General features: G+C 39.5%; 3 protein-coding genes across 4 annotated transcripts; 2 read left to right on the forward strand and 1 right to left on the reverse strand.

The window, feature by feature from the left end:
• The first annotated feature begins 21,950 nt into the window (after positions 1-21,950).
• Positions 21,951-31,446, forward strand: LOC108699582 (SLAM family member 5). 2 transcript variants are annotated; one of them, XM_018231664.2, is made up of 4 exons: positions 21,951-22,088; positions 25,484-25,795; positions 28,816-29,112; positions 31,006-31,446. In XM_018231664.2, the coding sequence occupies exons 1-4, from the start codon at positions 22,019-22,021 to the stop codon at positions 31,149-31,151; spliced, it is 825 nt and encodes a 274-aa protein (XP_018087153.1). In that variant the 5' UTR covers positions 21,951-22,018; the 3' UTR covers positions 31,152-31,446. The 2 variants fall into 2 exon arrangements, with proteins under 2 accessions (XP_018087153.1, XP_041429446.1); XM_041573512.1 differs by lacking the exon at positions 21,951-22,088 and adding an exon at positions 24,668-24,785.
• A 7,434-nt stretch (positions 31,447-38,880) lies between these two features.
• Positions 38,881-56,377, reverse strand: LOC108699105 (CD48 antigen). The gene is made up of 6 exons (XM_041573971.1): positions 56,331-56,377; positions 55,975-56,179; positions 41,823-41,916; positions 41,240-41,560; positions 39,870-40,166; positions 38,881-38,978 (listed from the first exon to the last, which is right to left on the reverse strand). The coding sequence occupies exons 1-6, from the start codon at positions 56,375-56,377 to the stop codon at positions 38,881-38,883; spliced, it is 1,062 nt and encodes a 353-aa protein (XP_041429905.1).
• Positions 56,378-68,431: 12,054 nt separating this feature from the next.
• Positions 68,432-69,353, forward strand: LOC121396923 (SLAM family member 5-like). The gene is made up of 2 exons (XM_041572580.1): positions 68,432-68,836; positions 68,914-69,353. Exons 1-2 carry the CDS (start codon positions 68,590-68,592, stop codon positions 69,222-69,224), a joined length of 558 nt encoding a protein of 185 aa, XP_041428514.1. The 5' UTR covers positions 68,432-68,589; the 3' UTR covers positions 69,225-69,353.
• The last annotated feature ends 2,736 nt before the right edge of the window (positions 69,354-72,089 follow it).

Below are 72,089 nucleotides of genomic sequence, written 5' to 3' on the forward strand. Positions count from 1 at the left end.
AGTTGGTCTTCATGGTGAATTTGTTATGTTTTTTTTTTTCATGTAGCTTTTTATTCAACACCTCTCCAGTTTGGTATTTCAGAGGCTATCTGGTTGCTATGGTCTATTTTCTCAGTAACCAGGCAGAGGTGTGACGAGAGAGGATAAGATGAATAGGAGAGGCCTGCATGAAAAGATAAGTAATAAAAAGTAACAACAGAAATAAAAGCATGACCTCACCAGAGAAATCATTTTTGGCTCCTGGAATCAGTGACCCCTATTTAAAAGCTGGAATTAAGCAGAAGAGGAAAGCAAATAATGTAAAAACGATAAAGATGCAAAGTTGCTAGGAACGTTTATATATGCCATGTACAAGGTTTTGCTTGTCAGCCTTAGATGCCTCAGATGCTGTTATGTTTGTATAATTTTTCCTTTTTTTTCAGATAATGCCCATCTATTTCTCTGTGTTTTCACATATGCCCACTAGGTGTCACTATTTATTTGCATTTTTTTACTTTGACAGTGAGAGGACAGAAAGGAAACCAACTTCATGGACTACAGACGAGCTCATATTTGTAAGACGGCCGCTCAAGATAAGGTAGGCAGGACACTTTAAGGCCACATTTACACTAGGGAATAGGCAGGTGATTCAAATGCTGACAATACCTTGTGCCCGGTTTTCAGATACAACCTACCCTAGCTAGTAAATTACCTGTGTAATAGCAAATTTTTCCACCCCCAATCCATACTTAGTTTGCCCTGCAGCCTAAAGAAACAGCCCCTACCCACCAAATCCCTGCCCTGTATATTCAGCACAAAAAGTAAAGGAGAACTGCAGCATGGTCTACTAACTAAAACTGCTGCCCTTCTACCCAGAGCTGGCAGTCTTCCTTCTTTCATTATTGTATCTACCTGAATTATTCTCTTGCAGTCTCTGCCATGTTCAGACTTGTCCTAGGTATCCCTTGTGCCATCCCGGGGTGGGCGCATGTTCTAGAGAGACCTGAGGTGACATTAAACATGGCAGCATCATGCTCTGCACAAAGTCCCCCAGGCCAGTTTGTTTATTCAGAAAAGAGGAGCATCAGCCTGGTGTAGAAAGTCAGTCATTGTATTCACTAGCAGGGTAGAGGGGGGTAACTAACAAATCAGCTTCCCCTAATGTTTTGTACTATATTAGGCAAATTCAAGATGAAGGACTTTCTTTATCATGCTGGTCAGTTTCCGATCGTTCTGACAACCAAGTAGTCAAAGAAGTTGTAATGAGAAAGAAAGATGTTCTTCTGGTTAGGAAAAATTAGAAACCTTTCTCAAATCTTTCCTAAGCAGAAGAACATCAGAACAGCCTAGTTCTCTTTCAACTTCCTTGACTACTCAGTGGTCAGACTGGTGGGAAACTGACCAGCAGGTGGTGCTGTTGTAACACAATTCATTCATATTAACAGTACATGTATCCCTTAATATCCTGGAATAACAAATGAATAATGAATGTAAATTACAAAAGTTCTTAGAATATCGCCCTCATCAATTTTACATTCACTTGTTTTAAAAGTTTACTTATCCTTTAAACTAGATGTCAAGGCTATAATATGCCCTCTCAAAAAATCTTTATATGTGCAGCACAAAGTATCAGGATTGACTTCTGGTGTATCGTTAAATTCTCTAAACTCAGTCATAAGATTGATAAGATGATGTTTTTGTGAGAGAACAGAGTTGTTTAACTCCCAAGCAGGAATCGGTACCGAATAAGAGTTTATCTTAATCATCATACCAACCGGGCATGATCCAACCAGGGAACGACTCCAATATATGTCTTCTTAACCAATTGCAGCAGAATAATATCAATTCGTGAGTGTGACAGATGAGCTGTTGAAAAATAAGTATAATCTTGTTCAGTTGGATGCCATGCTGTCCAAGCATCATAAAGATCATGTTTTTTCAATGAATGCTGAAAGGCCTTGGCTAGATTTACAGAGGTACGCATAGATGGTCCCATCAGAACCAGAGATTTTAAGTAAGGATCTATAATCATATTGAAGTCACCCACTATAATGTTATGTTGTTTATTACCTTCACCAACACACGGGTTAGCAGCTTATTAATAAATTTAGTTTGATGTGTATTAGGAGCATGATGATTAATTATAGTGTATTTTTAAGAAGCAATTTCACATCTAAGAATTGTGTATCTCCCATGAGTATCTGCTATATAATTCACGTTTTTAATTTGCAGTGAACTTTTAACTAGAATAGCCAGTCCGTTTTTCTTAACAGGAGCATTTGCATAAAAAAACCTCCTTGTAGTAAGAATTTTGCAAAGATGGATGGGAGCCCGTTTTAAAATGCGTCTCCTGCAAACATAACACATCAATTTTAAAGTCTCTTGCCCATTCTAAAACAGTTTTCCTTCTAACCGGGTTGTTTAGGCCCGAAGTCGATGTCGTAGTCGAAGGTCGAAGTAGCCAATAAAACACTTCGAAATTCCTTGTATTCCTTCACTCGAGCTAAGTAAATGTGCCCCATTGTGTAGCTTTAACCAGTTGGTCAGTAAGAACAATAAAAAGTGAAAATACAAGAAAAAAATATACGAAAATCAAAAACAAAATTACAACAGGAAAAAGAAAATAAAAAAGAGAGCAAAAATAGATAAAAAGAAAAATCAAAATCAAAAATACCCATAGACAGCACTTAGCGCTTGCCAGGGTGATATGCGCAGTATAAACCATACTGCAACTTATAGCTGCACTATCCAGCCATTGGGGGGAAATACTCAAGCAAACCCTATAAAGAAAAATAGAAGTAACAAACTTAAAAGCCTATCAAATGAACTGGAATTTGTCTACAACATTAAATAGACTATATTAATAAGTAATCTCTCCCCTTCTCTTAAGCTGTATCAGATCGTTGGCATTGTTTTTCTTTGCGTGGAGAAACCATAGACCAATCTAAGGGGTGCTTTTTTGGAATCTTTAGAGTTGTGGTATCCATTAACCAATGGCGATCCTGGCCCCTCTGCCGCCTGAGGCAGCAGCAGTTGCTGCTGCCCCCCCTCCCCTGGAAATTCGCTCTTAAAGTACTAGGAGCAGCATTTTTGCTGCCCCCTGGTACCTAGTGGGGTGCTGCCGCCTGAGGCGACAGCCTCAACTCGCCTCATTGGCGAAGCACCCCTGCCATTAACTTATCCGACAGTCTCCATTTTGCTAGAACAGACATTGCTTCCTTAGGAGTAAGAAATGAATATTGCGTTCTATTTCTAAAAACAATTAGACGAACCGGGAAACCCCATTTATAGGGGGTACCCTGTTTCCGTAGAATCTCTGTACTGGAGGGAAACTCTCTCCTGCAAGCTCATGTATGAGCTGAAAGGACTGCATATACATGTACATTTTTGTATTGCTTTTAACTGAAAGAGAGGAGAGCACTCAAACACAGATTAACTGCTTGTGATTATTTATTATTCATGCTGCTTTACACGACATGTTTCAGGCAAGTGGTGCCCTTTCTAAAAAAAATACTGGTACACAGTGAACCTTTTAAACACACCCCTCCAATCCTGGATAGTATACAAAAGATAAAAAAGGTAAAAGTATATACAGGGGCGTAACTATAGAGGAAGCAGACCCTGCGGTTGCAGGGGGGCCCAGGAGTGTAGGGGGCCCAGTGAGACCCTAATTAATTAGCAATTTTAATATATCTTGGTGAAATAGGCCAACTTATAAATATTTTGGGGCCCTAAATTGAATTTGCTATGGGCCCCAGTAACAACTAGTTACGCCACTGAGTATATATATATAAAAAAAAAATTTCCAATGTCTTTTAGTGGTTGCTTTTGGATTAATGTCCAATCCTGTTCAAAAGTGCTTTTCAGTGCAATGTTGCCAGTAGGGTGATACATTAGTATCTAATGTGCAAAATTAGAGAATACAGATACAAAGTGTCCAGTGTGCACATACCATTCAATAAATACATAATAAGATACATTTAGCACAAAATCAACACCTGTTAAAAATACATAGTATCCAAACCTGGTAGTACTCTCCTTTTTAATTATTTCTACCAACACTTTACCTTTAAAATCTTTAAAATCGAATAGAAAACCACTTGAGGTTTTAACAAGTTACTTAGAACTATAAATTCTAACCCTATTTCTGCCGTTAATGTAGCATTTTTGTTTCCTTTATATTTTCTAGTTTCAAGGTCTGCAAAGTAAAAGGTTCCATTAAGTAAGTTTACAAATACGGTTTCAAACTCCAAGAATCATTTAAACCATCTGGATGGAGTGTACCTAGTTTTTTGATCCATCTCCCTTCAATCTGCAACAGTCTATTAATTCTATTATCTCCTCGCCTATCTACAGCAGCTTCATCAAGGACACACCAGCGCAGTTGCACCGGGTTATGTTTGCAAATAAAAAAGTGTTTAGAGATAGAAGTGTCTGTCTGTGTGTTTTCTTTGAAGTTTGTAATAGGGAAGATTGTAACATACTTACCGTGATCTTCCTTTCCTGTACGAACTCCATGTCAGTACTTACTGGGTTAGCCCCTCCCCCATGCTCCCATCAGAAGGACCCTCCCCAAGTCTTTAAAGACCGGCCACACCCACCTACCGGCGTCTTTGTAACAAGCTTCTAAAATCACTTGAAAAAGGGCGGGCCGTACTGACATGGAGTTCGTACAGGAAAGGAAGATCACGGTAAGTATGTTACAATCTTCCCTATTCCCTTTACGAACTCCATGTCAGTACTAACTGGGACGTAGCAAGCTAGTATTTTCCCAGTGGGAGGGTAATAGGCTCTTAACAAGAATCTGTAGCCATAGATGGCAAGACTTTGAAGAGACCAATCATGCAACTTCTATAAGTGAATGTTAAGATTCCCGGTGAAAGCTCAAGAATAAGTGACAGGGATAAGAATAGTCTTATATCATAGGCTCTATACCCCAGAAAAAGAGACGTTAGCCCAGCGTCAGTGTGAGGAAAAGATGAATTCCATAACAGCTTGACTCTTCCAGAAGAAAAAGAGAGAGAGGGATGAAGACCTCCCTTCACCTGGCAAACTCAACAGTTTAAAATACTTACTCTCCTACTCACCAGAAAGCATCCATCACATGTATGCTTAGTTTCAGTGCAGATTTGTAAAGCACCTGTAAAAAACACTTGGTAGGAGTTAGAATCCCAAACAGACCCCTTTGTATGTGTGGCCTGTTTAGAATATAAACAAAAGTGCCGGGCATAAAATGCACAATGAGGCATACTTGAGGCATGTACTTGATGTACTTGAGGCATGTACTTACTCTCCTACTCACCAGAAAGCATCCATCACATGTATGCTTAATTTCAGTGCAGATTTGTAAAGCACCTGTAAAAAAACACTTGGTAGGAGTTAGAATCCCAAACAGACCCCTATGTATGTGTGGCCTGTTTAGAATATAAACAAAAGTGCCGGGCATAAAATGCACAATGAGGCATACTTGAGGCATGTACTATAATGCCTAACTATCTGATTGGCTAGCAATTAGATCTGCTCTAACTGGAAAGCAAACCCAGAGAACAGGGACATGGGAACCTGAAACTTATCTGGGGTGAGAATTACTTACTCCGTGTATGATCCTTACGATGGAAACACTGGTACCAACCTCTAGAAGATAATGCCAGATGGAGACAGGGCAATTACCTGAAGAATAAAACCCCAGTTGGATGGCAGAGCATAGCCTTGTGAGACATAGAACTGGTAACCCCTAGAGGATTTCGGAGTCAGAATAAAATAACCCAAGCAATACTATGATAGCCACAAGACTCACATAGGCAGGTTGTAGAGTAACCTGGAGAGAGTAACCTGGAGAGATGCTCAGAGTCTCATGAGACCAATCAGATTTCCTCCTTCCAGCAAAGGAACATGTGTAGATGTAGGAAATTCAACCATCCTATATCATGCGAACTTCCTCAATGTTCTGCATTATTAAAATGGCAGGGGTTAGCCCTGCAGCCATATGTCTTTTGTGTCAGTGTGTTTCTCACATTGACTATATTTGAGGTAACTGAATCCTCTTACCTTGAGTACCAGGCTGCCCACCATTGGGCATGCAGAGGATGTGCGTAGGCATCAATTGCTCAAGTACTTAGGACTGGACTGATCATAAGGATGTTTGAGTAACATCAGAAGGCTTCCAATCCACCAGACTAGACCTACTGTGTTAGATGAATGAACCTCCTGTCAGATGACCGAGACTTGCCGGGTCAGATACTAGGTCCAGTAAACTAGACCTAATGGGATAGGTGAACCAGACCTAATGGGATAGGTGAACCAGACCTACAAGGAAAGGTGAACCATCCTACCGAGAAAGGTGAACCATCCTACCGGGAAAGGTGAAACATGCAGACTGTGAACTATGCCCACTGGGTCAGGTGAACTATACACGCTGAACTGGGACAATTTCGGTACCGATGACTTAATTTCCCCAGTTATGCACCAATGAAATAGAAGTAAGAGAAGTGCACACACCTCAAGAAATGCAAGACTGATAAAATCTTTAAGACAGTCTTTAAGATGTTCTGTTGTGAGGCAATAAAATGGGTAGAACCTGTAGGTATGTAACCGTGACGATGCAGATTCCATACTGGTGGTTCAGGAGGACACCGATATAAAGAGAGGGAAGAATCAACACTCACTAGATGCTTCCATCATTTGCAGTCTAAATCAGTACCCATATGGTATGCAGAACAGCTAGCCTCAAAACATGGATACTCCATTTTTTTTTTTTTTTTTTTTTTAATCTAGGAGACTAGACAAACAAATGGACAACTGACTAAGTCTGTCTTCTAGACACAGAGCAGAAACCTGGCTTTTGGGCCACAGAGATGTTCTGTTTTGCTGGTAGTATGACTTAAACCACAACAGCGATGTTCAGCCTGTATCATATTTTATACCACGGCAATCTAACTGCCAGGAGAGCTTATATAGGTAAGATTTAATAACAATTAAACTTAGCGATGCAACCCTAGTGACTGAACAAAGGTCATCTCCAAGGGGTGTGATGTGTGTGTTATGACAGTAGGTTTATTAGTAGTATGTGTCAATGCATAATTCTGTGTGGCAGTCACCACCTACGGCCCTTAGGAGGGACTAAGGAGCTATCCAGCTAAGGGCACAATCGGGTCTGGACCTCCAGGTACAGACATGGACGTAACTACTGAAGAAGCAGACCCCGCGGCTGCAGGGAGCCCAAGAGGCATAGGGGCCCCATGAGGCCAAAATAATGCTTTATCTCAACATGCATTAGCCATGCACATATATGCAGATGGCCCATACACATATACATATATGTATACATATATACTGACATATATACACACACACACACACGCATGATACGCACACATGTAAGACTCTTATGCAGAACACTTGCACGCTACAGTTAACCATTGGTTAAGCATTCATTCTGAAGGTATTGGCTTTCTTAGGATAAGCATACTTCTCGGATGATTAGACGACTTAGTCTTATATAAAGCCACCATAAGTGATCCTTTAGAGACCACCAACAGGGTGTAGAGCCATGGTGCTAGCATGTATTAAGCCACATGTATTGTAATGGCAGATTATTACATAGGCCTCTGTTGAGGACCTAGAGATACTGCTCTCTGAGAGTATACTGACCAACCCCAGAGCTCCAGCTATGGATATTGAATAATACTGCCTATTTGACCGGAATAAGGAGCAAACTGCCTTGGCCCTCCAGTAATGCCGACAGTGAATTGCAACACAAAACAGGGAAAAACTTGCAGAGAAGGTCCCCAAACATTGTGTTGTACAATTAATACCTGTAATCCATATAGCAGACAGGCTTAGCCGTTCCTGCTGTGTATATCAGAAACAATATGTAAACTCACCTAGCACAGGGAGAACATCAACCTGATACAATTCCATGTTTAATTGAATTAAATAATACCTTAACATAGAAGAATGCATTGTATTATAAGACATTCAGATGTAAGTGTATTAGATCCTGCAAAGCAAAGATACAATCACAGCAACATGTTATACATAGTTTGAATTAGCTGCTGTTTAGAGCAAGCATACAGTATATCAAAGCCTAGCCGCCAGCCCAGGGATGCATTCATAAGGGCTACTGGTTCCAGGAGAGCAATACTGGAGAGCAATACTGATTCCAGAAATAGGGATAAATGGAGGAGAGCAATTCCGCACACCAGGCCGTTTAGTAAAAGTAGAAAATCTTTATTCAATCATAGTTAAAAATACACACGTTGTATCTTCCGCTTGACGCGTTTCGGGCTCAGCTGCCCTTAATCATAAGCATAAAGACAGAGTGAAAATCCCCACTTAAATAGCTAATACCCACAGTGACCCCTGGTGGTCAGAAAAGGGTAATAAGTTACAAAAACATCTAAAAAGTATCGATTCAGTAAAACATCAAACAATTATGATACAGAATAAAGATACATTATGATTAACCAATCAAATTGTTTAAGTAAAGTAGGAAATATCAAATCTAGTGTTTAATCCATCTGGATTACGTGTATGTAAGGTTAGAATCCAAAAAGCTTCACGGTTATTTAATGAAAGAAGTGGATCACCGCCCCTTCTAGGCATGGACACTCTTTCTATTATTTTTACTTCCAAATCTTGTGTACCACGTTTACTGCAAAATTTAAAGTGTTTGCCAATAGGGGATTTCATATCGCCTTTTTCTATAGCAAGTAAATGTTCCCTTATTCTATCCTTAAGGGGGCGGATTGTGCGTCCAACATATTGTTTTTTACAGGATTTACACTCCAATAGGTATATAACCCTATTACTGCAACAATTATTATAGGTATGGTTACTGAAAATTCTTCCTGTGACATTTGATTTGAAATTTGTACTTATTGAAATTACCATACATGTTTTGCAGGGGTATTTCCCACATTTATATGTACCCTTCGTTGTTAACCAAGTAGTGGACAAAGAGGAATCTTGACTGCAAACCATACTAGGAGAAAGCCTCGTTCCCAAAGTTGGGGATCGTCTTGAAATCATTTTAATTTGATCATCATTAAGTATTCTCTTCATAATGGGGTCATTAAATAAAACCGGAGTGTGCCTGCGTACAATTTTGCATATGTCATTAAATTCCATACTGTACTGTGTACTGAAATAGATCGGGGTTTTGTTGTTATTCGTTGATAAAGGGGTATCCTTAACCTCAGTATTAGGTTCCTCGTTTAGATTTTTGCTTTTATATTTGTTCTTATTTTTATTTTTGTTGTTATTGCTGCCGTTGTTCTTGTTTTTGGAGAGGAGGTTCTGTCTATCCCTGATTCGAGCCTTCTGGTAAGCTATTTCTACCAAATTCGGAGAGTAACCTCTGCTTATTAATTTCTTTTTTATTATTATAGACTGTTCATCAAAAAACTGAAGTGTTGAACAGTTCCGTCTAAAACGTAAGAATTGACTAAAAGGAATACTGGTCTTCGTATGGCTGGGGTGACAACTGTCAGCCCTAAGGATAGTATTACCTGCTGTAGGTTTGATATAAACTTTAGATTCAATTTTACCAGTATTCGGGGATCCAATTAGTAAGGTATCCAAAAACTCAATTTGAATAGGATTTTGATTCATAGTGAAGGTCAAATTGAAAGAATTGGTATTGAGGTATTCCAAAAACATAGTAAGCCTAGTAGACGATCCACACCAGATGAATATAAGATCGTCTATGTAGCGACCGTACCAGACAATGGAGTCACTGAAAGGGTTACTGTCACCAAAAATATGTATTCTCTCCCACCAACCCATGTATAAATTCGCATAGGAAGGTGAGAAAGCAGCACCCATCGCCGCTCCCCGTTTCTGGAGGTAGTATGACCCATCAAAGTAAAAATAATTATGGGTTAACAGAAATTCCAAAGCCATAATCAAAAAAGTTGTACAATCTTGGGAATATATTTCCGATTTAGCAAGAATATGATTAATGCAATCAAGCCCTTTATCATGGGGAATGGATGAATATAATGATTGAACATCCATAGTAACCCATATAAAATCATTGGACCATCTTAAATCTTTAAGAATGGATAATAAATGACCCGTGTCCTTAAGATAAGATTTCAGATTCTTTACAATGGGCTGGAAGCATTTATCAATCCAAATCGAGAGGCCTTCGTTTGGGTCATACTACCTCCAGAAACGGGGAGCGGCGATGGGTGCTGCTTTCTCACCTTCCTATGCGAATTTATACATGGGTTGGTGGGAGAGAATACATATTTTTGGTGACAGTAACCCTTTCAGTGACTCCATTGTCTGGTACGGTCGCTACATAGACGATCTTATATTCATCTGGTGTGGATCGTCTACTAGGCTTACTATGTTTTTGGAATACCTCAATACCAATTCTTTCAATTTGACCTTCACTATGAATCAAAATCCTATTCAAATTGAGTTTTTGGATACCTTACTAATTGGATCCCCGAATACTGGTAAAATTGAATCTAAAGTTTATATCAAACCTACAGCAGGTAATACTATCCTTAGGGCTGACAGTTGTCACCCCAGCCATACGAAGACCAGTATTCCTTTTAGTCAATTCTTACGTTTTAGACGGAACTGTTCAACACTTCAGTTTTTTGATGAACAGTCTATAATATTAAAAAAGAAATTAATAAGCAGAGGTTACTCTCCGAATTTGGTAGAAATAGCTTACCAGAAGGCTCGAATCAGGGATAGACAGAACCTCCTCTCCAAAAACAAGAACAACGGCAGCAATAACAACAAAAATAAAAATAAGAACAAATATAAAAGCAAAAATCTAAACGAGGAACCTAATACTGAGGTTAAGGATACCCCTTTATCAACGAATAACAACAAAACCCCGATCTATTTCAGTACACAGTACAGTATGGAATTTAATGACATATGCAAAATTGTACGCAGGCACACTCCGGTTTTATTTAATGACCCCATTATGAAGAGAATACTTAATGATGATCAAATTAAAATGATTTCAAGACGATCCCCAACTTTGGGAACGAGGCTTTCTCCTAGTATGGTTTGCAGTCAAGATTCCTCTTTGTCCACTACTTGGTTAACAACGAAGGGTACATATAAATGTGGGAAATACCCCTGCAAAACATGTATGGTAATTTCAATAAGTACAAATTTCAAATCAAATGTCACAGGAAGAATTTTCAGTAACCATACCTATAATAATTGTTGCAGTAATAGGGTTATATACCTATTGGAGTGTAAATCCTGTAAAAAACAATATGTTGGACGCACAATCCGCCCCCTTAAGGATAGAATAAGGGAACATTTACTTGCTATAGAAAAAGGCGATATGAAATCCCCTATTGGCAAACACTTTAAATTTTGCAGTAAACGTGGTACACAAGATTTGGAAGTAAAAATAATAGAAAGAGTGTCCATGCCTAGAAGGGGCGGTGATCCACTTCTTTCATTAAATAACCGTGAAGCTTTTTGGATTCTAACCTTACATACACGTAATCCAGATGGATTAAACACTAGATTTGATATTTCCTACTTTACTTAAACAATTTGATTGGTTAATCATAATGTATCTTTATTCTGTATCATAATTGTTTGATGTTTTACTGAATCGATACTTTTTAGATGTTTTTGTAACTTATTACCCTTTTCTGACCACCAGGGGTCACTGTGGGTATTAGCTATTTAAGTGGGGATTTTCACTCTGTCTTTATGCTTATGATTAAGGGCAGCTGAGCCCGAAACGCGTCAAGCGGAAGATACAACGTGTGTATTTTTAACTATGATTGAATAAAGATTTTCTACTTTTACTAAACGGCCTGGTGTGCGGAATTGCTCTCCTCCATTTATCCTTATCGTTCACGCCGTGGGACGCCAAACTTCCAGCACCCGAATGTGAATTCACTGTGCCGGCTGTCTTCTTGCGGTGAGTCAGAGCGGTTCTCGCTCTCCTTAATGATTCCAGAAATAGCAAAAACCTCAGCACATCACCTCACAGAACAAATAGCAGCGTTCATTAGGGCTATTGTTGTCAGGTATGCAAATATACAGGACTCAGTACACTGTAGTTTTGCATAGGATAGTGTTAACCACTAGAACTATTGGAATAAAGTGAGCAATTAGCCAGAACTCAGCATACACTGCTGGTTTCAGGTGAGCAAAAGGTCAGAGCCTTGCACAGTGCAGATCAGCAAAGGATTAGCTCAGTACACTTCAGAACAGAATATGAACATGTTCCTTACCTGTGCCAGGCTGTAAGTAGGTCTCTAATGCCACATATTGCAGGACACCAGGTTCATTGTTAACAGGCCTCACAAGTTTACTGATAGCAGTACTTACCTGAGGCTGCTGGACAGAGTTTCCAGTCTGCAGAGTTAGAGAGTGGGCGGGGCCATCTCCACTTGCTATAGCTGGCAGTTGCACAGGAATCACCTGATTATACTCAGCTGGTGTCTGCACATACAGAGGAATCCCATAATTGTGCTCAATGGGGGGTCACTTTAACAGTGGAACCCGCTGATTAAACTCAGGTGCTGTCTGCAGAAGCAGGTAACCAAAAGCAACTGCTGTGGTTACACAGAGGCAAATTGGATAATTGGTATCGCCTAACAGAGCCATGCACCGTTTCTAGCTGAAACCTATAAGGCGGACATTTTTTTTTTTTTTTTTAAATGACCTCCACCTTAGGAAAGTCTGCTGAGGGAGGCAGCTGGCCATGGAACCTGTCCTCCATTTAAAAGACAAGAAAAACAAAAGAAAAACAGGAGGCAGTAAGGCTCAGGCCCCTAACTAATTTTGCCTAATAATAGGCTGACCCTTTAACTGCCGCCTCCCTCGCCCATCCGTAAAAATAAAGGGTGTGTAGGGGCCACATACACCACTGCCCCTGGACGCCTTTTGGGCAGGTCAGGAGGGCACACCGGATGGGGGACAAGCACTTGCCGTCGAATGCTCTGACAGCAATACAGAAACGCAACTGAAACACAGGCAGACCAGGAGTAGCAAACATTGCACACCAGTGCCTTACCTGATCCAGAAGCTGAAGCACAGACGACTCCAGGATATGAGGCCGAGTGCTGGGGAACAAAAGGTCCCATGGACCAAAAACCCCTGTCCCTAGGACGCCTTATGGGCAGGCCTATGCTTTCCCAAGGTTAAAAGAAAACCATTTTTGCTTCCGATGAGAGCAAAATGAGAAGGAAAAAAAGACGCCGGTAGGTGGGTGTGGCCGGTCTTTAAAGACTTGGGGAGGGTCCTTCTGATGGGAGCATGGGGGAGGGGCTAACCCAGTAAGTACTGACATGGAGTTCGTAAAGGGAATGTTCCTTTTGTGCTCTTGAATTCTTGTTTTTACTTCCCTTGAGGTTTGACCTACATAACCTAAGCCACAAGGATTTAAGCAGGTAGACCACGTGAGTAGATTTACACGTAGCATATACGTTTAGGTTAATCTCATGTCCTTTTCTGGGGTGATTGATCTTAGAGCCTTTTATTATAGAAGAGTAACAATTACAGCTCAAACAGGGATAGGTCCCTTTCTTTTTCTTGCCATGAAACACAGATTTCTTATGGCGTGTATCTGATAGGCAGAGTATATCTTTAAGAGTACGACCCCTTTTATAGCAAAAACTATTTTTGTATTGCTCTGGGATTTGCATTGCGTCCCTGAAGACTTGTAGAAATAAACCCTTAGGGATAAATTTATCAAAGAGTGAAGTTCCGCCACTAGAGTGAAATTCCGCCACTCTCCATTCATTTCTATGGGATTTTGAAAGGCGTATTTATCAATGGGTGAAGTGAAAGTTCACCCTTTGAGAAATACGCCTATAAAAATCCCATAGAAATGAATGGAGAGTGGCGGAATTTCACTCTAGTGGCGGAACTTCACTATTAACTTCACTCTTTGATAAATATACCCCTATGTCATGAAAAAGTGGAACCTTACTATGGCGTCTCGTGGTGTATCCATTGGAAGATTTTTTGGTTTAGGGATTCTATGAATCCTGTCCACTTCCAGCTTCCAGAGTCCAATTGAGGTAAAAGGGTTTCCAGCATTTTGTGGAAATACTCATCCAATTCCCCTAGACTTATCGCTTTAGGAATCCCTCTAATTCGGACATTGTTACGACGTGATCAGCCATTTTGTCCTTCCAATTTGTGACTTATTTGTTAAGCAATTCCAAACAATCTGTGTATTGATTTTGAGTATGGCGGAAGTCGTCCACAGTGTGCTCAAGCCCATCAACCCTGTAACCAATTTGCTGTATATCAGTATGTAAGGTGTCTGTAACCTCTTTAAAATCTGAGTGAATTGAGATTTTCAGATCACTTAATAAAGTCTTAAGAATGCTCACCATAACCGGGAGAGAATCCAGCTCTGTAGCCTCTGCTTGAGGAGAGATGGTAGCTCTATTAGGGCGTTCTGCGGAGTCGGGCCTTACTGCGTCATCCGTCGGCTTTGAATTCGGATGCTTTGTTTTAGCAAGAAACATGGTTAAATCCATCTGCGGGTTCTTTTTAGTGTTCTCTGCCGCCATTACCACCTTCGCCGAGTTCCGACAGGGCAGAGAGAGAGAGTTTGGGCTGTTTGTAGCTGGGTTAGATCCAGTTCCGACTGCGGATTTCTTCAGCACACGTCCGCACGCATCAATGTCCAAGCCACGCCCCCCTTATAATTTTTTTAGCATTACTGTATGAATTTATTTTGTTACAACAGCGCCTCCTGCTGGTCAGTTTCCAACCACCAAGTAGTCAAGGTAGTTGTCAGGAGAAAGAAAGAGACCACTCTGATGTTCTTCTGCTTAGGGAAAAAATTAGAAACCTTTCTCAAATTTTATCTAAGCAGAAGAACATCAGAGCAGCCTCTTTAAAGAAGGGCAATGGCACTCCTAAATCAGTTAACTGCAGGGTACAGAGTAAAGTCCTTAGAGGAGAAGGAAAGCTACTGAGGCAGTTTATTGCCAATAGATTAGCCACAATAGTTTCCAAGGACAAGAAGAAAAAACAGCGGAGCACCGTAGGAGTCCAGTAAAAGTATTAAAAAATGAAAATTTTATTTAATAAACATGTAAAAGCAGATTACAGCAGCAGTGAACCCTGGCTGCCTGTTGAACGTGTTTCGTGGCGTCCTGCCACTTCATCAGAAGCCACAATAGTGCAAGCTATAACACTTTATGTATTCTGCAGAATGCTTGACCATACCAGAGCAAACAGCTATAGAAGCTCTCTGTTTAGGATAGTAGCTGCCATATTAGTTTGGTGTGACATCACTTCCTGCCTGAGTCTCTCCCTGCTCACTCATAGCTCTGGGCTCAGATTACAGCAGGGAGGGGAGGATCAAACTGAGCATGCTCAAGCCCTAGCCCTGGAGGTTTAAGCTGAAAACTGGAAGTCTGATACAGAAGCCCATGAGTACACAATAGAAGGAAAGAAATTCTGTGTTTCTTTTGACAGAGGACTCAGAGCAGCATTACTTTGAGGGGTTACTGGTGTATTTATATAGACCTTTCTGATAAGGCTTACTTAGTTTTAACCTTTCCTTCTTCTTTAACCTGGAATTGTTCATCAGAAATAAAGCCTTTTTTCAGCGTTTAGAGTGAAACACCAGAGACACGAACAATAAACTTTAAAAATTCAAAAATGGTAACAACTCTGATGAACAACTACATGTTAATGACTTTACTCTGTACCCTGCAGGTAACTGATGTAGGAGTGCCATTACCCTTCTTTAAAGGAAATCCTCAACAAATTAATGTTAAATTGCTGATTGCCTGACACTAAGGAGGACATTTCAGAAGAAGAGGAAAATCATTCTGCTTGTATCCAACATGGTCACATTGTTCATACCCCAGGGTGGTGTGATTTTTATGGAAGACACCCTCTGCCTGGAGCCTGAAAGGTTATAGATGTTACTAACTTGGGTACCCCCACACCAGTGGCAAAACTATAGAGGAAGCAGACCCTGCAGTCGCAGGGGATCCCAGGGAACAGGGGGGCATGGACTGTGCTTCCTCTATAGTCAATAAAAAAACCCTCTTACATGTGTCGAGGAAGAGGGACGCAAGTCTGGTGGGAGTGGGTGGGGCCATACATAGTTAGGTTGGATCAGGGACTGGAAGTGGGCAGGAGGATTTGGATCGGACCCCTCTGAAGAGTTTTTTGCGCACACTTCTGCACACCACTTCCCAACACTGTTGTAGCCTCTAACCTAATTATCATGATAGTTCCTTGACTGTATATCATATTAGCAACCTTTTTTTGCATCGTAGCTAGTATTTGGATGTGCTTCTGCGTCTGCTATCTTCAGCACCAAACTCAATGTTTTGGGGTGAGTGAGGTCCAACTAAAGTTAAGACATGGTTAAATCATTTGTACGGAAATACTGACAGATACTTGTCTATATAATTGTCACAGTTTTGCTGGTTTTATTTATTTTTCCTGTGACATACTATTCTATATTTGGAGTCTTCATTTATACATGTTGGTATGAAAGGTTTAACCTGCAGTTGATACAAATATCATTCTTTCATTGCAGTTAATATTTTAGCTTAGCTCCCTTTTTATAGTGGGAAGTAAATAATATATTCCACCATCTATATATAACGGGTTGCTCATCTTTAAATAAACTTTTAGTGTGATGCAGAGAGTGATATTCTGAGACACTTTGCAGATGGTTTTCATTTATTATTATTTGTGGTTTTTGAGTTATTTAGCTTTTTATTCAGCAGCTCTCCAGTTTGAAATTTCAGGAATCTGGTTGCTAGGGTCCAAATTACCCTAGCAACCATGCATTGAATTGAATAAAAGACTGGAATATTAATTGGATAGGGACTGAATAGAAAAATAGCAATAATAATAAAATTTGTTTTTAAGATGGGGTCAGTGACCCCCATTTGAAAAGTGGAAAGAGTCAGAAGAAGAGGGCAAATAATTCAAAAACTATAAAAAAAAATACATAATGAAGACCAATTGAAAAGTTGTTTAGAATTAGGGATGCACTGAATCCACTATTTGGGATTTAGCCGAATCCCCGAATCCTTGCTGAAAGATTTGGACGAATACCGAACCAAATCCTAATTTGCATATGCAAATTAGGGGCGGGAGAGGAAAAAGTGGGAAAAATTCTTGTTTTGTGACGAAAAGTCATGTGATTTCCCTACTCGGCCCTAATTTACATATGCAAATTAGTATTCGGATTCGGTTCGGCCAGGCACAAGGATTCGGCCGAATCCTGAAGAAAAAGGCCAAATCCTGGCCGAATCCCGAACCGAATCATGGATTCAGTGCATCCCTATTTCGAATTATAACATACTAAAAATTAATTAAAAGGTGAAGCTCCCCTTTAAGCTGGACTCCATGGCGCGATTTCTTCAGCTCCGACGCAGGAAGCCCATGCAAGAAGACCGATGCGCTGAATATAATATAAGTAATAGAAATATCGCACCTACAAACTGCATACATCCGACACGACTGTCATATGAAGACGCAATGTGCAGCGCTCACATCCCACAGTCGTGTCGGATGCATGCAGTTTGTAGGTGCGATATTTCTATTACTTACATTACTGTATATTCAGCGCATCCATGTCCTCGCATGCCGGATCTGAAGAAGTTGCGCCGTGGAGTTCAGCCCTTTATCTAACCAGCAAGTGTTGGTGGAGATGCAATGTGATTGCATGTTCTCAAAAAATGGAAAGTAACTAAAGCTGGTGCAAACATTACATAGTAACATCACATGTATTAGCTAGTGTATTGTGAAATAGGCAAGGATTACGTTGGTTGCAGTCTTAAAAAGGAATTCTGCATAATGACCTACCAGGATTTATTTTCATTGGCTGAAAAGTAGGGAGCTGCACTCTAGCAAGAATATACATGTTTCTTCAGTACCTGTATACCAAGCAACTGTGCCCTTTGCTAGTTTTATTGGGAAGTAATAGGATTCTGGGACTTAAAGCCCTCTGCTTTCCAGAGAATCTATGCACCAACTAGATATTACTGGGCCCCACAGCAAATAATTTTTTAGGCCCCCAAAATGTCTAGCGTTTGGCTTGTTTTACCAATATTTATTTAAATTGTATATGAATTAGGGCCTCATGGGGCCCCTATACCTCCTAGACCCCCCAGGTCTGCTTCCTCTGTAGTTACGCCCCTGGCACCATTCACTATATGTTAGACAGCAGAGAACTTCAAGTCCCAGCATCCATCACTTCACAATGGAAATGGTGGTGTAGGGGTTGCATGAAAGTGGCCCACATTTAAGGGATGGCCACAAAGATCAGAGTCCATGGCACATGCTGCTTGAAGGTCACATCTGCCCTGGGGAGTGGGTGATTGATTCAAAGAGCTGACAACATCTCCTGCCCAGTGCATTTGCTTCCAACCTGGCTGGTTGAATGCCAGTAAATATTTAACTGTTTTACCCCCCAGACCATCTTTACAGTTACAAATGAGTGACTCCTACTAGTGATGGGCGAATCTGTCCCGCTTCACTTCATCGAAAAATTTGCGACACAAGCGTCAATTTTTATACGTGCAATTATTATATGAATAACTCTTTTGCCAAATGCATTAAAGTTAATGGGTGTCTGAATAACTTTGACTGTTTTGATTGTTTCGTAAAAACTTTCTTGGGCAGCCAAACGTGGAAATTTGCTGCGGATCCATGCCTACCGAATATAATTGCCCATCACTAACCCTTACCCACCTCATCCCTGTCCTACATAGTGAGCATAAAAAATAAAGGATAACTGCAGTATAAAACCCTGGCATCCCCTAGTAACTAAAACTATTGCCCTTCTACCCAGCATAATACTCGTATTTTACAGAGCTATGTGTATGAGCTTGTGTTATACCGGTGCCAGGTATAACTGAGGCAACTTTAATCATGGCAGCACAATCCCAGGCGCATGTTTAGGAAGAAAAGCAGTAGTCTGTGGTAGAAGGTCAGCAATTTTAATCCTGGGGGGTGATTAACACATCTGTATGCCATAGTATTTGTACTTTCATTTTCCTTTAACTTTGCACTGACTATGTGCTGAGCACTACCTTAGGGACATGATGCAGCTCCTTGATGGAGAAGTAACCAAAATAAGGAAAAAAGTAGATGCACTCATGTTGTTCTGTCCTCACTACGTGTTACCCTGGGGTAGTGTGTAGCTTGACATGCAGCTAAACTCCTTCCTTCATTAACCCACTGACACAGGTTATTGAGCTTCAGTTTTATTAACAAAGGGCAAGGTGTAAAACTAGAGAAGATAGAAAATGACAGTGCTTAGTAAGCTGTACAATATAACATAATATATTTAAATGCATAAACACTGTGTAGCATATGTTAAATAAAAGGGGAGAGAGGCATCTGCATATAATATAAGACCTAGATACCTAGGGGCAAATTCACTAAGCGCCGAAGGGCCGAACGCTAGCGTTAATTCGGTAGCGTTTGGCATTTTCGTTACTGCGCAAATTCACTAACGAACGCTGGTGTAGTTTCGCTAGTGTTACTTCGCACCCTTACGCCAGGCGAATTTTCGCTAGCGACGTAACTACGCAAATTCACTAACGCGCACAGTGTAATGAACGCTACCTTTTACGCTAGACTTCCTTCGCCACCTCAGACCTGGCAAAGCGCAATAGAGTAGATAGGGATTGCTTCAAAAAAAGTCAAAAATTTTTCTAAGTCCCAAAAACGCTGGCGTGTTTTCTACATTATAGGTGATAGGCTGAAAAAGATCGAAAAATTTTTTGGGGCTCCCCTCCTTCCCACCTACATTTCCTGACTCATGGCAACTTACCTAGACAGTGGGCACATGTGTAGGGCAAAATAAAATTTTTATTTGATGATTTGAAGGTTTTCTAGGCATTTGTAGTGCAGATAGGTGTTCCTCCATTGAAATTTGAATTTTGCGCCGTATGCAAATTAGCCTTCGCTAGCGTAACTTCGCTTTACATAGCGAATCAACGCTAGCGCAACTTCACAACCTTACGCTACCCCTGAGTGCAACTTCGGATTTTAGTGAATTTGCGGAGCGCTGGCGAAACTACGCCTGGCGAAGTGCGGCGAAGTGCGGCGAAGTTGCGCCTGGCGAAACTACGATTGTTAGTGAATTTGCCCCCTAGGGAGAAACATATACAGGTATGGGACCTGTTATCCAGAATGCTCCGGACCTGGGATTTTCCGGATCTTTCTGTAATTTGGGTCTTCATGCCTTATGTATACTAGAAATTAATTTAAACATTAAATAAACCCAATAGGCTAGTTTTGCTTCTGATAATGATTAATTATATCTTAGTTGGGATCAAGTACAAGGTACTGTTTTATTATTACACAGAAAAAGGAAATCATTTTTAAAATTTTGAATTATTTGGATAAAATGGAGTCTATGGGAGACCATTCCGTAATTCTGAGCTTTCTGGATATCAGGTTTCCGGATAAGGGATCCTATACCTGTACTGTAAAGCAGGGCCATGAGGTAGCTGCATATAAACTTGCATATAAATGCACAAAACAAGTAAATAACTATCTGCCTTTATAGATAGGCTTGGGCTATAAACAATACCTACCAACGATGCTACCACGAGGCTGGATGGGGTAGGATTGCTGCGGATAGTGACGAGCTAGCTGTGTACACTATGAAGATGGCAGCTACAGTGATCATTTCCTGGTATTACACAGGATCACATGATAGGGGTTTGGTGGCCTAAGAAAGACATTTCTATAGAAAAGGCATAACCATACAAATGAATGACAAGCTGATGCAATACAAACTATAAAACGATGCTGGGGGCATAACACATGTACTCAAAGTACCTCCAATGATTTATTGGTGTGGAAAAATGAAACATTTCTTGGGCTTCACGCCCCCTTCATCAGTGATAAAATACACACCTATTAATTCTCACGTACAGTCACGTGACCTGAAGGTAGCACCGCCAAGTTAGAATCTAAAATTTCAAAAAACTGTGAGTGTATTGAATCTAATTTTCCTTGATGGAGAAGGACCTGGGGGGCAGTAGTAGATAATAAGCTTGTTTTGAAGCAAGCATGGGCCAGTCAGCAGCAGGAAGGGCTAGTAAGGTTTTGCTCTGTATTAAAAGGAGAGTTCTTTCCCTTTACTTCCCCTTCTAGAAGATACTGTGCTGTTTTGGAATCCAGCACTCAAAGGGGACAATAATGAATTACAGAATCTGCTGTATACCCCCCCCCCACAACCAAAAAGGACCCCCACAGCAGGAAAACCATATGTAAGTGTACAGCTACCAACTTGCTTTGACCCACAGCCAGCCCAAATAGTATTGGTTACCAAGGTCAATGACCCTATATGACTGACCCAACTAGAGTTGCCACCTTTTCTGGAAAAAAATACCGGCCTTCCTTTATATTTATCTTTTTTCCCTATTAATAACATTGGGATCAACCATCATTTTTACCGGCCAGGTGGCAACCTCTAGACCCAACTGGTTCACCAACCTCAGTGTCATTCTCAAGGCACAGACCCTTGGGTCTCTACATAGATATAGAGTAGCACACATAAGTCAAGTCAAGTCAAGTGGATTTTATTGTCGTTTCAGCCATATACAGTAAATACAGTACATAGTAGAAACATCGTTCCTCCAGAACCCGCCGGTGCTATACATCAACTCTAGTACACGGTCATACTGGGCAAAGTGGACATTTCAGTTCCTTATAAATTTATTCAGTTCAGTCCTTGAATGAATAATAGATGAAGGTCAGGGAATGGAGTGTAAATCTGGTCTCTAATAGGGTGCAAAGGGGAAGAAAATAAAGTACAATTTAAAGGGTAAACTAGGTTGTTGATTTTGTATTCTGCGTCACTATAAAAAAAGCATACATTACAGAAGAAAGTAGGCTATCCTCTATTAGTAGTGAATCATCATGCAGTACATATATAGAAAGAGATTTAGCTGGAATTTCAGGTAGCCCCGCCCTTTCTAGGTGCTTTATAAAGTTGGGAAACGAATACTGAGTTAGGACTTCTGTGTGAGCTGAGCGTTCTGCAGCCTTCCCTCTGCACGCTCTGGCTCTAGTGTCTATGGATCCGCGGATCGATGCGCCGCTCCTCTGTCTCATCCTTGTTCTGTCTGATAACCTGATCTCTCAAGGTGGGTATAGCCAGGTGAAACAAAGTTTATTAGGAAATGTTTTACTTTGGATTACTTACTCTCCTTTGCCTAAAAGTGAGGAACTGTGCGAGGATTTTAATATTCTGGCAGGGGATGGAGGGAGAATTAGTAGCCCTTGCTGCGGATAAAACAATATCATTCACTATAGACATTTTGTCTTCTAAACCAGCAGCACCTGTCTGATATTTGCAGTGACTGCTGGCAGTTATTACATAGCTACAGAGCAGGTAAGTTTCTTGCTGAGAATTATATATATATATATATATATATATATATATATATTATATATATATATATATATATATATATATATATATATATGTGTGTGTATGTATATACAGTATATGTGTGTGTATGTGTATATATATATATATATATATATATTATAATATATATATATTATAAAATATATATATATATATTATAATATATATATATATATATATATATATATATTATAATATATATATATATATATATATATATATAATAATATATATATATATATATATATATATAATAATATATATATATATATATATATATATATATATATATATATATATATACACACTCACACATATACTGTATTATAAACACCCGACATACATACAACACTTACAGACAGAGGCTATTACAGTAACATACTGTGGTTTGCTTGACTTTTATTAGCTTTTAGCTTTAATAAACCACCTGCCCCAATCCCCTCAGGTGTGTGTTGTCTACTGCAGAGCACAGAAAGGTAAAAATAAATACTGTTGTGGGGCATGTTTACTAACATTGGAGATAAATATCTGGAGAGATTTCTGGAGATGTTGCCCATAGCAACCAATCAGATCTTTGCTTTTGTTTTCTAAAGGTGGCCATACACGGGCCGATAAAAGCTGCCGACAGACCGTGTCGGCAGCTTATTGGCCCGTGTATGGGGGCCCCCGACGGGCTTCCCCGATCGAGATCTGGCCGAAAGTCGGCCAGATCTCGATCGGATGGGATTAAAAATCCCGTCGGATCGCGGCCGCATCTGTTCGTTGATGCGGTCCCGCGATCCGACCGCCCGTTTGGCGAACGCTAGGATCCGATCGTTGGGCCCTAGGGCCCACGATCGGATCAGCCCGATATTGCCCACCTCAAGGTGGGCATATCGGAGGGAGATCCGCTCGTTTGGCGACATCGCCAAACGAGCGGATCTATCCGTGTATGGCCACCTTAACTTGGCTGTGGCTGTTTAAATCTAATTGCTGATTGGTTGCCATGGGCAACATCTCCAGAAATTTCTCCAGATATTTATCTCCAATGTTAGTAAACATGCCCCCGTGTTTCAACATCTGTCTAAGTTGCATTTAATAAGTAACTGTGTATGCTTTAATTTATATACAAATTCAACTTAAAGGGGTGTTAACATTTTTGTATGTTATAGAATGGCCACTTCTAAGCAGCTTTTTGTTCTTCATTGTTTATTTTCTATAGTTTTTTTATTATTTGCTGCTTCCAGCTTTCAAATGGGGGTCACTGACCCCATCTAAAAAAAAATGCTCTGTTAGGCTACACAGTTTTTTTTTATTACTCCTCTTTCTATTCAGACTCTCCTATTCATATTCCAGTCTCTTATTCAAATCAATCCATGGTTGCTAGGGGAATTTGGACCCTAGCAACCAGATTGCTGAAATTGCTAGCTGGAGAGCTGCTGAATAAAAAGCTAAATAACTCAAAAACCACAAATAATAAAAAAAAAAAAAAAATGAAAACCAATTGCAAATTATCTCAGAATTTATCTCGCTACATCATATTAAAAGTTCATTTAAAGGTTAAACGGATACTGCCTGAATACGAAATAGTGTCTATGGCAACTTACAACAGCCCCTCTGCCATTCGCCAGAATCCACAGATTTCCAGTTTGGGCTTGTCTAACCCCACCCTGTGAACATCTACTAACTCATTTCATTCCGGAGATGTGAGTCACCTGCAGACTAGCAGTAGTTCAAAGTACAGCTGGTTACAAATCAATGGCCAGAACACTAAGGGTAGAACTACATGGGAAAGAAAAGCAAGCCCAAAGAGATGACACCACTTAAGCATGGAAAATCATACTTTCTCAAGTGTAACCTTAATGTGGCAACCTAATGCCAGTTCTTCAAATTCTCTAAATGTGTCTATGGGCTTTTCCACTGGTTTTGCCATGGTTGGTTGTTCTTTTTCTTAATCCAACCTCTTCTCCCCAATGGCTTGAATGTGCAGCTATTAGTGGCAGTATAGGTTATTTTGCGCATACCACCCAGACAAGACCTTTGTGCTGTCCATGGGTATTTTTGGTTTCTAAATTTGGTCTCTTGTATCTCTTAACATATATTTTTTTCTGTTTCCATGAAGATGCCTCCATGTCTGACTGGGATGCCAGGGGCCCACCAGACCACCAAACCTTAGGCAATGGGCCCACTTTTATCTCCTCACTCAACCTCTTTATTCTCCTATTGTCTTTTCTTTATATACCATTCTCTATTATTACATCTATTCAGCCTCTTTGTTCCCATACAGAAACAGGGACTGAATATGAAACAGGCCAAATGATTAGAAGCAAGAGTACCCACTGACACCTGAGCCCACCGGGAGTTTTCCTGGTATCCCAGTGGGCTAGTCTGACACTTGCAATTCTCCCTTCAGCCTCACATGCGTATACAGGTAGGGGACCTATTATCCAGAATCCTCAGGACCTGGGGTTTTCCAGATAACGGATCTTTCTGTAATTTAGATCTTCATACCTTAAGTCTACTAGAAAATCATATATACATTAAACAACCCCAATAGGCTGGTTTTGCTTCTAATAAGGGTAGAGCTCTCCAAGCGTTTTTGGTCTGATCAACGCCCACCGACAAAACGCACGCAACAAGTTGGATGGAGTCGCACATGTGAAGATATAATTGGACTAAATGAAAAGTCAAAGTTAACAACTACACAATCCGACTGTCGGATGAAGACGTTGCTTTCTGCATCCACATCCGTCAGTCATGTCGCATCGGATGTAATGTAGTTTTTACCTGAGACTTTTCATTCAGTCAAACTATATCTTCACGCTTGTGACTGCATCCGACTTGTCGTGTGCGTTTTGTCATCGGCCGTTGATCCAACCAAAAATGCTTGTGGAGTCCAGCCCTTAGGGTTAATTATATCTTAGTTTGGATCTGTTTTATTATTACAGAGAAAAAAAATTGGATTATTTGGATAATGGGAGATGGCCTTTCCGTAATTCAGAGCTTTCTGGATAATGGGTTTCCTGATAACGGATCCCATGCCTGTACATCATAGTCTCTCAAGTTAAAAAAAAGCTTTTGTTGTGGCTGAAATGGTAGGCACGCATAACAATTTTTTCACCTCTGCAGGGAACTTCATCCAACCCATCAACAAGCTTATCAATGACTCCGTTACATTCACCATGGAGCCGGCTGAATGTGCCCCAGAAGACACCACCATCAGGTGGAAAAGTGAAGAAAAATATCAGGAAATTGGATTATGCAGAAATAGTCATTTAGACGGGGCCAGTACTCAGTTTCACAAGCGCATTGAGTGCAACAGTGACACACAGGTCACTATCAGGAACCTGACGAAGGCAGATAATGGACTGTACAGTCTCTCATATACGTTACCCTGCAAAGTGAGGAAAGAAGTGAAAAATTACAATCTTATTGTTTATGGTAAGCTTGAGACTCTTGGGACTATTGGCATAGCTGACTGGTGGCAGGTTGGTCTAGTCCTATTGTTCTGATTGGTACAGGCAGGAAGGTCCAACCCCCTCAAAGTTATCATGTTTATTGAGACACTTAAAGGAAAACTATACCCCCCAAAATGAACACTTAAGCAACAGATAGTTCATATCATATTAAGTGGCATATTAAAGAATCTCACCAAACTGGAATATATATTTAAGTAAATCTTTCCCTTTTACATCTCTTGCCTTGAGCCACCATTTTGTGATGGTCTGTGTGCTGCCTCAGAGATCACCTGACCAGAAATACTGCAGCTCTAACTGTAACAGGAAGAAGTGAGGAAGCAAAAGACACAACTCTGTCTGTTAATTGGCTCATGTGACCTAACATGTATGGTTTGTTGGTATGTTTGTGAGTACAGTGAATCCTACGATCCCAGGGGCTGCCTTTATTTTTTAAAATGGCAATTTTCTATTTATGATTACCCAATGGCACATACTACTAGAAAAGTATATTATTATGAAAATGGTTTATTTACATGAAGCAGGATTTTACATATGAGCTGTTTTATGCAATATCTTTTTATAGAGACCTACATTGTTTGGGGGGGTATAGTTTTCCTTTAAATATTAGCAAGATGGCTACCCTACGGAACATACACAAACTTGTGAAATATGTTTCCCTTCCCGAGTATACAGTTGCCCATCATCCGATAAAAACTGAACACCCATGCATGTCATATAGATAAAACATTTCATCTATATAATATTGAAACGTTAAGTTTTATGAAACAAGTGAAACACTCTTTGCCTTTAGGGCTCTACAACATATATGTTTAAAGAGGTTGTTCACCTTTGAGTTAACTTTTAGTATGTTGTAGAAAGGGATATTCTAAGACTATTTGCAAGTGGTTTTCTTTTTTTATTTTATTTAGCTTTTTATTCAGCATCTCTCCAGTTTGCAGTTTCAGCAATCTGGTTGCTAGGGTTCAATTTACCCTAGCAACCATGCATTGATTTGAATAAGAGACTGGAATATGAATAAGAGAGGGCCCTGAATAAAAAGATTTGTAATAAAAAGAAGCAATAACAATACATTAGTAGCCTTAAAGAGCATTTTTTTTTTGTATGGGGTCATTGACCCCGATTTAAAAGCAGGAAATAATTAGAAGAAAAATTATTTAAAAGCTGTAAAAAAATAATAATGAATAGTGAAAAATTTATTTGCCAGTTATGGGTTGAGGGGAAATTTTGCATATTGCCACCTGCGATTTTTTTTCTCTGAACTTCTGCAAAAAATTGTTGTGGAAAAAAATTGCGGCGACAAAAAAAAGTTGTGCAGGTAAATTTTTGACTCCCCTTTACTTTGATGCATTTGGACACAAAAGTTGCATGTGTAAAAAATTGTCAGGCTCACAAAAATTGTTGCATGTCAAAATTATTTAGTCGCCCTTTGACTTAAATGCGTTTTTGCAAATTTTCACTATTTCGCCAATTTTTTCAGACAGATTCGCTCATTACTAATAATGAAAATCAATTGAAAAGCTGCTTATTCTATAATATACTAAGGTTAACTTAACGGTGAAAAGTAAATCACCAGCACAACATGGTTAATACTAGCAGGGAGAACCCTTGCTCATTTATTGTTAATGCAACGTTTCCGGGCATAACCCCTTTGTCAAGCAAAATGCCCCGAAACGTTGCTTCCGCACTAAACGAGCAACTAGTATTAACCAAGTTGTGATGGTGATTTACTTTTCTGTGCAATTATATTGAGGCTGCCATTTTCTCCTTCATCGAGCACCAGGGATTCTCAAATTATGAGATGGCCAGGATGTGTGAGGGTAATTCTTCTTTTCCATTAACTTAACGGTGAACCCTTTAAAGGAAAACTATGTAGGTCTCTATTAAAAGATATTGCATAAAACAGCTCATATGTAAAACCCTGCTTCATGTAAATAAACCATTTTCATAATCATATACTTTTCTAGTAGTATGTGCCATTGGGTAATCATAAATAGAAAATTGCCATTTTAATAAATAAGGGCCGCCCCCTGGGATTGTAGGATTCACTGTACTCACAAACATACCAACAAACCATACATGTTAGGTCACATGAGCCAATTAACAGACAGAGTTGTGCCTTTTGCTTCCTCACTTCTTCCTGTTACAGTAAGGGGCTGATTCACTAAGCTCGAGTGAAGGATTCGAATGAAAAATACTTCGAATTTCGAAGTATTTTTTGGGTACTTCGACCATCGAATTGGTTAAATTCGTTCGAATTCGAACGAATTCGAACGAAATCGAACGAATCGAACGAAAAATCGTTCGACTATTCGACCATTCGATAGTCGAAGTACTTCCCCTTTAAAAAAAACTTCGACCCCCTACTTCGGCAGCTAAAAGCTACCGAAGTCAATGTTAGCCTATGGGGAAGGTCCCCATAGGCTTGCCTGTGATTTTTTGATCGAAGGATTTTCCTTCGATCGTTGAATTAAAATCGTTCGAATCGTTCGATTCGAACGAAAAATCCTTCGATCGATCGCAGGATTAGCGCTAAATCCTTCGACTTCGATATTCGAAGTCGAAGGATTTCAATCCGAGGGTCGAATTTCGATGTATTTTTAACTTCGAAATTCGACCCTTAGTGAATCGGCCCCTAAGTGTTGTAGTATTTCTGGTCAGGTGATCTCTGAGGCAGCACAGATAGAGTCACGAAATGGTGGTTCAAGGCAAGAGATGTAAAAGGGCAATATTTATGTAAAAATATATATTCCAGTTTGGTAAGATTCTTTAATATGCCACTTAATATGATATGAATTATCTGTTGCTTAAGTGTTCATTTTGGGGGTATAGATTTCCTTTAAGAACTTCCATCTGTAGAATAAGCCGCCCTGTCATTTTTGTCATTGCTATGGGCTAAAATACTTGCACGGTTTATCACATATGTTTGTAAATTCGACTCTGTATGTATTTATATATAATTATAAAATGTACCTTTGTCTACAGAGCCTGTTCCTGCTCTGCACATAGAGAAAGAAGTGGACAGGAATTCCGCTTGTTGGTGCAATTTTACTCTTCATTGTTCTGTCCCAGTAAACTCCTCAGTGGATTGGTACCATTGGCAGAAGGGAAGGAATGAGACCGGGTACCAGCACTATATGAATGGACCCTCCATCCAAGTGTCACTGGAGAGCCAATCACTGGGGCCTTTAGATGAGGAGTATGTCTGCACTGTGTATAACCCAGCCAATCAGAAAAGCACCTCCATTCATAGAAAGGACATCTGCACTCTTATGGCTGATAGTGAGTAACCAATACAGGGAGTCCTTGAGTTACATACACCCGACTTACAGCACATACAACGCATACTTACATACAGAGGCTATTACAGTAATGTTCTGTGGTTTGCTTGGCCTTTATTAGCATTTAGTTTTTATAAACCACCTGCCTGGTGTCAGCGCCGATCCGCGCCTTTATGCCGCCTGAGGCGGCCTTCCGTTGCCGCCCCGACCCCTCCTCACGGCGCTCACATTTTCTGCGCAGGAGGGGGTCGGGGCGCTGCACGACGCTAGTGCAGAGAGCGCGTTTGAGCTCTCTGCACTAGAAGAGCCGAATTTCCGGGTTGAAAACCGGAAATTCGGCTCTTAGTTACCAGGAGCGGCATTTTTGCCGCCCCTGGTAACCAGGGGGGCGCTGCCGCCTGAGGCGAGTGTCTCAACTCGCCTCATTGGTGGAGCGCCCCTGCCTGGTGTGTTTTGTCTATTGCAGAGCACAGAAAGGTAAAAATAAATACTTTGTTTAAGGAACCGTTCAGTGTAAAAATAAAAACTGGGTAAATAAATAGGCTGTGCAAAATAAACAATGTTTCTAATATAGTTAGTTAGCCAAAAATGTAATGTATAAAGGCTGGAGTGACTGGATGTCTAACATAATAGCCAGAACATTACTTCCTGCTTTTCAGCTCTCTTACTCTGAGTTAGTCAATGACTTTAAGGGGGGCCACATGGGACATAATTGTTTAAAACTTAGCATGCAGCTCAAATTCAAAAGCAACAGTTATGGCCCATGTGACCCTCCCTCAAGTCACTGATTGGTTACTGCCTGGTAACCAATCAGTGGAAACCAAGAGAGCTGAAAAGCAAGAAGTAGTGTTCTGGCTATTATGTTAGACATCCAGTCACTCCAGCCTTTATACATTACATTTTTGGCTAACTAATTATATTAGAAACATTTTTTATTTTGCACAGCCTATCTATTTACCCAGTTTTTATTTTTATACTGAACTGTTCCTTTAAGACAAACATCTGCCAAACTTACCTACGTATCTCGTACGTAAACATCATTATGTCATAGGTTTGATATACGCACAGTACTGAGACTCGACGCTCCACTATGGATTAGATAGCAATACTTGTTCTGCTGGCTTTTCCTCGTGTGTATTTTCTTGAAGAAATTAAGATCATTTACATATTTGAAAGATGATTCATTCAAAACATATTCCTACATTACATGCTGCATACATTTCACTATTTTTTCCTAATAATTTTCTCACAAGAGGTACTTTCCATTTATGAATGGCCCAGCATTACATACCCTGTTCAGTTGGAAAGTCTGGACAGTCTTGATTATACAGGTAGAGGATCTGTTATCCAGAAACCTGTTATTATGGAAAGGCCGTCTCCCTAGACTCTATTTTTTCCAAGTAATCCAAATTTTTAAAAATGATTTCCTTCTTCTCTTACAATAAAAAAGTAGCCCAACTAAGATATAATTAATCCTTATTGGAAGCAAAACCAGCCTATTGAGTTTATTTAATGTTTACATGATTTTCTAGTAGACTTAAGGTATGAAGATCCAATGTGAGGAAAGATCCATTATCCAGAAAACCACAGGTCCTGAGCATTCTGGATAACAAATCCCATACCTGTACTAACCAGCCATTTCGGCATGCATGGCACATTGGGGGGCTGTTTGACCAAACTTATGGTCCTTTTTTCAACAACTGGAAACTAGGGTAGCTGAGCCTTAGGCACATTCAATGGGCAACCTGTTTCCTCCCCCATCCTTTTAAAGGTCATAAGTCTTGCCTGTGCCACACAATTCCTATTGAATTTTAAATGGTCACATTTAAGAACATATTGTATCTATTATCTATGATAGTATTCAGTAATATGTTTGTTTTCCCCTTATTTACAGGTTCCATTCATTGTAGCAATCTTCAGAGAACTTCCAAACTGCTCATCTTTATCATTTGCAGTACTGTTGCCTATGTGATTTTGGCAATAACGATTATTTTTAGAGCAATCCTTCTAAAAAATGGCAATTTTCTGACCACCAAGTAGTCAAGGAAATTGGCAAAAGAGACTGCTCTGGTGTTCTTCTGCTTAGGAAAACAATTAGGAACCATTCTCACATCTTTCCTAAGCAGAAGAACATCAGAGTAGTCTCTTTCTTTCTCCTGACACAGATACTGAATATGGTGCCCTTGAGCTCTGCTGCGCTACTCTTCATGAATATGCTAACATTAATGCCAGGGACAAATTTTTCAATCAGGTTCTATGCAGAGAGGAGGGAGGGGGATGGGGGTTTCATTTAACGGGGTTTAGTTCTCCTTTAAGTCTATAAAAAATCATTGAAACCTTAAACCCAATAGGCTGATTTTTACCTCCAACAAGGATTCATTACATTTTAACGTGGATCAAGTACAAGGTACTGTTTTATTATTACAGAGAAAAAGGAAATTATTTTTACAAAATTTGATTCGTTGGATAAAATAGACCCTGTGAGAGATGGCCTTCCTATAATTTGGAGCTTTCTGGATAACGGGGATTCCAGATAATGAAACCCATACATGTATGTTTTTACAAGTGCCTTATGAATCAAGAAGGATATGGGAAGCATACCCTATAGACACTAACTCTTGGCAAGGAGCTTAAACACGCAGCATGAGGGATTGTGTGATGATGATTAATACAGAGGTGGCTGTTGGGTGTGGCACTGATAAACAAAGGGAACACCCATTGTGAGAATTTAGAAGAGAGAAGAGCAGCTACAAGGCAAATGAAACCATCAAAAAAAGACACACGTCAAAACAAACAGCTCTTGTTCACAAGAAGTAAAAAACGTAGCACTTTTGAAAAGTAACAATAATTGGTTTATTTATTTCCATTTTTATGATATATAAGTACTGACTTGTGCCGAGCGAATCACACACTAATGCTGTTATTAACTCTGTCTGCTCTGGCACTCTCACATTGTTATCTGCAACTTGCTCACGATTCCCCAATGCAATAAGCTACTTAGTATTTGTACTGGCACATGGCCCGCTATACACATATAACAGAGTGATACTAGAATTATACAATATGGGAACAAAAAATGACAATTTGCCTCCAAACACTGCACTTTACACTATGCACTGCCTCAAATAATTCTTTATATGTATATTTTCTAATCTGAAGTTTACATTATGCCCTGTGTTTTAAAGAAGCCTTTATATGTATATTTTATGATGTATAAATTGTACTATGCCCTGACTTTGTAAAGAAGCCTTCACATGTTTTGCAGTCTGCTTATCTTTTATATTTATTAAAAGTGAAAAAAAAGGTTTACTTATCCTTTAAGTGCCGATATGAATGGGGAAAGTGAGTGTAACACCATTAAGTCTGGGGTTGTGCAAAAATGTAAGTTGCTCAACAGAACACATGCCATTTAAAACAGAAGTAGAAAAGTCCAACCTTGATCCTGGGGGTGTGACTGCGGGCATAACATAATGTAACTAACAATCTGACACACCTGTGCTTTTAAACAAGTACACGTGAGCTCCACATTCTGGGAAAAAGGAAGGAATTTCGGATGGCATGCATATTTATCATTACAAAAGGTCATATGTTAGGAAATTATAAACCTGTTTATAGAGCCATAAAATCACTTTGCACAGCTGCACTCATTCTTTTGTACAGTGATTTCTGCTTTGTTCCGCTTGACTACCGGTATTTATACAGCCAAATTGTTTGTATCTGTAGGGATCCCTTGTTTCTATGGTTGGGTTGTCTAATGTCTATATCACAGATGTCTCTTTCTCTCATTTTCTAAATAACCTCCAACAAACCAATATGGTCCATTTGCACTTGATTAACAGAACATTAGAAGCACAAGTTCTTTTAACCAATCTTAACGACTCTGATCATTTTTTTTTAAATTTGCAGTACACATTTGATAATAATTTTTTCGGTATAAAAATAGCAATAGGAAAACCTTCTGCACCTCCATGTGGTTGCCAATGCATCCATCCTGCTTCTTCTGATAAATATTGCACAGCTGGACCTGCTGACACTGGGGATCCCTGGTTCCCATGACATGTTGCATCAAAAGTCACACCCAGGGTCAGACTGGGCTGGTGGGACACTAGGAAAAAACCCAGTGGGCCCTGTCAACCCAGACCCGCTCCCTGCCTGAGACTTCTTTGCAATGCTTCCTGATCTTCCACCTCACCAAAGTCATCATGATTGAGGAGAACAAGGTACATGGCAGGGTGTGGGGACCCCTAACGTTGGGCACACCAGACTTGAAATAGACGCAAACACCACTTTAGATAGGCGCTCCAGAATTGATGAACCACCCACTGAAATATACCACTAAAATAAATGCACCCTATTTGGATCAAAACACAAGTGCAGTTTCCCGTACATGAAATAAACTCCCCATAGCAAATGCAATAACTCACTCAATAATCTTATAAAAATGGAATTATTTATTACCCACTCATTCTACCTTAGAATGCACTTATAAATAAGTGTGAAACATTGTTTTGAGGACATATAAGTACTTTTTATTCTGACAAACGTATCGTCTTTATGTAAAGAACAACAAATTCCAGTCATATTCTGCATTCATAAATCGTTCCAAGAAGTTTTAGTTGCGCTTACTTTCCATGTTCATTGGAAGCTGCTTTTAAAATATAACTGTGACAGTGTGGGATGTTTATGGGGGGGTTGTGGATGCACACCTGAGGCCAATTTCAAAAAGTATAAAGCCCTGTCTAAGTAATTCAAGTAAATATGCCAGTGCATGTAATTTTGAAACAGGGTTTTTTTTTGTTACAAAGTTATGATCATAATATTGATAAGCCACCATACCACGTCAAGGTAAAACCCCACATGGTGGTCCCTAACTTATTTATCTTTAATCATAGTAAAAAAGGTACATTACCTCTCTGTAGTAACAATTCTTTATGTAAAAATCTCCTGTGCTTTGGTTTCAAACTCTGTGCTAGATCCTCCCCCGCCAACTGCTGAGCGGCTTTTAAGAGGGAGAGACTGCCTTAACCAACGCCCATTTTAGAAAAGTAAAAGTCAGGTGTTGTAATTAAAAACAAAGTAGAGTGATATGTGCAGTTGCACAATAGTGTGTATACATGTGTAAGTGAAATGTGAAGGTGTGTATGGTAGTGGTAAGGGAAAGTGTATGTGTATTTGGGAGTATGTATGTAAGAAAGCATAGAATTAAAGAGTGTAAAGAAGAGCTAAATGAAAGACACAATAAGTGTGTGTGTACATAGAGAAGTGTCTAATGGGACGTTGGTTTTTTCACGGCTAGATCCTCCCATGCCGCTAGCATCTATGGCTTTTAAGAGAGAGCGATTGCACAAACATAAAGAATTGTTACTACAGAGAGGTAATGTACCTTTTTTACTATGATTAAAGATAAATAAGTTAGGGACCACCATGTGGGGTTTTACCTTGACGTGGTATGGTGGCTTATCAATATTATGATCATAACTTTGTAACAAAAAAAACCCTGTTTCAAAATTACATGCACTGGCATATTTACTTGAATTACTTAGACAGGGCTTTATACTTTTTGAAATTGGCCTCAGGTGTGCATCCACAACCCCCCCATATTTATGTATTTGCCGGAAGCTTTGGCTAAGCTCATGTGGTTATTGCACCCTCATACCCACCCCTTTATATTTTTGGTGGTCCCCCTCACTTGTTGTGCCTTGGTTTGTGCAATCGCTCTCTCTTAAAAGCCATAAATGCTAGCGGCATGGGAGGATCTAGCCGTGAAAAAACCAACGTCCCATTAGACACTTCTCTATGTACACACACACTTATTGTGTCTTTCATTTAGCTCTTCTTTACACTCTTTAATTCTATGCTTTCTTACATACATACTCCCAAATACACATACACTTTCCCTTACCACTACCATACACACCTTCACATTTCACTTACACATGTATACACACTATTGTGCAACTGCACATATCACTCTACTTTGTTTTTAATTACAACACCTGACTTTTACTTTTCTAAAATGGGCGTTGGTTAAGGCAGTCTCTCCCTCTTAAAAGCCGCTCAGCAGTTGGCGGGGGAGGATCTAGCACAGAGTTTGAAACCAAAGCACTGGAGATGTTTACTTAAAGAATTGTTACTACAGAGAGGTAATGTACCTTGTTTACTATGACTAAAGATAAATAAGTTAGGGACCACCATGTGGGGTTTTACCTTGACGTGGTATGGTGGCTTATCAATATTATGATCATAACTTTGTAACAAAAAAACCCTGTTTCAAAATTACATGCACTGGCATATTTACTTGAATTACTTAGACAGGGCTTTATACTTTTTGAAATTGGCCTTAGGTGTGCATCCACAATCTCCCCATATTAGTGTGGGATGTTTGGCATGTAACATGCCATTCCTTCAATCCGCTACCCTACTATAATTCTAGAGGTAGCTAGAATTATAGTAGGGTAATTCTAGAGGTAGCTAAAACACTAAGGGGCCGATTCACTAAGGTTCGAATATCGAGGGTTAATTAACCCTCGATATTCGACTAGGAATTAAAATCCTTCGACTTCGAATATCGAAGTCGAAGGATTTAGCGCAAATAGTACGATCGTTCGATCGAAGGATTATTCCTGCGATCAAAAAAAGTTAGCCAAGCCTATGGGGACCTTCCCTAACATTGAGTTCGGTAGCTTTTAGATGGCGAACTAGGGGGTCGAAGTTTTTTTTAAAGAGGCAGTACTTCGACTATCGAATGGTTGAATAGTCGAACGATTTTTAGTTCGAATCCTTTGATTCATAGTCGAAGTCGTAGTCGAAGGTCGAAGTAGCCCCAAAAAAACTTTGAAATTCGAAGTTTTTTAACTTCGAATCCTTCACTCGAAGTTAGTGAATCGGCCCCTAAATGTCTAACTAAATTGAAGTTGGGCCTCCCTTGGCATTGCTTTGGGGTCCCCAAACATTTTTAACATTTAAAAGTTTTGAATTCTCTTTCAATTCAGTAATGTATAACAGTGTGCTAGCAATTACCTTTGTGCCAGCAATGTGGACTGGTAGGGGGCAAGTTTGGGAATCTGACAATGCAATTAAATTATGGGCGAAAACAATTGCAAAGTGCTCCAAAATACTGTTCATTCTAAAGGCCTTTCTTCACACCCCACTTTTCAATTGGACATTTGGTTTGGGCCCCCGAAAAGGTTACACATATTAGGGATGCACTGAATCCACTATTTTGGATTCGAGCGAATCCCCGAATCCATCTTGGAAGATTTGACCGAATACCGAACCAAATCCGAATCCTAATTTGCATATGCAAATTAGGGACAGGAAAGAAAAAAGTGTAAAAAAATTGGTTTACTTCCTTGTTTTGTAACAAAAAGTCACGTGAAATCCCGCCCTCCCCACAATATGTAAATAAGGATTCAGTTCGGCTAGGCACAAGGATTTGGCCGAATCTGAATCCTGTTGAAAAAGGCTGAATCCCGAACCGAATCCTCGATTCGGTGCATCCCTAACACATATATATATACATACATGGCCATAAGAATCACTCTACTATAATTCTAGAGTTAGCATGGATGCTAAATAATGTTTAATAAATAACACATTTCTAACTAAATTGAAGTTGAGCCTCTCTTGGCATTGCATTGGACACCCCAAACATTTTAAACATTTTAAAATGTTGAATTCTCTTTCAATTCAGTAATGTATAGCGGGGAGGAAAACCTGACATAAAAAATGCATAGTTAATAGCTGTGCCTTGTGGTTTCATCTCACAGAAAACAAGGTCAAGCAGAGCAGCTGCTGTTTTTGAAAGCTGTAGAACTCTGATGATACCATTTGTGGGTTTATACACATTCAAGTCGTCCTCATTAATGACCTGTAATTGCAATAATTTTCTAATATCACCTCACTTTCCTTACTGTCAATTTAGAAGCATAATCTACAATGGGATATGCTCAACTCTAGACTGCAGATACATTGACTAATTCCACACAATTGTGAGGTGTTGGTAGAGGTGCAGATACTTCCTGGATATCTGGCACCCCTTTTAGCATTAGCTAATGTAGAGATGGCACCATTAAGTCAGCATGTCATGGGACCAGTTCAAGTGCACATATAAAAGGGCCCAATGATTCCAATGACATCGCCAATTGGTATCCATACTGATGGACACATTGCTTAAGGTAGGTACTTCTAATCCTGTCGCTTCCTCTTATCCACTTTCATACTTTGAGTGTTTTGCACCTTATTTTTGATAAAGACCTGTTATCCCTACCTGTGCCAGCGCTTACCTTCTACCTTGCCTTGTAACTTAACTATGCTTCAATAAATTGTGTTCCAGTATTCAAGTACCTGCCGACGGGTGTCCTAGTTTAGCCTCCTTCTAGGTCCTCACAAAAATTTCAAGAACCTGTGGCCTTTAAAGGTAGGGCTATGTCCCTGGCTCTGATGCAGGTGCTTATTTTTGAATTACAGGCTTGGATGCAAGTTTTTGTTGTATAAAAAACAGATATATTGCCAAATGGAGCTTCTTGTAGGCTGCCAGACCACATAGGGGCTACCAATAGCCAATCACAGCCCTTATTTGGCACCACCCAGGAACATTTTTCATGCTTGTGTTGCTGCCCAACTCTTTTTAGATTTGAATGTTGCTCAGGGTTAAAAAGGTTGGGGACCCCTGCTCTAAAGTATCAGGTTAATCACCTTTACCATCATATTCTAGAGCAGGGGTCCCCAACCTTTTTTTACTCATGAGCCACATTCAAATGTAAAAAGAGTTGGGGAGCAACACAAGCATGAAAAAGTCCCTTGGGGTGCCAAATAAGTGCTGGGATTGACTATTTGGTAGCCCCTATGTGGACTGACAAGAGTGGCAGCCTACAAGAGGCTCTACTTGGCACTAAATTTTTATTATTGTTTTTATGCAATTAAAACTTGCTTCCAAGCCTGGAATTCAAAGATAATCACCTGCTTTGAGGCCACTGGGAGCAACATCCAAGGGGATGGAGAGCAACATGTTGCTCACGAGCTACTGGTTGGGGATCACTGTTCTAGAGCATATTTAGGGCCAGATTCAATTCAGTGAGAAAAGGTTTTTTCATGTGAAAAGTAATGGACAAGATTCAATTTGAGATGCAATTCAATTCAGAAAATCTTATCTCACCGTGGGTCAGATTCCATTCAGTGAAAAAAAAGTTGTCTCATGATTTTTCACATGAAAACTCATGGATAAGATTACATTTGAGGAGAAAAACTTTTCTCCTTATTCACTTCACCGTTTTTTCCCATAGACTTCCACAGAGTTTTCATGTGATAAACAGGGAGATAAGTTTTTCTGAAATAAATTGCATCTCAAATTGAATCTCGTACAGTTTTCAACCTTTTTCTCACTGAATTTAATCTGGCCCTGTTTATCACATTAAACTCAATTGAAGTCTACGGAAAAAAACTGGAACTGTATTGAATCTTGTCTATGAGTTTTCACATGATAAGCCATGAGATAACTTTTTCTCAATCTCACATTTTTTTCTTACAACTGAATACTCATTACATCTATTAGGACTGAAGATATGGCTTGCAATAGATAGATGTACAGCTCAAATGCTAATGGTACCTTATAGCATTACTGATGTTGGGGCTGATTTATATATTCTTTATACTCTTACATTATATAAATCAAGTTAATTCACACAACCAAAGAGGTAAAACAGTGAAAGGTAATTTGTTTGAAAACATTTGATACATTTTAATAAGGAAAAATAACTCCATATACTTTTTATTGTAAAGACGTCTTTTTTGTAACCAGCAGCAAAATAATAGTCAGTATAGCGAGAATGGGGAGAAATAAATACAGTTTAATCCAGCATGTTTTACCTGTAATAAAAAAAAAATCGTTGATTGATATTGTTCCAGCCTGCAGTCCGGGCAAAGTATGAAAGTTGTATTATTGTTTCTATGATAATATCAGTACTACTTGCATTTATATATAGCTCCAGCTCCATGTGAAGCCATGATTGGTAGTAGCTAGGTAACCCTCTAGGCATGGAGCAGGATCATAAAGGACAAGAAGAGGCTTCCCTTAATTTTTTAATCCAGATTAACTGCTACAAGGACATAAAGCCGTGTATGTTTTCTGCCTACTGAACCTGTGGGTTGTGGCACTAAATTGTATTCCCAATACATAATTGTTTGGATTTTATAACTATAAAACTGTATGCTGGGCACTTGACTCTCTCCTGTGGTGGTCCTGTGGAGGACAGTGGAAGCTCAGCCCATAATATACCATGGGGGCCACCACTGACTAAATTCAGATACAGGGTTGTCACCAGAGTCACCAGAAGAGGACTGGGTTTTGAAAGCCTATCTCCATACCACCATGTATTGACTGTAATAGTGTTATTAGCACCTTGGTATGATTACATGACTAATATCAATGCTTTACGCTTTGATAGCCTATGATTAAGTGCCTTGCAGCATGAAACACGTAAGGCTTGTATAGACGTACAAACCTTAATAAAAAATAAACCTTTTCTTTTACTATAACCTGTCATCATTGGATCTTTTAGTGCTTGCTTAATCTCCTAATATATGGTGTGATCCAACTCCCTCCAGCTTTAGGTTTCGGGCAAGGCACCCAAACCCAACGTTTTTTCTGGTGCTTCTATATGTGTTTACATTGATGGGACCAATATATTTTTTGTGGATGTCACTGGATTCAAAAAACAAATCAAATTGAATGAAGTTACCCATACTTGCTCTACTTACCAAAGACGGACCACATGGAATAAAGGCAGATGTCATGTACATAAACACTTTGATTCTTTTTATCTCCTGGGTTTTGTACCAAACATAGCAGTTCCATATTATCCATCATATTCTGCAGTGATATCTCCACTGTGCTTCTCCCAGTATAATGTTGGTACTCAGAGCCTTCATATCTGTACAGCCAACTGACAGACCCCGGTGATACGTTTCTTGGAACGGAACAATGAAGAGTAAAATTACACCAGGTCTTATTGTCAGTCACTGCTTCAATTTCTATATTTGGCACAGGAACTGGTTCTGTTTTAAATTAAAAATATTAATACAAATTACCCACAATATCAATGTGAAGGTCAATCAGTGTAATAGAAACAATGTAACTTTATTAAATTTAAATAAATTATTCTAGTGTACTTGAGAATCAGATGCATGAATGTGATGGTCTTGCTTACATCATGGGGGTACCACCTCCAATAGGAACATTTGAACTAGTGTCATAGAACTAGGTACTCATGGACACCAAGTCTGAGTCCCAGATATATTGATGATAACCGTGTCTTTATAGGCAGATATTGTGCATCTTGGCTAAATTCTATCAAGTGGACATTAGGGGAAGTGAGGTGGAGCTGCTGAAAAACCATCCAACTTCAGAGTGGTGGAGAGAGTGTCCGTGAAGCCAAAGGACTGGCACTGCACTACATCAGATGCAGAATTAAGAGAGCATAGTGCCCACACTGCAAGAATTCTGGGATATCAGAGAGAAGGCTGGAAAAATAGATTTTACATCTTAACTGCAACACAGCATCACATAGCACAATTTTAATAAGGGTCAGGGCTGACATTAGAACCCTTGTTTTCATACTAGAACCTCTTACAAATATAACATTTGCTCCTTTGGGTCATAGTGAAGAGCCACAGGTATTTGTTTTATGGACCCAGCAATGGCTGGTCTACCCACAGTTGTGTCAACTTTACCCAAAGATAGCGTGTGTCAAAGACTGTTGAGATACCAGCAATCTCTCATGAACTCATAGTGCTGGTCTTGCAATAAATAACCTATGTGGGGCATCATAAGGAAGTCTATTTAGGTCATGTACTACATTATTATACATGTACAATTAAATTGTGCCATTAATCCTGATATGGACCAACGTTAATTATAAAAACAAACTAACATATCTAAGTGTATAATATAAATATATTATAAATATGATATATATATATAGACATGCTCTTTTTATTTTTAATTTTATTAAGTGGCATCGCCTTATTAATGAACACTTATCTTAAAACATTAATCTTGTGTTTTTTTATGATTATACGGTGACCTTAAACCTGGGAAAACATTTCTGACTCATTGGTAAAATACATACCATAGACGGTGAGATTAAAATACACTGTTTTTATATCCGCGTTTCTAAAAGTAATTAACGATTTATAGACCTCACTGTCCTCCATCCTCAGCTCTCGGATTCTCAACGTCGTACCCCCGTGAGATGCTTCCAGGCGGTTAGCAAATCGACTGTTCTGTATGATTAAACTGGAATCCTTGTACTCTGCCAGTTTGAAGGCATCTCCATTATGTTCCAGTTCCCAGACTACTCTTTTTAACGGGACCGTCTGCTGCAGGTGGTGTGATAAGGAGACAGACTGGTTTAGGAGTCCGGTCACCTGGAGAGGAGCCTCTTGTCTTCCTGTAGGGGACAATAGCAATTAAACATACTCATTACTTTTACATTGAGAACATTAGAAGTTCCAATTGTTACAAACACAATAGAGAGGTAAGTTCATTTTAAGTATTCTCCTCTATACTAGTCCTTACAGAGAAGCAACACCTACATTACAGGTTGATTGATTTGTCAGATAATTGGATTTAATCAGTAAATATGTTTTGATCTGCTGCCAAGATGCTAAAAAACTGCATTTAAAAAAGTTTCCATATAACATTGTCCTGACCTGAAACCAAAAGGAGAGACAGCAACATCAATAGAATTGTGATCCCTTCAGACGTCTTCCCCTGCATGTTATGTGTGTCTGGGCTCAGGGGTTTCTACAGTGTGGGTGAGGCAGAGACAGAATATAAGATAAAAGGAAATGCACTGATCGTACTTTATTACAGACCTTCTCTGCAAACACTGTTGGAGGCTGGGCAGTAATAGGGGGATGAAGTATGAATTATTTAAGGTTCACAAATGATCTGATCTGATATAGACCCCAGCAGATTGTTTTGTTGTACAGTGAAATAGCAGCACAAGGACACACAGGTAAAATGAATATTATTTTTAATCCATGGGAGTCAACAGATGTACACTGTATAGATAAGAGAGATATTGAGGTGTCTACTGCACAGCAAACACCCATTAGAAATAGGAAAAAGGATAGCACTGGTCCATGGGACAAATCTTTATTCAGACAGGCTATTGGTTTGGAATAAAGTGAGTGGGGTCACAGAGCTATTCACTTCCACTAACTGAATAAACAGATCAGTGCTATTTGGCAGTGGGCCACATGAAAAGTCATGGACGAGATTCAATTTGTGTTGCAATTCAATACAGAAAAACGTTTCTTTTTACAGTTTATCACGAGAAAACTCTATTGAAGTCATAGTAACATAGTAAGTTTGGTTGAAAATAAAATACACACATATCCATCAAGTTCAACCTTTTAACTTTTTTTTAACCTGCCTGAATCTTGTCCATGACTTTTCACGTGATAAACCATGAGATAACTTTTTCTCACTGAATTGAATCTGGCACAGTGTGTCATGTTCGACAGTATGGGCCATTTAAGGAAGTGCAAAATAATGTGCAATTCACTATGTTACATTTACAACATATTTTCCCTGAATTCCAGGGTAATTGAGCCCACCACAAACTGGCAAAAATTTCTCTGCCTGGTGGGGGAGATGCCATCAAAGTATTGCCCTGTATCAAAAAAGGGGTGTTTGTAGGAGGAAAAGGACATTCTTTCCCTTTACAGAGGCCCCATCTAGAATATGCCGTACAGTTTTGGTCTCCATCACTCAAACAGGACATTATTGTATTAGAGAGGGTACAGAGAAGGGCAACTAAGCTGATAAAAGGTATTGAAAATCTTAGCAATGAGGAAAGACTGACCAAATTGGGGATGTTCACGCTGGAGAAGAGGCGCTTAAGGGGTGATATGATAACTATGTATAAATATATAAGGGGATCATAAAATAATCTCTCTAATGATTTATTTACCAGTAGGTCTTTCCAGCTGTCACCCATTCTGATTAAGAAAATAGGCGTTATCTCAATGTTACAGTGAGAGCTGTGAAGATGTGGAATTGTCTCCCTGAATCAGTGGTACAGGCTGATACATTAGATAGCTTTAAGAAGGGGTTGGATGGTGTTTAGCAAGTGGGAAATGAGTTACTGAAGTTAGGTCTTAGTACCAGGGGCTGGTTTGAATGCCATCTTGGAATTTTTTACCCCTCTATGGGTCATTGGAGAGGCTGCAGATAGGGTTCTCTCCTTCCATGGGGTCAAATAGCAGGCAGGATTCACAAAGGCAAAACGGTAGAACTTGATTGATGCAAGTCTTTTTCAACCTGATCCTGTTTCTGTGTTACATAAGACAGCACATTAACTTCCTCTGGAGTGTTAAACCCAGTAAATGTTATAGTGAGAAAAATTACCAGGTCAAACCCGCTTTCATGTCAAAAACTGTTTGTTTCAGATGTGCTAAAGTGATCACACCCTTTCAACACACAGTACAGAGGGTCCGACGTGTGAATGCTTCAGCTTCCTGCGTTATTTACTCTAACTACACTCGAACCTTTTGTATAAACATTTTAATCACTAGTGAACAATAGAATATGCACCTGATTAGGAAGTAACTGGCAAGTAAAGGCCACACAACAATTTTCTGTTTACCCGACTTACTATGGCAACGGGATACAATGTCAGGCCCCATCCAGTACTATTCCAATGAACAAGACTCTGAGTTTTATACGGTGATATCTTGAACAACTAAAGTGTATGAAAAAAATAATCCTCGTGTTAAATTTCAGTCTTAAACTGTGAATCTTACTGAGACAATATATCTGGACCTATACCCGAAGCCCACACTCCATCAGTGTTTGCCACTTATCCAAAATAATTCTCATGTTAAGGCTCTATCACCAGCATCACCATGGCAATATTTTGCTTCAGGTATATATCCCGATTCCCACACTCCAACAGCTTTCACCTCCAGGTCACTAATCCAAAATAATTCTCAAAAGGAGAAATATTTCCAACGTCAACTGAGCAAGCAGCACCCAGGCCACCAAACAGGTTGTGTAACTTGTAGGGCATGTTTCAGCCCAAGGCGAGAGATGTAACTTCCAAGGCTTCTACAACTCAGGTCAGAGAGACAGGACAGAGGCAATGGATAGGGCTACCACCTGGCTGGTATTTTACTGGCCTGGCTGGTAAAAATGATGGTTATCCCAATGTTATTAAGATAAATATATAGGAAGGCCGGTATTTTTTTCCAGAAAAGGTGGCAACCCTAGCAATGGAGCTTGGTGCAACTATAGGGTAATTAATAGCATCAATAAGAAATCAGCATTTGCTAATAATTTATCAGAAATAATTATTTTTTTAATTGCTTTCAATTTTCTGTATTGCAGAGCACAGCAGACAGAAATGTTATCTGAATGAGCTCTGTGGGACGGGCCAGTAGTGTAAATGAGCTTTGGTAAGTCACAAGAAGGTTATAAATCTGCAGCTGAGAAACCTCAAACATAATTGTTTAACAAGCTTATGAGTGTTCTTATCTGCCCCTGGGGGAATAGAAGTGAACTCCGTAGATTCTTGGTTTTGCCACACACTTATACACACACACACACTTATACACACACACACAGTATTCATTGTACACACACACCAGACTCACATGTTGGCCCCTAGTCATTGTTTCTGTGGGAGGGGAAAGCTGGTATTTACTTATTACAGCGCTTTTCATTCCAGAGGCTTGTTAGTGGAATTCTGCCATCAAACTATGTTAATGTTTATAATGAGAGGTGGATGACAAATGGTTTAATAGAAGAAAAAAAAACTAGAGGACTCATTTTCCAAAGCAGCATTTGTTGCAAAGTGTGTAATTTGGACGCAACTCTCCCAGTCTTTTATCCATGATGCAGCATTTATCTTTCTGCAACTGAGATTCAATAATGTGGGTGCAAAATTAGCATTTTTAGACTAGTACCGATACAGAGTCTTTGGGGCAAATTCACTAAAGGACGAAGTGCCTAACGTTAGCGTTAATTCCCTAGCGTAGCGCTTTTTCGTTGATTCGACGATTTACTAACGGACGCTGGTGTAAATTCGCTAGTGTTACTTCGCACCCTTACGCCTGGCGAATTTGCGCAACGGACGTAACTACACACTTTTTCTGAACGCTACCTTTTACGCCAGACTTCCTTCGCCACCTCAGACCAGGTGAAGTACATTAGAGTAGATAGGGATTGCTTCAAAAAAAGTTAAAATTTTTTCTAAGTCCCAAAAAACGCTGGCGTCTTTTCTTTTTTTATGGGTGATAGGCTGAAAAAGATCAAAAAAATTTTTGGGGCTCCCCTCCTTCCCCCCTACATTTCCTGACTCATGGCAACTTAACTATACAGTGGGCACATGTGTAGGGCAAAATAAACATTTTATTTGACGTTTTGAAGGTTTCCCAGGCTTGTGTAGTGCTGCTACATATACCTCCATTGTAACTTCAATTTGGCGCCGTATGCAAATTAACCATCGCTAGCGTAACTTCGCTTTTCTTGGCGAATTAACACTAGCGCAACTTCGCAACCTTACGCTTCCCCTGAGTGAACTTCGGATTTTAGTGAATTTGCGTAGCATTGGCGAAAATACGCCTGGCGAAGTGCGGCGAAGCGGAAGCTGGCGCAACAACGAATCTTAGTGAATTTGCCCTTGTGTCTATTAAGCTCTGTATATACGTTGCAGCACCAGGCCAAGAAAATTTGTGTTAGAGGTGGTGTCCTATCTATTTGGAGTTTGTATAGTCTCCTCCTCATATCTGTGTATTTCCTCTGGGTGTTCTGGTTGCCCAAAATTAGGTTATATGTCTTCTAATGAAGCTGACCTATGTGTGTTTGGGGTGTGTGTGTTTGATTTTACAAATCCACTATGTAAAGAACAAAATATTCACTGTCCAGTACTGTGTTATATAACAATACTAATTAATAATAAAAGTAGAAATAAAATACAGGTATGGGATCCATTATTTGGAAACCCGTTATCCAGAAAGTTTTGAATTATAGAAAGGCAGTCTCCCATAGACTCCATTTTTATACATATAATCCACATTTTTAAAAACTATTCCCTTTTTCTGTGTTATAATAAAACAGTAGCTTGTACTTGATCCCAACTAAGATACAATTAATCCTTATTGGAAGCAAAACCAGCCTATTGGGTTTATTTAGAGGCACATTTATCAAAGTCGAATTTCGAATTCATATGCGTTTTTAAAAACTCCCATAAACTCCCATGAACTCAAAATTCAACCAGTCGAAATTTATTAAGAAAATCAAATTTTCAAAACTCGAGCGAATAGGATCGACCCGAAAACTCGAATCAAATTTAAATCAAATTCGATTTGAATTTAAAAAACTTGATTCAAGTTTTTCTCTGAAAAAACATCGATTGTCAGGAAGGCTGCAAACAACTCCAAATTGATCCCAGGACGTCTTCCGTTGACTAAAACAGCAATTTGCAGGTTTTAGGTGGCGAATAGTCGAATTTGAGTTCTTAAACGGCCAGTGTATGATAAATCTTGAAAGTCGAATTTGAATTAAAAAAAAAAAATTGAATCTAATTTTAACAATTCCCTAGTCAAATTTGAAAGTTTTGGCCATAAAAAAAAAAATGAAAATTTGAATTTGATTCAATTTTTCACTTCGACTCTTGATAAATCTGCCCCTTAACGTTTAGATGATTTTCTAGTAGACTTACGATATGAAGATCCATTATCCTGAAAACTCCAGGTCCTGAGCATTCTGGATAACATGTCCCATACCTGTACTCGAGTCTTTCTCACATTGTACACAAGGTGCAACTTTCCCTTCCTATCATAATGTGCATTAGCATTTTTTAGCACAACCAATTAAGGCTGGTGTTAATGCCAATAAAGAGCCTTTCAGGGGAACGTAATAAAAGTCGCAAAGAGCAAAACAATTCGCAACATCTCGCAATGTAATATTGTTCCTTAAACTGTTATTGCATTGCGAATTTTAATTGCACATTGCGAATTTTAATTGGGCACTCATAACAAGTGCTTGAAGGTGTCGTAATCTTTTGGAGCAAACATAACGACTTTTTCAGTAAGAAGTTTTATTACATTGACTGCGCATTGGCGCAAACTATAAAATTCGCAAACGGTCTTTCACTGTTGGAAGTGGTCGCTAAACAGTTTCCGGGCTCGCAAAAGCTATATTAAATTCGGACAAAGCAAAATTTGTTCGCACAAAGGAATAGTTTTTCCGTTAGCGATTTTTATTACATTCCCCCGTTTGTGTCCATTAGACTCTGTACATACGTTGTGGTGCCGTGTGTGTGTGTGTGTGTGTGTATGTTAATACAAATCCACTCTGTAAACAACAAAAAATTCTCTGCACAGCACTGTTATTCTGATGGTGCTATTTAATAATAAAAGTAGAAATAAAATACTCACTAGAATTAATGCAAACAGAGCCTTTGAAGCAGGTATTGCAATGGTATCTAACACTATGGATCGGTTCACTAATATTTGGGACATATGGGATTTGAGAGGTTTAGTTGCCAATGGGACGCAAGGAATCCACCCCCCATCTACCAGCTAGGCGTGAGAGCCTTGGTGTGCCGTTATATAATTTAAATTAGTGAAGTGCACTAGTACAGGCTGTCCCGGAAATAGAGTACCGGTTCTATTTCGACTTAGCACACATCTAATCACTCTGACGACTGCTGTGGTGTACTGGGTTTCTCTCCTGGTTTTATTTATTTGCTTGTCTGTACCCTTATCTGTATCCATTGTATATGCTGACCTACAGAAGTGTAATGTTGCAATGTTTAATGTGACTTTTGTAAAACCAATAAAAATCTAAGTTACAAAAAAAAGAAATAAAATACTCACGCTTTACACAAGGTCAATATTATTTTACAACTTGTCCCACCACGTCATCTTCTAAACCACAAAAACAACACAACTGTCAGATGCAGTGTGTGCACCTTTTCCACATTATTATAACCTGCCTCCGTTCATTTAATACAAACCACCTGCAATGACCATTTCCTTTGTCACATCAACAAACATTTCCTTTCATTTTACATCGCTTTATTTATTGTACTTTGTTATTGTGCAGCTCTGCACCGAGATACAGAGACCATGCAACATCATTTATCGACATATCAACCCGTTTTGCTGCCTCTGCTGCTTTCCCTCCAGCTTCTTTCAGGTCAGTTCCGCAAATTTCCACTACTGTCATACTCATTAATATACCGATATATTATCCAGAATGCTTGGAACCTGAGGTTTTCCGTAGAAGGGTAGGGATGTAGCGAACGGCGGAAAAAATGTTCGCGAACATATTCGCGAACTTGCGACAAAACATGCGAATAGTTCGCGAACGTCGCGAACCCCATAGACTTCAATTGGAAGGCGAATTTTAAAAGCTAGAAAAGACATTTCTGGCCAGAAAAATGATTTTAAAGTTGTTTAAAGGGTGCAACGACCTGGACAGTGGCATGCCAGAGGGGGATCAAGGGCAAAAATGTATCTGAAAAATCCATTGTTGACACAGCGCTGCGTTTTGTGCTGTAAAGGGCAGAAATCACACTACGTCACTCAGGTGATGTTTCTGGACACGGAATGTGAAAAAGCTCACACAGCTAGGTGGCACTTGGTTAAAGACTGGGCAAACAATGCCTGCAAGGGCAACGTATACACTACAGCAGTGGATACGGAATATATTATTGCTGCTTGGAAAACGTCACTCAGGTGGTGTTTCTGGAGACGGTATTATTATTGATATTTAGACAGAATGTGAAAAAGATCACACAGCTAGGTGGCAGTTGTTTGAAGAACAGATGCAGATGAGAGATCAGCAGCAGGACAGCTGCCCACAGCAGCTACATACAGAGCACTGCAGTAGAAGGTAGATTACTAGCCAGCAAAGCTACCTAACCTAAAATGTCCCTCAAATCCCTGCAGAGTTCTGTCCCTACAATACAGAGCAGTATCAAGTAGATTACTAGCCAGCAAAGTTACTATCAACTGTCCCTCAAATCACTAACAGCTCTCTCCCTACACTAGCTCTTCCAAGCACACACAGGCAGAATGAAAAAACGCTGCAGGGCTTCAGTTTATATATGGAAGGGGAGTGGTCCAGGGGGTGTGGGGGTGGTCCAGGAGGGAGAGCTTCCTGATTGGCTGCCATGTATCTGCTGGTCTGGGGTGAGAGGGCAAAAATAAGCGCCAGCTAAGGCGAACCCAAATTGGCGAACGTCGCGCGACGTTCGCGAACATTCGCCGAACGCGAATAGTCGATGTTCGCGCGAATTAGTTCGCGGGCGAACAGTCCGCGACATCCCTATAGAAGGGGTCTTTCCATAATTTGGATCACTATACCGTAAGTCTGCTGAAAATGATTTAAACATTAAATAAACCCAATAGAATTATTTAGCCGCCAATATGGATCCGTGCAGCTCAGTTACCACCTAGTACAAGGCAATGGTTTCATTTTTACAGATAAAAATTAAATCATTTAAAAAAAAATAGAATTATAATTGTCACTATGGTAGATGGCCTTCCCATAATTTGCAGCTTTCTGGATAACAGGTTTCCGAATAACGGATCCCACACCTGTATATAAAAATACAGTCACCATAAGGCTATAAAATATACTGTATACGTAATATGTTAATTCTATATTGATTTTTTTCAGTTCTTCCTTGCTTTATGGCTGAGATGCTGGGATATTCTGTAATTATGACTATGTGATATATGGGATATAATTAAAAGTACAATAATATGAAAACAAAATGCCTTTGAATGTCACTGTATACTTTATGTAGTCATTGGTGTTCCAAGACCTAATAACTAAATAACTATAAACCAACAGCTCATAATTCCACCCTAAACTCATACCCAGAGAGTCAAATAAAGTTCATGTTAATTGGCAGCTCCAGCTCCAAATGATTATTAAACCGGAAATGTAGCTTGGGGGTAGCTTTAGATCCAGAATTACTCCTGTAGCACCCTAATGCTAAGTAAAAACTATCACATAGAATGGTGTTTAACTGTTGATAATCATTTTTTCACTTGTAATTTATTTTAAATTATATTTTTTTTTATTTTGTAGGTTCTATAGAAAATACTGGAGCTCATCTATAACCACTGGGCAAATGTTGCCCCTGGGCAGTAACCCATAGCAACCAATCAGTGATTATCTTTTTTCAGTCAGCTGCAGGATAAGGACTAAATGCAATCTTCTGATTGGTTACATGGGTTACAGCCCAGGAGAAAATGTGCCCATTGTTTCTAAATGACCCCAACTGTATCCTCAGATACTGATGGAGTAAATTACTTATTACTATTTTGCCCTATATCTCTAGGGATGTAGCGAACGTCGGAAAAAATGTTCGCTAACATGTTCGCGAACTTCCGGACAAAAATGCGAACGGTTCGCGAACGTCGCGAACCCCATAGACTTCAATGGGAAGGCGAATTTTAAAAGCTAGAAAAGACATTTCTGGCCAGAAAAATGATTTTAAAGTTGTTTAAAGGGTGCAACGACCTGGACAGTGACATGCCAGAGGGGGATCAAGGGCAAAAATGTTTCTGAAAAATACATTGTTGACACAGCGTTGCGTTTTTTGCTGTAAAGGGCAGAAATCACACTACGTCACTCAGGTGATGTTTCTGGAGAAGTTATTATTATTGATATTTAGACAGAATGTGAACAAGCTCACACAGCTAGGTGGCCATTGCTTGAAAATGAAGAACACACTGGGCAAACAAATTGAAACAATGCCTGCAAGGTCAACGTATACACTACTACAGCAGTGGATACGGAATATATTATTGCTGCTTGAAAAACGTCACTCAGGTGGTGTTTCTGGAGACGGTATTATTATTGATATTTAGACAGAATGTGAACAAGCTCACACAGCTAGGTGGCCGTTGTTTGAAGAACACACTGGGCAAATAATGCCTGCAAGTGCACTACTATTGGTGCACTACTATGAAGAACAGCAAACAGCACTGGACACGTTAAAGAACAGTGAGATAAGTAAAATAAAAAAATATATATATATATTAAAAAAAAAAATTACTCTGGTTGGTGCTGAACTACTAGGAGCAGCACACCAGTCCCACTCCCCACCCCAACACAGCTAGACTAATAGCACTGGGCTCTTACAGTAGCAAAGTAAAAAAACAAAAAAGAAAATAAAAGCAGTCCTTACAAGGACTATTGGGTTATTACAGCAGTCAGCAGATGAGATCAGAAGAGATCAGTGCCCACAGCAGCTACATACAGAGCACTGCAGTAGAAGGTAGATTACTAGCCAGCAAAGCTACCTAACCTAAAATGTCCCTCAAATCCCTGCAGACTTCTGTCCCTACAATACAGAGCAGTATCAAGTAGATTACTAGCCAGCAAACTTACTATCAACTGTCCCTCAAATCACTAACAGCTCTCTCCCTACACTAGCTCTTCCAAGCACACACAGGCAGAATGAAAAAACGCTGCAGGGCTTCAGTTTATATATGTAAGGGGAATGGTCCAGGGGGTGTGGGGGTGGTCCAGGAGGGAGAGCTTCCTGATTGGCTGCCATGTATCTGCTGGTCTGGGGTGAGAGGTCAAAAATAAGCGCCAGCTAAGGCGAACCCAAATTGGCGAACGTCACGCGACGTTCGCAAACATTCGGCGGACGTGAACACCCGATGTTCGCGCGAACTAGTTCGCGGGCGAACAGTCCGCGACATCCCTATATATCTCTCCAATGCATTAATGTAAAAAGTAAACTAAATGGCTAATTGGTTGTAGGGGTAAGTAGTGATGGGCGAATTTGTCCCGTTCTGCTTCGTCACGAATTTAGCGAATTTCCCGAAAAATCTGCGAAATGCCAATTTTGACACCGGCAAATTGTCAAAGTTGATGCGGGCGCCCATTAAAGTCAATGGGCTTCTGCTAATTGTCGCCGGCCTCTGAATTGTCGCCAGCAACTATTCAATTTTCACCGGTAATATTGGTGGTAAATTCGAGAATTTCACGTGGTGAAAACGTGGAAATTCGCCGAGAATTTGCGCCTGGCGAATAAACGCGCCCATCACTAGGGGTAAGTACAATGGTGCAGAATTGCCCAGTGTTCATAAATGAGCCCCAGAACTATAGCACTGTGTGTGTCGCCTTAGGGTGGTGGTACATGGGGAGATTTAGTCGAATGCGATAAATCTTCGCTACTGCGGGCAACTAATCTCCCTGAAGTTGCCTCAGAAGGAAACTCCGGTTTGCTAACATGGTTCGATTTTGTGTTGTTCCCTGGATGCTTATAAGTAGGGTTTCTACCTCACCCCTTTAATACCAGCCACGTATAGAATCCAAATGGCAAGTAAGCAATTGCTTTAGCTGCATGGCTGCACATAAATAAGTTCAGTCTGCTACATGCATCTATATGAATTAGTAATTATCCATGCAGGATCTGGATTTGATATATGGCTGGTATTTAAGGGGTTAGGTGACAACCCTACTTATAAGCCAAATATGGGAGAGGCCTTATGACTTAAGTAAGTGATAAGTAATTAAATAACTAAACATTAAAAACCTCCAAAAGACTAGTAGATATGCTAAACACCACCTGGTGGCAGCAGAGAGCAGTCTGAAAGCCAAAACATTTCTGACAGTTGTGGAGAGAGTCAGTATTTTTTAGTGTGCAGGGAAAAGGGGCAAGATTGCTAGCCCTTCCCCTAAAGTGAATTAATCTGATTTATTTATATAGTACAACATATTATTATACACAATTTACATTCTAAGGTCCCTATCAAATTGATGTCACAACTGACAATTTTATCACGAGCCATTGACTATGTGGGTTGAAACCCATATGAAAACATACACATTTCTTGCAGGCAGTGCTCTCGCTGGAATTGAACACTGAACAAGCTTGCTGTCTTACTTACACATTATAGTAGTCTGTCCTGTTCAGGTGGCCATTTTATAGGGAATCTCCATTCTTATTTCATCAAATTCGAGGCATATGAACTGAAGATTGTGATTGCATACCTCCCAACATTTTGGAAGTAAAAAGAGGGACAAAAAAATTTTTCCCGCACGTAGCGCAGCAATTTTTTTGACCACACCCCTTTCTGTGGCCACACCCCCTAATTACCATGTTTGTTTTACAAATTTTGGCAGGTTATGAAAGTTTGAAAATATTTCTCCTTATCTAAACTGTGTTTTTGTGTCTCAAAATTGTTACAAAGTATCTTATTTGCACCTGTTAGCTGTTCTGGGCTCTCTGCTAAAAGCCAATTAAGTGAGAAACTTTGTTTCTTTTTCTGGCTGTTCAGTGCGTAGAAAAGAGGGACTTTCCAGTACAAATGAGGGACTGCGGGTTGAGCTGTCAAAAGAGGGACTGTCCCTCCAAAAAAGGGACAGTTGGGAGGTATGTGATTGTGATTTTATTGACAATTTTACCCCTAGCACCTTGGGTTCAAGGGTTGGCCAATCTTTTTTACCATACATTCTTGTTGAACATCTCAGCACCTGCACCTTAAAGAGATTCTGTCACTGGAAAACATGTTTATTTCTAAACATATCAGTTAATAGTGCTGCACCAGCAGAATTCTACACTGAAATCCATTTTTCAAAAGAGCAGATATTTTTATATTTAATTCTGAAGTCTGGCATGGGGCTAGACATGTTGTCAGTTTCCCAGGTGCCCCCAGTCATGTTACTTGTGCACTGGTAAACTTCAGTCACTCTTTAGGCTAGGCTCAGAAGATGTAATACACTGCAGATTCTCCGTAGGTGGAAAATCTGCTGCCCGGCTGCTCCTTTAGCCTTTTAAATGCGGGCGGATTTCGGAAAAGTTATCAGTAGAACAATGGGAAGGTTACCAGATAACAGTTCCCTGACACACAATAACAACTCCCTGGTAGATCTAAGAACAGCACTCAATAGTAAAAATCCATGTCTAACTGTGACTCCTTCATTTACATTTAATAGGAGAAACAGCCTGCCAGAAAGCAGTTCCATTGTGAAGTGCTGGCTCTTTCTGAAAGCACATGACCAGGCAAAATTACCTGAGATGCACCTACACACCAATATTACAACTAATAAAAACTAGAGTGAACTATTTGAGATGTAAACAATGTAATTTAGAAATGAAAAATTACACCATAAAAATCACGACAGAATCCCTTTAAGGTGACCATATTGGTGAAATATATCTTCATGTGTATGGCAAGCTTTAGTTTCATGGGTAGGGCAATATAGTTTAATATCCATTCTTGTTGACTATCTCAGCACCTGCACCTAGAGGTGCCAGATAAAAATCTGCCATTTTGGGCCTCAGTTGGCAAACACCTCAAGGTAGACATATCAGTGAAATATATCTTCATGTTTATGGAAGGGGGGAAGTGTATTTGTGCAACAACTACCCCCTGGTTAAGGAAAAAGCCTGTGATAACAGAACTCTTATCTGTTCAGTTTTCAGACACTATTTAGTCCTGATCATTAAGCTACAACCAGGAGTATTTTCATGTCTTTTAACAAGCAATCTTTTCTGCTCAGAATGAAGGATCTTTTGTATTTATATGTGTCTCTTTATTTGCCAACAGTCAGAATATAAGCATATACTGCCTCTCTAAGTTTTGATTTATTGTATAAATTATTGCCTGATCAAAGTTCTATTGCTTCCATCAGCAATCACTATCACTAAGTATCAGGTACCCACTAGGTATTATGACCTCATTATACTAAGTTAATGTACTTGGCATAATCTACATAGCTATTAATGTAAAAGAATCTGTTCTACCGGTTGCCTCTAGCAGTGTTTTACCAGGTCTTCAGAACCAAGGTATGTCTGAAAAGAAGGAACAAATGCTTAATGCCAGATGTAGACCTATTTGTGCACAACATAATCTGGGTAAAACTGTTCCAACACCTGTTAAGCATCCTACTAAAGCAATATATTCATTCCAGATGTTATAGATAGATTACATTCAGTTATCTAAGTGTTGCATTTTTGAATGTGTACTTGTTTTTGTTGATCAATTCTCTGGTTGGCTAGAAGCTTGACCAGAGGCAAAGGCTTCGCTGGAGACCAATGCCAATAAGCAGTTTAGGAGATTATGTGCAGATATGGACTGCCAAAAGGCATTGTCCACAGACCAAGGTACCGTACTCGTGTATAAGCCGACCCGTGTATAAGCCGAGGTACCTAATTTTACCTAGAAAAACTGGGTAAACTTATTGACTTGTGTATAAGCCTAGACACAACTAAGACCCTTTATGCTACAATCACTACAGCGCAAACTAAATCACTGAAAATTTGTCCCCCCCCAGTGGATTTATATTACAGATATTTTTCAGCTGAGACAAAATATACTTTCCACTAGCAATTATACACACATAGACACACATATACTTTACACACACACTCTTCCCACAAAATAATCACACACACATACTATACACACAAACTCCCCACACATATACTATATACACACACAAACTCTCTACCCACACCATCATACAAAGACACACACATATACTATATACACACACTCCCCACACAATAATGACAAGGCTGATAACATATATTAATGCAGAGCCAGGGTGTCCAACCTGTAGACTTCCAGCTGCACTATAGGAACTGCACAACATAGGGAAGCAGGTACAAGCGCAACAATAACTGGCACATACACGGGTTGAGTGACAGGGAACACCTGGAGGGTTGCTCAGGCCTGCAAGTGAGGGAGGATCCCCGGCCTGTAGTGGTTGTTGCTACCACCGCACTCTTTTAAGCCGCTCCCTGTACTGTTAGCTTGTTTAGAAAGAAAAGGCCCCAGTCGTAGGACTTTGCTGTGCGCCTGCTCTTACCTGGGTCCCGGCGGCGCTCCGTTCATAGGCCCAGGCTGCGGGGAACGCAGGAACCAGCGGGTCGGTAAAGGTGGCGGGAGGGTAGCTGTCCATCTTCCTGGAAACTGGGAGCCTGCAATTTCCTCGCTTTCTCGCCTCCTGCCAGCCCCTTACCTCATCCCTGGGAGGCGGCAGCGGTGTTGACGCAGGCTGAGGGAGGGACGGACTGCAGGGAGAGGGGTTACCTCAGACTTTCACACTCCGTGGGATCTTGGAATTCAAGCTGCGCCCCCATGTCGCTTTATTTCCCAGCATGCATCGCTCATGGCGGCGCCTCCTCTCCTCTCTCCCCCTTGTGCTGAGAAAGTTTCTAATACCGGTAGTTCTCTGCAAATTTACCGGTGAGGCAGCTGTCTTCTGCCATCTACCGTATTTCATCTACAATAGGTTTTTCTATCATTGTACCATACTTACCCGAGTATAAGCCGAGGTCAATTTTTTCAGCACATTTTGGGTGCTGAAAAACTCGGCTTATACACGAGTATATACGGTACATTCCTTACAGTTGAAACTGACAGTTTAAACCTCTGACATAGCTTTTTGTAGACTTCCCCTAAACCATGTTACTTCTAAAAATCTTTGTTTTCAGATCTTGTTGCTTTGAGGATCCCATGCTGTCGCTCTTCAGTGGAGAGTCAAACAGAAGCAGAACTTGCAATTGGCCACCTTAAATACCTTTTCTCATGATTGGACACACCTCCCTATGAAGTTCAAGGCTTAATGAGCTAATTCAACCAATTTGGTTTTGCCAGTAATCAGTATTGAGCAGTTACATGCATTCAAATTAGCAAAATTACAAGTATACACACATTTTTGCACAGCCAGTTTTTCACATTTGATTTACTTTCATACAACTGAATACTGCTTCACTAAAAATCTTTGTTCAGAAAACACCCCAGTACTCAGATGTTCCTGGGAAATGAAAGACATGCCACTATCTTTTTTGTTGAAAGTGGAGTAATTTATTATGCAGGCTGAGAGGGGTTCCCAAACTTTTTCATATGACTGTATATTCAAGAGAGGCAAGCACAATTCTGGCCACATATAAATCCTTGTTTGGGGTTAGCATCAACTAGCAGGTAGGTGGCTAAGAGCAACAGCTGTTATTAATGATGCTCTGACCGCTGCCTGCTGTGCTGTTTAGAAGGATTTTTTGCAGGCTCAGATTTCGGTCTTGGGCACCCCTAGGCTGCTCGGTCCTAGCACTGGAGCACTGGCGATTCAGTGTACAGGACTATGCGTCCCGAGTGCTCCTTAGATTGCTGCTGAGTGTATGCCACCCCTAAAATCTTGCCGCTCTAGGCCTGGGCCGTGAGCATGGGATTGAGGAGATTGAGCATGAGATTGAGGAGAACACTCATAAAGCAGAATGTCTGCTGTGTTTATACATTATTATAGACAACTTCACAACATGTTTTGGGCCTTTGTCGGGGTCAGACTGGAGCTTTGGGGGCCCACCGGAGCTGCAAACTAAGGGCCCTGCTGGCAGTCAATGGGGATGTGATCCCTTGACCTGGCGCATGCGCGGACATTGCATACAGGTTTGTTTCTTTATAGGGCGGGGGGGGCAGGTCTGGGCCGGTGTCCCAACAGCCCAGTCCAACACTGCCCTTTTTTCGTCCAGCCTGATCGTCATGCCGACCGATATCCAAGTCTTCTGATGATATCGGTAGGCTCATTTCCCACCATACACGCACCGAATATCGTATGAAAATGAGTTTCATACAATATTATCTGTGCATCTATGGCAGCTTAAGCAGCACAGTCAACTGTCAGAACATGATTACAAACAGGGTCGGACTAAACCATTGGGGTTCCAAACTCCTGGGGCCCCTGAACGGCAGTGCGCATGTGTGAAAGGTGGTGCACATGCGGTCCACATATCTTTTGGGAGGGGGCAGCCGATTGGGGAGTGGGGCTGGGTCCGTGAGGGGCGGGGCCCACTGGTTTTTTCCCGGTGACCCACTAGCCCAGTCCGACCCTGATTACAGCATTAGACTGGGGGGCCCGGACCCCCAGCTACAAAGCACCCTCTGGCCCCTCCAGCCTCAAAATCACTTCAGGCTCCCCATCCAAGTCACAACCCTCCCTTGGCCCCGCTGCTTTTACCTATATTCTTCACTGCAGTAAGCATGCCAGGGACAGAGTTTGGGGCAGCGACAGCAGGTCACGGAGGGAGGTAAGGAGAGTAACATTAGGGAGCGTGTCTGAGACGGTGGGCCTTACAAAAGCAGGGGCCCACCAGGTTTTTTTACCCGGTGCCCCGCAGGCTTAGTCCGACCCTGGGCAAATCAGGAGATATCATTTTGTAAAACACGGAGCATCAGGAACGACAAAATATCACTTTTAATAGTCCATTTAAAAACATTCCAAAATGTACATCAACGCTAAGGGAATTTACACTTTACGCATTTCGTGGCATCTCGTCACTTCCTCAGTGCTGGTGTTAATGTATATTTTGGAACCTTTTTAAATGGACAATTAAGTGATATTTTATTGTCAGTTCCTGATGCTCCGTGTTTTATAAAATGTTATGCTATCGATTTCTTGTGGGGGACAGGCTACATGTGTAGCACATATATGAGCGTTTAACAGGAGATATGAAGTTCCCTGCTCTTTGTATGTAACTGCAAATCAGGACATATGTTAGCCTTTAATTCTGAAATGGTGCAGAATTTGTAAAGCAAGTCAAATAGTGATATGATTTTTTTTGTTGAGAACCTGAAAATCTATTTTTTTTTTTTTGTTACTTTAGAAATCCTCTAAGCCAATTACTGCCTCTGCTTCTAACAGAAGAACCAATCAATGCAAAAGAGAAGCATTGTGATCAGTGGAACAGCTGGAGTTTTATACTTACCGTACACAGTAATATTATAGTATTTTACATATTTTTTCACTTTGCAGGGTAACGTATAATAGAGAATGTAGAGTCCGCTATCCTCCTTTGCCAGGTCCCTGATAGTGACCCGTGTGTCACCGTTGCACTCAACGCGATTAAGAAACTGAGGACTGATCCCATCAAAAAATCTGTTTTTGCAAAATCCAATTTCCTTTAATTTCCGTTCAATTTCCCATCTGATGGTGGTGTCTTCTGGGGCACGTTCATTTGGTCGCAGCTATCGCGAGACTTCGGGTGTTAGCCCCATGTACACCAATCTTCACGCAAATAACTCCTCGCTAGCAGCGCCGACCATTCAACGGAGGGAACACCGATGTTTTAATATCAATCCGGCTTTATTATTTCACACAGTGTAGAGTTACATTCACAGTGGGTGCGCTATATCAACCTCAATGTATCAGTTTTCCCCATAATTCCATGTGTCCGCATAAGGGAATTGCTGATGCATGAAATAAGCAAACGTAGAAGGCAATCTTAGTATCTCTCATTGAAGCAGAGTCCCTCTTGAAGAACACACCACTGCACAGACAGATACAGTATATATATATATATATATATATATATATATATATATATACATTATTGCAAATGTGTATCCTAATACCTGGGCACCTGTGCCCTCACTGTGATCCCTCCAGCCATGCAGTGATACTCACCTGAAGAGATCAAAGTCTCAGACACAAGGAAGAGGTACAGAAGCAGCACAATACACAGTCCCATGGTAGGCAGCCCCGGGTCATTTAATTCCTGTTCGGAGTTGGGGGGTACGGGTACTGCTTTTGGCACAATCAGCTGTCAAGTCTTTGGGAGTCTGATTCTGAACCTATCTAGGTCTATTCTGTGGGTAATTGGACACCTTCTGCAGTAAGGGTGTAAACAAATCCTGACATGAATGAAAAAGGGGAGTGTATGAAAAAGGGGAGTGGGCCATGCTTAGTGCCAAGGCAGTAATCAGCTCCTTTATTGTTTATGTATCTGGGACACACAATCTGAAATTGCAAATAAAACAATGCACTTTTAATTACACACACACACACACACACACTATATCGAGCTAGCTTTTTATCTATCATCTACCTATCTACTATGTATCCATTATCGATCTTTCAAATGTCTATCTACCTATCTATCTATCTATCTATCTACAGTATCTATCTATCTATCTATCTATCTATCTATCTATCTATCTATCTATCTATCTATCTATCTATCTATCTATCTATCTATCTATCTATCATCTATTAGTGATGGGCAAATTTATTCGCCAGGCGCGAATTTGCGGCGAATTTGCGCGATTCGCGGCAGGCGAATAAATTCGTGAAACGCCCGCGAAAATTCGCCGAAATTTTTTTTTCGAAAAACGGACGCCGGCGTCAAAAACGGGCGCCGGCGTCGGAAAAACGGGCGCCGGCGTCAAAAACGGGCGCCGGCGTCAAAAACGAGACGCCGGCGCCGTTTCGCGAATTTTTCGCAGTTTCGCGAATTTCGCGCGAAATTCGCGAATTTTTCGGCGAAGCGAAACGGCGCAAATTCGCCCATCACTATCATCTATCAATCCATCTATCAATCATCTATCATTCTATCTATCTATATATCATCTATCTATCTATCTATCATCTATCTATCTATCTATTTCTATCTATCATCTGTCTGTCTGTCCGTCCGTCCGTCCGTCTATCTATCTATCTATTTATCTATCTATTTATTATCTATCTATCTATCTATCTATCTATCTATCTATCTATCTATCTATCTATCTATCTATCAATCATCTATCTATCTATCTATCTATCTATCTATCTATCTATCTATCTATCTACCACCTATCCTCTATCTATTATCTATTTTATCTATCTATCTAACTATCTATCATCAGTCTACCTTCTCAACAACATATCTATCTTATCAACATACATCTGTCTGTCTATTATCTACAGTATCTATTATCTATCTATCTATCTATCTATCTATCTATCTATCTATTTATCTATCTATCTATTATCTATCTATCTATCTATCTATCTATCTATCTATCAATCATCTATCTATCTATCTATCTATCTATCTATCTATCTATCTATCATCTATCTATCTATCTATCTATCTATCTATCTATCTATCTATCTACCACCTATCCTCTATCTATTATCTATTTTATCTATCTATCTAACTATCTATCATCAGTCTACCTTCTCAACAACATATCTATCTTATCAACATACATCTGTCTGTCTATTATCTACAGTATCTATTATCTATCTATCTATCTATCTATCTATCTATCTATCTATCTATCTATCTATCTATCTATTTATCTATCTATCTATCTATCTATCTATCTATTATCTATCCATCTCATATCTATCATCTATCTATCTATCTATCTATCTATCTATCTATCTATCTATCTATCTATCTAACTATCTATCATCAGTCTACCTTCTCAACAACATACCTATCTTATCTACTTACCAACACATCTATCTTATCAACATACATCTGTCTGCTATCTGTCTGCTATCTATCTATCTATCTATCTATCTATCTATCTATCTATCTATCTATCTATCTATTTATCTATCTATCTATCTATCTATCTATCTATTATCTATCTCTTTATCTATCTATAAACATTTTTAATTTTTTTGTATTACCTTTCCTATAAAAAATTAATATTTGAACAGAAAAAATGAGAACATTAAGTAAGTAAATTACTTAAACATAAATGTGACTTTTTGCCAGATATTATTTGGCAGTCAATTGAAATATTTGAAAATGTTGTATTATGTGGGGTTGTTGAATTGTTGGACACTTGTAAAACACTTAATAGTAGGGTGAAACATAGGGGCAAGTTCACTAAAGGGTGACTTTCCGCCTCGGAAGGATCCGTTATACTTGTGCAACTTCATCAGATGTTATTTCACACCGAATATGCGTATTTATAAAAATGCAAAATTTCAGCAAATGAATGCTGGTGTACTTTCGTTCATCGGCACAAACGTTTGTTAGTGAATTTGTTAGCAAAACTTTGTTAATATATTACGTCAATTTAAATATGGTGCGTACATACAGGTCATATATACATGTCTATATTAGTGATTGTTGGTGAGATTACTGCAAGTGGCCAAGGAAGCAAAATAAAAAGCAAAATAGAACTTCTATTGTCCTAGAAATGAGCCCATCCTAAAAAAATGTGGCATGACCATTAAATTAATTAAAGTATACATAACATACTGTATATTTAACAGTTACAACTTGTAAACACAACCCAACATTAAAATTTGAAAAAAAAAACAGTGTTTTGTTTTTTTTAATCACTTTTTTGGCATACAAGATATGATGTCACTGACATGATAATAATGTTGAGGATTTACCTTCATCTTATCAATTTGCCAGGTATTAAGAAACAGATTACATCAGAGACAAGGATACCCGTCATATTCACATATTATATCCATTTTAAATAACTACACACAATTATCAGGAAATACTGGCCCATTCTGTTTAATGATCCCTCCAACTCAAAGGTAATTAACGATTATCTGATGTTTGCCTACCGGCTGGGTAAAGCCATTGGTGATTCCCTTGTGAGAAGTGATGTACAAGACATACAGAAGTACAATCAAAAATTATTTTTTAAGCCTATGGTTATCTATAGCTATGGCTATCAAGTCAAAATTGTAATGTTATAATTAAAGGGGGAACTATCTCACATCCACTACAGGGTACCCAGATTCATCTTAAAGGGTATCACACATGTACTTCCACTAATATAATCTTCACTCCAACCCCAACTTCCTTAAATGAAGACCAACTGTCCTATGAGGATAAGTTTAAACAGCAATCCGTAACCCCGATCTGTAATCCTAAAACGAATCCCACATCTGTGAGTATGTATTGGCTAGTGTAGCCATTTGGTGTCACAATTTAGATGGCGGGTCCTAGAGGAGGTACATGGGGAACCTAGGAATCTAGAAACTAAGCTCCTACAAAGGGAAATCTACTGGAAAATGATGTTGGGCACACTGAATCAATGTATAAACTATACATACCTGTAATTATTGGTTCTAACCATTTTCTTTTTACATAAGAATGCAAATTACCTAAAAGGGGGATATTGGATGGAATTGTTTTTCTCCCCCCTCATAGACATTATTTCTTAAAATTTGGACACTGAACTGGACTGCACTATGGACATTGTATTTCCCTTATGGGATGTTTACCTGTTTGGTCACTAGATGGCGGTATAACTCATTTCGTATAAATTTTGTCGTCTATGATAATTATTACTTGAGGAAGGGCTGAACTCGTCCTGAAACATTTGAGCATTGTCTGTAAAATGCAACTTTAATAAATAATGGACATATGCCACTTTGGTATTTAACAGGTGTTGACTCCTTGTTTTTCTTACTGGCACAGATTGTCGTCTCTTCAGTCTGGTACCATTAACAAAAATGAAAAACCATTAAAAACCATTAAAAAATCTTCAGCACAAAAAAACATCGTGAAAACATGTTTACAAATAAAGCTTTAGGTATTAGTTATGGGTGAAAAACTTCCAAAAAAATCCCTACGTGGCAACCGGCTGACCCAGGCAGCAGGCCACATGCTACTTACCCTCCATGCAGACCACTAAGCAGCTGCATGGTTTCTAGGGTAATTCCCCCTTAGCAGCCAGATATCAGTTAAAATTCCATGTCTGACAGCTGCAAAATCAATGGCAATATTCCAATGGGAATAAAGCCTGGTCAATCACTATGCAAAACTTGTGTAAAGGTTGCCAGACACATAGTGGTCCATTCGTTTGGCGATGTCGCCAAATGAGTTGATCTCTTCCCGATATGCTCACATTGAGGTGAGCGATATCAGACTGATCCTGATGGTGGGCCCTATAACCCAATGATTGGATCATAATGTAAAGAATATGGGTTGTTGGATCACGGGACCACATCAAAGAACCCTGCCCTATCGTAGATATCGATCGGGGAAGCCCATCGGAGGGCCCCATACATGGGCCAATAAGCTGCCGACTCAGGCTATCAGCAGCTTTTATCGGCCCAAGTATGGCCACCTTTAGTTTTGTAAGTAAATGAGTCCTTTAGTGTGCAAGAAAGGTAAAAACTCTGGGAACATGCTATTGTGAGTACATTGTGGTGTTACCATTTCAGAAATATTATGCATAAATCTCAGTAACCTCAATAAGTGTGATTATTAGTGTAGTAGTTATGTTGTACTTTATTATCAGTAGTAGTATTGGCTTTTATTGTTATGGCACCAAGAGATTTCTGCAGCTGCTTTACAGGGGTTATACATGTCAGTACATAAATCAGAGGAGATTACAATCTAAGGTCCCTATCACATTCGTATACACTGGGGCAGTTGTATCAGTTCCAGAGGAACTGTTGCATTTCGAGTATATAATTTACATTAAAAGGATAGCTAGCTCTTACTATATGCCCCATTTCTTTATCCACTGTTTCCTAATGCCTCTTTCCAGCTTGCAATTTAAAGGGGACCCGTCACCCACACCTGAAAATCTGTATAAAAAAAGTCCTTTTAAAATTAATCATGAAATCCAACATTTTTTTTTATTAAAACAACCATACTGGTTACAAACTTATTTAAAACGCTCAGCTGTCAATCATATATTGCCTGCCCCTCCTCTATGCCTTAGGCATAGAGGCGGGGCAGACAATTACTTTCACTTTCCATTCTGCAATTTCTAGATGTCACTGCATTCTTTACATTTCCCCTCCATCTCCAACATTTCATTTTGTAGCCAGTACATGGACATGGGCATCAGGTCCCCCATTTTGGTGCATAAACAAGATTTTGGCATGATCTAAAGCTTGTCTTAATAACTGTGTCCACAAAATGGCTGCTGCCTGTTTCAAGTGATTGTGAATTCTAAGACTAAAAGAAACAAGATTTAAATCATTTATTTTGTGTAAGTGAAGTTTATTTTGCTTGACTTAACATCATAAAACAGGATTTGGAATTATTATTTAGGGTGACAGGTCCCCTTTAAAATGCTATCTGCTTGATGGGGGTCCCTGATGCCTGGCAGATAAAATCTATCGCTTCCCATGTGAGGCTACAATTGTATTGTTACTTTTTATTACTTATCTTTCTATTCAGTCTGCCTGGTTTGTAGAAGAAATTGGACCAATGCAACCAATGCTGCTGAAATTTGAAACGGGAACATAAAGCTTAGTCATTTTAACAGAATTATAGTTTTACATTTCAAAAATATCACAATCTGCATCATACTAATTTCATGTGAAAAGGGGGCTCAGCTTGAAGGCCAGTAGAGGTGATGGCAATTGGCTCTAAGAGATTCACCTGAAAGCCCAGCTTGAAGGCCAGTTGGGAGGAATTTGGTTTAAATGTGTATTTGCTGCCCTAGCTATTCTTGGACCTATAACCGATCAGATCTTTTCATATATCAGTACCCATTACATGAATTAAGAAAGCCCTGATGTTCTTCAAAGAACTTCAAAGGGGGCCTGGCAAAAGGTTGTACCTTCAAGGGGGTTTGATAACCCGTGCAGAGTGTTGCAGAACTAGAAGAATGCACACATAGATGTCAGACTACAGGGTAGATGTCAGCTTTATCCCTGGCTGCTCTCTCCTCGTCCTTCAAATACATTTTCTCATTACTCCACCCAGTGCTAGGCTGCTAATGCATATTTAAGTGAACATTTAACATTCTCATAGGAATGGCTGGAACAACATTACATCGGGCATGAACTCAAAATGTTTGACAATCACTGCCCTACAGTATTGTGTACAGAGCAGGAGTTTGTAGATACAGAAGAACATCCAAAAAGATTCTCAGTTTGAGCATGCTCTGTTGAAGGTATTATGACTGAGCCCTATGCCTCAATCCCACATATTCTGTGCTTCTTGTTCTTACACCTTCTTTGCCCCTTCAACTGCCCCTTTACCTATTACTCACCCATATTCTTTCCATCTAGATGATTTACTCTTTTAGTATTTACTTTTTCTACTCTGAACTCTCAGCCCACATGAGCATCTTTATTTGTCTAAAATTATTTTATTATGTTGAGTGCATAGCGTACTTGGGCCTGCTTACTTTTCATGTATAATGGATAGAATCTAGTGATGGGTGAATTTATTCGGCAAAAAAATTTGCCGGCGTCAAAACGGGCGTCAGCGTCAAAAACGGGCGCCGGCGTCGAAAAAACGGGCACCGGCGTCAAAAACGAGGCGCCGTTTCGCGAATTTTTCGCCGTTTCGCGAAATTCGCGCAAATTCGCCCATCACTAATAGAATATATTTCAGAGTTCACTCAGAGTTTATTTGCAGGAATGTGGATCGAAGGTGAATATTATTACATATCAATTTTAAAACAGGCAGATCTTGCCAACCAAACATAGTAATGTTTAGCAATAGGGTAGGCAGTAGGGATTGGGTGCCATTGCGTCCTCTTTCTTCTACTGATCCTTTCATTGTTTTGAGAGAGAGAGAGAGAGAGAGAGAGAGAGAGAGATACTTTCATATTTCAAACTCCTATTACTTGACTGCTCAGCCTCCTAGGAAGGAAGACAGTGGTTTCAGAGAGGGTCTGTAACAAAGTACGACCAGTGCATTTCCTTTCATCTTTTATTCTGTCTGTGCTTTACCCACACTGCATAAACCTGAGCCCAGACCCACACAACATGCAGGGGAAGACGTCTGAAGAGCTTGCAATTCTACTGATGTTGCCTTCTCTACTTCTGGTTTCAGGTCAGAATGTTACAAAAAGACTATTATTTTATTCTGACACAATGTTATATTATTGCAGAAAATTTATATCATCAACATTCCAACCCAAACCCGGCCTGGCCCTCTCTGTCCCCTCTATTTATAGATCTAAATTGACGCCAGCCCGAACCTGCCCCCCCCCATGGGTTTTGGGCCATCCCGCACATCAATATTGTAAAGTGTTTCAGTCTATATGTCAACATACTGTATGCCATTTTATTTTTGGCTCATATTCTACAAAGAGGAATAGTTACAAGGAACTGGTCATATATTTTTTTCAATTTTCTGCACTTCTCTTTAGGGGCATTTTCTGAAATGGGGATCCATTAACCTGGAAAACAATTATCCAGAAAGCTCTAAATAACAGGAAGCCAGTCTCCCATAGACTCCATTTTATCCAAATAATTACAGGTTTTTTTATATGATTTCCTTTTTATATGTAATACTAAAACAGTAGCTTGTACTTGATCCAAACTAAGATATAATTAATCCTTATTGGATATAGCCAACCCATTTGGTTTATTTAATTTTTACATGATTTTATAGTAGACTCAAGGTATGATGATCCAAATGACAAAAATATCCATTATCCAGAAAACCCCACGTCCCAAGCATTCTGGATAACAGGTCCCATAACTGTAGCTTGAATAAATCAGACTTTTCATAATATATAGACACGTATTGTACATATATTTTAAAATATTCATGAAAATTCAGCTGATTTGCAAAGTCCCATATCGCCTGATGGGCTAATAAAAAAATATGTATAGCTTTAGGTAGAGTTCTGACTTGTGTAGGTCAACATCCTACAACACTACACTACTGATTTTTACAAGACTTTTCACTTTAGAAATCTGTATAGTTTAGATTACAAACTCATAATTTCTGTTAACAATAGATTTACCCAAGAAAGCCACATTTTTCTGGAAAAAACACATTCTGACAAATCCAAAATGGGTAAATATGCCGTTCTACTCCAATATATTTAAGTGCAAAGCTTTACTAAAGTTATGGGTTTTTACAGAATTTCTCAAAATCTCTCATATTATTAGGTACAAGGATAAAACACCCTAAATATGAACCTGAGGGTCTACTGAACAGTTTGATACCCAATATCCAATGTATCAATGTGCCAATAATATTCAAGAATATCAAAGCATGTAGCATGTAGAGAGCCTAAAATCAAAATATTAAATGCACATTTTCAGAGCTCACTTTAACTAATGCAAAATAATCAGTCATTAGGCCTTTATTGGGTCATCAGAGCTCCTGAAAGTAAGCAGACTCCAAAAAAACCTATATATTTTTGGAAAGTGTGTCAAATTCACAATTGTTAAACATGCCTTTCTATTCCAAACTACCAACCTTGAAACTTTTTTTGTTAGTTTGAAAGTAGGTGGTTTATATGTAAATGAGTATAAATGACATGGGTCTTTTGTACAATTTAATGTCCAATATGCATAGATATATCCTAATATGGGACATGCCTGCCCTATAATGAAAATACACTTAAAATACCTGTTTTCCATAATGCTTAGGACCTAAGGTTTTCCAGATCTTTCCATAATTTGGGTCTACTAAAACATTAAACATGAATTAAACCAGAATCAGAAATGTTTTGCTTCCAATAAGGATTAATTGCATTTAGTTAAGATTGAGTACAAGGTGCTGTTTTATTATTACAGAGAAAAAGGAAATTATTTTTAAACAATTGAATTATTTGATGATAATGGAGTTTATGTGAAATGGCCTTTCCTTAACTGGTTTCCAGATTAAGGATCCTATACCTGTATTGAATATAAAATGACTATGTTTAATTATTACTGCCCCCTACAGGAATACAAGAGGCTCCTTTCCAGGTGAATGGACTCCTAAACCAGTCTGTCTCCTTATCGCCCCATCTGCAGCTGATGATCCCAGTAAAAAGAGTAGTCTGGGAACGGAAACATAATGGAGAGATCTTTTCAGTGGCAGAATACAAGGATCTGCTTCTCTCAGTTCAGAGCAAACAGTTCACCAATCGCCTGGAAGCATCTGACAGTGGAACAGTATTGAGAATCAGAGAGCTGAGGTTGGAGGACAGTGATATCTATAAGGAGTTAATTACACTTACAAATTCAACTATCAAGACAGTGTTTTTTAATCTCACCGTTTACGGTATGTATTGTAACAGAATGTATTAGAACTACTGTGATAATGAACAAACCCATATGAATATTTCTCCTTTTAAACAGAACCTGTTCCAGTACCAAACATAGAAATAGAAGGGGTGATCAACAGCACAACCTGGTGCAATTTTACTCTTCATTGTTCCGTTCCAAGTAACGTATCATCAGGGTCCGTCAGTTGGCTGTACAGATATGAAGGCTCTGAGTACCAGCATTATACTGGGAGAAGCACAGTGGAGATATCACTGCCCAGTATGACAGATAATATGGAATTACTTTGTTTGGTACAAAACCCAGGAGATAAAAACAATCAGAGTGTAAATGCACAAGATATTTGCCAGTATGCCGTGCAGTCAGATGAACATTCTGGTAAGTAGAGTGGGTATGTTTTAGTAAGGTCCAGATTCGTTTTATTAGTCACAGCCAAGTAAAAATCTTGCTGTAAATGATGTTCTATAGTGATGGGTGAATTTATTTGCCCGGCGCAAATTCACGGTGAATTTGCTTTATTCACCACCAGCGAATAAATTCCCAAAACAGGCGCGACAATTCGCTGGTGAAAATTCGCCAGCGTCAAATAAAATTGTCGCCGGCGTCCAAAAACAAGAATTTTTCGCCGTTTTGCAAATTTTGTGGGAAATGCACGAATTTCGCGGCACAAATTCCCCCATCACTAATGTTCTATATTAATTAAGCTGGTCATGCATTTAACAATACTGCCTGTGAACTTGACTACTGTTACTTGGCAGTTTATTGGCCAGGGTACTGGGACACAACAGTGGTTACTAGTGGTGGTTCCTGGGAACTTATAGAGATGAAAGTCCAGTTTCTAAATCTTTATTTCTGCTTTTCTAGTACATAATGCAATCTCTCTCTCTCTCTCTCTGCGCTATCAATACAGCTACAGTGGTATGGTACTGACTAGACCCCCTTGGAGAGCAATCAGGGCAGAATTGCCTCTTTTAAAGGAGAAGGAAAGGGTAAAATTAAATAAGCTTTATCATAAAGGTCTATATAAATACACCAGTAAACCCTCAAAGTAGTGTTGCTCTATGTCTTCTGTCAAAAGAAATACAGCATTTATTTATTTCTATTGTGTACTCATGGGCTTCCGTATCAGACTTCCTGTTTCAGCTTAAACCTCCAGGGCTAGGGCTTGAGCATGCTCAGTTTGCTCCTCTCTCTCCTTCCTGCTGTAATATGAGCCCAGACCTATGAGTGAGCAGGGAGAGACTCAGGCAGGAAGTGGTCGCACAAGCTAATATGGCAGCTGCTATCCTAAAGAAAGAGAGGGAGCTTCTAGAGCTGTTTACTCAGGTATGGTAAAGCATTCTAAAGAATAAAAATGGCGTCCTTGCTTGCACTTTTGTGGCTAATTTATTGGCAATAAACTGCTTTGGTAGCTTTCCTTCTCCTAACTCATGCAAAGATCCATTTGTTTTGCAACTGAATTATTAAGGTTGTTTAATTAATAAGAATTCTACCAAATAATTGGTGTGGGCAATGACTATAACTCGTCCTTATCGCCTTCATTCAGTCTTTATTTCTTTTCTCTTTATTACAGGTAATATATGCCGGATTAAATTGTTGTTGTTTCTTCCTGGAATCCTTATACTGTCTCTTGTCGTACTTCTTATTTCAAAATAGACATCCTTAGGATAAAGACTTGACACTACTGTTATAGTTTTGCAATATTTATTGTGTTTTTTTTTTTATGTGAAAACCTCTCTCGGGAAATTAAAGTTTTAAAACTGTATCAGCCGACTGGTTTAGAATTCTGTTCTAGGTTTTAGGAAGCAAATTGACCATATTATATCAATGACAGATAGGGGTTGCTTGGGTCAGTGTGTTTGGGTTGCTTTTCCACTGGTCTTTCAGGGAAATAAAATTGCAACCGTCTGATAATTTATTGGAACAGTGTTGCAACAGTTAAAAAAGCACATACAATAAAATCTTTGCACCTTAGGCTTTACCTTTCAACCACAGAACAGACTGAAAAGGAAACATCATTACTGTTGCATTTCTGCTGCTGCCCATTCTCTATTTACTTTTGGTTAGTTAGGTTGAGCTGACAGTTCTTCGAACAGAGGAAATGGATAGTTTGCAGAGCGTCCAGTTTACATTATATTCATGTTTCCAACCACAAATACTCTACTTTAGAGCTATACGTTGAATCAAGCAAGTTCTGGCATTTCATTCTCCTTTAAACCAGTGTCTCTTTATATATATTTGTGCATCTACAAAAATATAGATACAGATATGGGACCTCTTATCCAGAATGCTCGGGACCTGGGGTTTTCAAGGTAACAGTTCTTTCTGTAATTCGGATCTTCATACCTTAAATCTACCAGAAAATCATGTAAACATTAAATAAACCTAATAGGCTGGTGTTGCTTCCAATAAGGATTAATTATATCTTAATTGGGGTCAAGTACAAGCTACAGTTTTATTATTACACAGAAAAAGGAAATCGTTTTTAAAAAAGGTGATTATTTGGATAAAATGGAGTCTATGTCTAGCCTTTCCGTAATTTGGAACTTTCTGGATAATCGGTTTCCAGATAAGGGATCCCATACCTGTTTATATATCTACAGTTCAGTTATTTTTTTAAGATAATCAAACCCTACGTATGTTCAACTTCACAAACTAATGACAGGGAATTTTGATGACAAATGTGTTGAGTTTAAGACTTTAATAAGTAATATGAGTAATATGAAGCTAAACACAAAGGTGCTGTGTGTTAAGACCCTTTCTGCCTGCTCTGAAGAATTACACACAAGTGCACCCTATGAGACAAGGGACCTCTGGAATTATTTTAAGCCTAGGCCTGCTGATAATCTCAGGGATCCCCTAGGGGGAAGTAATAATATTTGTAAGTGACATGTTGAGTAAATCTGATTGTTGACATTATTAAAGAGGTTGATCACCTATAAATTAACTTTTAGTATGATGTAACGAGTGATATTTTGAGACAATTTGCAATTCTATAAAATAGTAAAAGCTAACGTAAAAGTGAAACACCCCTTTAATGGCACACGTCAGAAACGATGCCATTCTAACTCAAATACTTGGCATATGAATGCCAGGTTTTTTCAATTCTGCGCAATTCTGTTGTGGTGGATGCAAGGGCGTGTTTGCATTTAGTATCCTGGGAAAAAATGCTACATTGTCGGTATAAAACAAAGCGTTAGATTATTTTTAGCTGCTGGGTGTGCATTGAAAGCAATTATCTGATTGGTTGC

This window comes from Xenopus laevis, chromosome 8L (assembly GCF_017654675.1).
Source record: "Xenopus laevis strain J_2021 chromosome 8L, Xenopus_laevis_v10.1, whole genome shotgun sequence".
In the NCBI taxonomy this organism is placed as follows: Eukaryota; Metazoa; Chordata; class Amphibia; order Anura; family Pipidae; genus Xenopus; species Xenopus laevis.

Coding starts and splice junctions, on each gene's coding strand:
- LOC108699582 (XM_018231664.2), top strand. CDS start 22,019: ATGGATCCGCGGATCGATGCGCCGCTCCTCTGTCTCATCCTTGTTCTG. Junction 22,089..25,483: donor TGATAACCTGATCTCTCAAG/GTGGGTATAGCC, acceptor TCACCTCTGCAG/GGAACTTCATCCAACCCATC. Junction 29,113..31,005: donor CTGCACTCTTATGGCTGATA/GTGAGTAACCAA, acceptor CCTTATTTACAG/GTTCCATTCATTGTAGCAAT.
- LOC108699105 (XM_041573971.1), bottom strand. CDS start 56,377: ATGGCAGAAGACAGCTGCCTCACCGGTAAATTTGCAGAGAACTACCG. Junction 41,917..55,974: donor GGAGCGCCGCCGGGACCCAG/GTAAGAGCAGGC, acceptor CCCACACTGTAG/AAACCCCTGAGCCCAGACAC. Junction 40,167..41,239: donor TTTTAATCTCACCGTCTATG/GTATGTATTTTA, acceptor AATTTAAAACAG/AACCAGTTCCTGTGCCAAAT.
- LOC121396923 (XM_041572580.1), top strand. CDS start 68,590: ATGATCCCAGTAAAAAGAGTAGTCTGGGAACGGAAACATAATGGAGAG. Junction 68,837..68,913: donor TTTTAATCTCACCGTTTACG/GTATGTATTGTA, acceptor CCTTTTAAACAG/AACCTGTTCCAGTACCAAAC.